We start from the raw sequence: 72089 nt of genomic DNA, 5'->3' as shown, positions 1-72089 counted from the left end.
CTTCATAGTGGTTTAAATAATTCTGTCATAAAGACAAGATATGTTATACAGGGATCACATATGAATGACACTAAACTGAAATGATTAAAACAACTTTGTAACTAAATAACTTTTTGTATAGACAGTTTTATGTAAAACACAATTACAGTTCACAGCTGATGTTTTTCTGTACAGTTGAACTGTTTCCTATCCCCCCCAAAAAAAGCTTTACTGGTTAAAAAAATACTCTATTAGTGTCATACATGTGTAAATATGTGATGACTTAAAAAACAGTATGTGGTGCGTATGACTTTTAAAATGCAGCATCAGAGAGGAAAAATACACAACAAGCAAAAGTGAAACATTGGCATTTTTACTTTTAGACAGGAAAGCATATATTTACATTCTGTTTACAATAAGTGATCACAGAACAGCATTAATATATTCATTCCTATGTTCTTAGGCCGAGTCTGATCTCAGTCCCTCCACCGCCTCTCTACATTATGTTGGTCTCAGAGGAGCCAGGCTGCAGTATCTGAAGAGTTACAATGAGTTTAACTGCTTTTCTAAACCAGGGGTAAACAAAGGCATAGATCACAGGGTTTAGACAAGAGTGACAATAGAAGAGAGCATTTGTAGATAAAGCATTCACCAAGCTGTCACCTGCAAAAGAGACAGCGTAATATGGGCAGAAACATAGTATGAACACAACTACAACAACACCAAGATTCCTAGCTGCTTTCAGCTCAGATTTCTTTGCCTTTGGAGTCACTGAATGCTGGAGTGTGACAGCTGTAATGTGAGAGCGCATGGCACGAGCCTGAGACACAGCCACGGCAAATATTCTCAGATACAGAGCTATGATGACAGTAATTGGAACAATAAAGTCCAAAACAAGATCAACAACTGCTGTGACATAGTCAATGACCAACACACATTCTCCGTAGCAGGAATTATACCTTCCTGGTTGAGTCAGTTCATCCTTCACAAAGAGAAAGCTGTAGAACAAAGAACAGAGCCAACACAGACAAACACAGAGTTTAACTCTGTTGACAGTGATTCTGGTGGTGTAATGCAGAGGGTCACAAATAGCAACGTAACGGTCAACTGATATGAGCACCATGTTACCTACTGATGAGTATGGAATGATAAATGAAAGATAATTATAAAGAAAACACACAAAGTCACCAAGGAACCAGCAGGATGTTTTTCTGAAGATTTCTCCCGGCATCAGCACGAGGCCCCCTACAAGGTCTGAGACAGCCAGAGAGAGGAGGAGGATGTTGGTGGTTGTGTGGAGCTGCCTGGAGGGAAAGAGAAAAGCACCATTAAACCAACAAGTCCTCATATCTAAATGACAAACATTTTATGTTAGTTTTTTCTGAAACAATGGAAACAATTAGTTTTTTTCCCGATCCGTCATAGAAACAGGCCTTATTCTGAGCAGTCAGTTTGATTATCACAGTATGAGAAGAACAGGTGTTACATTACAATTAACATCATCAATGGCTCCTTCGAGCACCCCAATAAGCCCTGACAGTGAGACATCAAGCCAGCATGCACAGTACCAGGACCCTGAAACTCACACAAAGGGTTCATATATCTAAAACTTCAACTGTTGAGACATTAATCTTTGCCTGAAGTGGGAGATTGAGATAATGACGAGCAGGTTGAGAGCTACAGTGAGCAGAGAGATGGAGTAGAGCAAAATGTGAATGAACATCACTTCAAACCAAGGAGATGTCAGCTTCCTGCAGGAGGTGTTGAAGAGTTGTGGAAAGCAGAGCTCTGCTCCGTCCTGTGTCTCCATCATCAGTGGAAGGAGAGAGGCCTCAGCTCTCTGCCTCAAACTCTGTCATACAACTGATTTATCTCTTTCTACTGTTGGCTTCATCCCTCCCTCTCAGTCTCTGTTGGTCACTAATGTCCTTCCTTCCTTGCTCTACACATCACGTTTCAAGCTTTCCGAACCCATAACCCCTAAAGTCTTCAAACCCTTCCTAGTAATTACCCCACGTGTTGTCTTTTAGACCCCATTTGGAAACCAAAGGTACCTCTCTACCTTCTCTTCTGCTTTTATTCTTTTGCCATGCAGTAATTAAAAAGACACAAACAATAAAAAATTTCCCCAATGAAAGGGAAACTTCCAGCACCCTGGAGATCCCAGATCGCAGTTTAATTGTTTAAAAGTTTAATTGGATTGAACTCTGGCAGAAGTGAAGGTCAAATTGCAACTGGAAACGCAACCTGATCTCACAGAATTATGTGAAATGAACACGGCCCCTTAACTCAAAATCTGTGGCAGTTTCACGGAAAAGTAAAATATTCTGTGATGGACCCACGGAAGAATTCCGTGAAATGAACACTGATCGCCGAAAAACGGGGGAACAACAGGACAGTTGGGTTCAGGAAAAGGTCGTGGGTGGGTTTACGGTTCTGTGACACGCGAGAAGAAAGGGACGGTTGGGGTTAGGAAAATAACAACGGGAAAAGGACACGCCACACGCCAGGACGTGAACCCCAGTCTCCAGGGTGAAAGGACATACCACACGCCGGAAAATAACAACGTGGAAAGGACACGACCCGACCTCCGGGGTGAAAGTAAGTAAGTAAGTAAGTACATTTTATTTATATAGCACATTTAAACATAGCGGAGCTATCCAAAGTGCTGAACAGGGTAAAAGCAAAAACAAATAAACAGTAAAACAGCCAACAAGACAAAAGACAGCATCAGAAAACAATTTAAAATGCCAGGGAATACAGATATGTTTTCAATTTAGATTTAAAAATTGAAATTGTAGGTGCAAGACTGATGTCGAGGGGCAATTTGTTCCATAGGCGTGGAACGTTCCATAGCGTAGAAAGTCCTGTGTTGTTTGACCCATCCACCACCCCAACCAACCTCCTTACGCGGAATTTCGGCTTTACATACTACTCGCTACCCTAGTCGCTCTTAATGCTACATCATCTTCTCATTGACTTTACATTGACATTGTTTTCCGTGGTGGACACACAGAATTTTCACACATTCCGTGAAATGGTCACGTTATTGAAATCCATTGATTTGTGTACATGTACACGTTTGTCGTTTTTTTTGTGTTGCTCGAGACGTTTTTTAAACTAATTATTATTTCAATGGGAAGCATGTTTCGTGTTCACAGGACAACAACTTTAGTGAGTAGTATGAAACGCCGAAAATCCGCGTAAGGAGGTTGGTTGGGGTGGTGGATGGGTCAAACACAGGACTTTCATTCCGGAGAGTGGGCATCGTGTCCCGCGTGTAGCATTTCATTTCCCCGTTGTTCTTTTAACTACAACCGTCCCTACCGCGGATCATGTCCCGCCGTGTGTTCTTATCTTAACCCCAACCGTCCCGTTGTTGTGGCGCGTCGGCGTCCCCCAGACACCAACCGTCCCATTGTTGTGGCGCGTCGGCGTCCCCCAGACACCAACCGTCCCATTGTTGTGGCATAGAAACCAGGGATCATGTCCCCTTTCCCTGTGCTTCTTTTCCTTAACCTAACGTCCGTATGGATAATAAATAAAATAAATGAGATAATCGTGTCCGTGTACACAAATCAATAGATTAAAAATAACATGACCATTTCACGAACTGATATAAATAATAATAAGCAGCAAATCTGTTCACCACCTGGAAATAATACGTGAATCCTTTAAATTTCCCTGCATTTTTGCATAATTTAGTAATAAAATATGGTCTGACAGGTCTATGTACTGTATGTAGTATAATTGATCTGTAGGTGCTCACAACGTATAATGAGAAATACCAATCACTTCAATTGTTTTTCTTTCCTAAACCAGTAAACAAGCAAGAATACTGGACCCTGTTTCAGAAAGCAGGCTTAAAAAACTGAGCCTGATGTGTGACACTCCGAGTTCCAGAACAGCTGATCAGAATTAGTTCAGTCAACTCCAAGTATGTTGAACCTGAAATTTTGTTTCATTTCTGAATTGGATGTGCATTTCTGAATTTTGTATGCATTTGTGACTCTTCTGTGCTTTTTACATTTTGTGTGTGTATTTGTGAATTTTGTGCGCATTTGTGTATCCTGTGTGTGTATTTATTAATCATGTGTGTGCATGTATGAATCCTGTGTGTACATATGTGAATGTAGTGTGTGCATTTATCTTTATTGAGACTGTTTTAGCTCCATATTGTTGTGGCGCAGAAACCGGGGATCGTGTCCCCTTTCCCTGTGCTGCTTTTCCTAAACCCAACCTCCGTATGGATGCTTCCCATTACGTCCTGACAACACAAAATAAATAAGATAATTGTGTCCGTGTACACGAATCAATAGATTCAAAATAACGTGACCATTTCACGAACTGCTGTGAGACCGTGTTGCACTACCCCAACCTGCCTCTTATACTCCGTGAACTTACTTCCTGCACCTTCTGGTGCGCTCCGGCAGCTCTACAACCCTAACTCTCTTTACCTGCTAAATCCTCTACTATATTCACCAGCTAGTCTCTAACTTCATCTATGTGCTGCTGAGTTTTTAGAGAGTCCTAAAAGAGGATGCTGATGAAACTGTGTGACTTAACAAAACATGAAAGTTTTGGGCCTTAAAACCAAAAATACCAGTGAGTTAAAAAAAACTAGAGTTGTTAGGAGTGCAGAATCGGGAGACAATTCTCTGTAGATTTGTGACTGGCAGCAACCCCTCTCACAACGTTGGTAATTGAATCCCTTTTTATAATGAGAGATCTAAAAAATTCCAATTGATTAAATTATTGTACTCATGTCATACACAATATCAACTGAAAACGCATCACTATTCAGTAATGATTGCATCATATGTTGATGGGTTCAAGCTGATGCTTGTTTGTCTTCACACCTCTGCTGGCAGTGACACCTCATTGGTCGAGATGTCATCATCTGACTAACCCATGCAGGTGTGAACAAACTTCCTGTCCAGAGGGGTTCAGCACACCGCCTTTAGGAGCCACTAATGGGCTGCAAAACATTGTTCACAGAGAGGCAAATTAAATCTCACGGGAACTGGTTGAGTGTGTGACAATGCCCACTATATACAGGCAAATTAAGGAAATGGTCCTCCACTAGGGGACGTGAACGACGTAGGACGCGTTTTCCGGTAGCTCCTCGGGAATGTGATTATAATATAGTTTTAATGTCATTCTAATACTGTCTGCAACTTCAAAGTGACTGAACGTTTTTTAGGAGACCTGCTTCTTGAGAGTCGGAACCGCATTAATGTCGTGCTGTCGGGCGAAAAATGAGTCTGCGAAGTCCGGTTGGAACAGGCCGCAATCCCAGCCCTCGGAGCCTGTGTCACCTGAGAGACCAGGTGCTAATGAAGAGATGCTACGTAGCATTAACCCTTGTATTGTCCTTTGGGTCACAGGGACCCGTTCAGTTTATTTGACTTTTTGTATTGAACTGGCGTTGCGCTTCGGGTCTCGGGGACCCATACGTTATTCCGTGGTATTTCCCTGCTACCGCGGCTCTGGCCTTCGGGTCTCTGTGACCCATACGGTATTCCGTGGTATTTTCTGCTACCGCGGCCCTGGCCTTAGGGTCTCTGTGACCCGTACGTTACTCGATGGTATTTCTCTACTACCGTGGCCCTGGCCTTCGGGTCTCTGTGACCCATATGGTATTCAATGGTATTTCTCTGCTACCGCGGCCCTGGCCTTCGGGTCTCTGTGACCCATATGGTATTCAATGGTATTTCTCTGCTACCGCGGCCCTGGCCTTCGGGTCTCTGTGACCCATATGGTATTCAATGGTATTTCTCCACTACCGCGGCCCTGGCCTTCGGGTCTCTGTGACCCGTATGTTATTCCGTGGTATTTCTCCACTACCGCGGCCCTGGCCTTCGGGTCTCTGTGACCCATACGTTATTCAATGGTATTTGGGGGACTCCGGCCTGGCTCGTAGTAGTAACACAGAAATGGTAAGGGAAAGGGGGAAAAGAAACAAACCTCATCCTCGTCCTACTAAACACTTTTATTACACACACACACACACACACACACATATACACTGTTCACATTTGTCTTCTTGTTTTTGTCATCTTTGCTTCTTCTTCTTCTTTGGGACCTTTGTACTTCAGCAGTAACCGGTTCAGCAGCCGGTTACGACGCCGGCATGGCCCATTGTGTGTCTCTAAATTTGGAGCTGCATCGTTTTCTCATACACGCGGAACAAGAGGCACGCGCAGCACGCAATCTCCCCCAGGTGGAAGAGATAGAAGAAAAAAACACAGAAGAAGAAGAAGAAGAAAAAGATGATGATGACCACAGCGATTCTGACGAGGATGACGAATGGTCATCCGGCGGGTGTGCGTCAGAAGACGACAGAGACAAACACGACGCCGCCGACGGAGAAAAAGACTGCCGCGGAGAAAAGGACTGCCGCGACGCCGCCGACCACGACGCAGGAGAAGAGGACTACGACGCCGCCGACAACCGAGCCAAACGAGGACAAGAAAGAGGACAAGAACGAGGAGCAGCAGCCCAAGAGGGTGTACGGCAAAGGGAAGAAGAAGAAGAAGAGGGCCAAGACGACGAGGAGCAGGACGAGGAGCAGGATGAGCAGGACGAGGAGGAGAGCGAAAGGTTCGTGTCGAGAAACGGTGAAATCGAATGGTCCTCGACGACGTATCATCCCCGTCGAGAGACAAAAATGCATGCCATTGACTTGGCGAGGGTCCCGGAGACCCCTAGGGCCAAGTAGTTGCCACCGCGATAGTTGACGTGGCAAAGTGTTCAAATAGTAGGCCAGGGTCCCGGGGACCCGAAGGACGAGGCGAGCGTGTGACATGGAATAACATAGAATAAGCGAGGGTCCCCGGGACCCGAAGGACAGAGGCCGCGAGGCTAGTAGCAAATGCATAGAATCACAATAAGCCAGGGTCCCCGGGACCCGAAGGACGAGGCCGCGAGGCTAATACAAAAAGTGAATAAACTAAACAAGTTCCCGTGACACGAAGGACAATACAAGGGTTAAGGTAATGATCGACCAACGAACTGAAATTGTGGCTAAATTTGAGTCAGTCATATTGGAGTTGGTTAAGAAGGAGGTGGCGACTGCTCTCAAACCGCTTCAAGAAAAAGTCTCCCTGCAAAGTGGAACCATTAGTGACCTGGAGCGCTCCGCTAATGAGCATTCGGACCAGCTAACTAACATTCAGGTGAATATAGCTAAGCTATCTGCTACGGTGGAGTCTCTGGGCAAGAAATGTGAAGAATTGGAGGCACGCTCTAGACGGCATAATATTCGACTTGTGGGTCTGCCCGAGGGATCCAAGGGTCCCCAACCTACAGAGTTTATTGCCAAACCTTTAATGTTTAACCCTTTAGGCGCCGGGTTTTATTTTTAAAAATACTAGATTTTGACACCTAAATTTCAGAAGGCTCTGGCTTGAAAATGGTTTGAGATAGAGACAAAGTGTAAATGAAACAAATATTGGGAATGACCTAACGTTTATATAGGGAGTAAATTTTCCCATCTAATTTGCATATTATGACATCATATGGCGGCGGCCATATTGGATTATGTAATTTCCATGAAATACCTGATATTTTGAAAGCGAGTTGAACTTATTTCATCAGATTTACCCCCCTCCATCCATTTGTTATCTTGTCCACATATCAAATGAACAGGGAAAAAGTAAACGTCATAAACTAGAACTATTACTACACCACAAAACTCATGTAAACAGTAGGCGTTTTATTTTTATTTTTTTTGCGAGGGCTTTCGGACGGGGGAGGGGCTCACAGCAGCACCCGCTGCTCGTTGAGCACAGTAATTGCAGAGTGATACGTGCTTTCACGAGTCTCCAAACGCCACAAAAGTTTCCAATAACACCAGAAAAAAATCGCTTGTCGCTTTTGACAAAAAAAGTCAAGTTTGGATGGGATTTCCTCGAACATTTTGCATTGAAGCATGACGTATTTCTGAGCTAAGGTCTAAGTACAGGATGTCTGCCAACTAGTGGAGGGGAGTATGAATGACATAACACTCTATTCAGAGAAAACAGCTGTTTTATTCAGTACGCGTCCTTCGCAATTTTGCGACTTTGGCGCTTAAAGGGTTAATGTTCGACAGGGCCCACCGCACATTGTGTGCTAAACTGAAGGAGGGAGAACCACCACGCCCAATGGTCATCAGTGTGACACAATTTCAAGCGAGGAATGCTATTCTCCGCCGCGCGGGACAGAGCTCCCCTCTATCACACAAAGGGAAGAGGGTGTACATCTTCCCGGACTTTACACCAACTGTGGCCAAACGGAGGGCGGCTTTTGTCCAGGTGAAGAGGGAGCTCTATGCCTGTGCTAACATTAAATTCGGCCTCCGGTACCCGGCTACTTTACACATCACCATGTCTAGCGGCCAGACCTACAGATTTGAAGACCCGGACCTGGCCCTGGACTTCAAATCAACAAGAGACTTAAGAAGAATCCGGCCCCGGAGAGTGACTAACTCTGGAATCCATATGCGCTCGTTGGTTTGGTTTGTATTTCTGCGGCAGTAGGCTGCATATCTAGCAGGTGTTATGCTGCTGTTGATTTGTCTATAGACTAAATACTGTATTGGCTGTGTACTGACTCTAAGTTTTATTGCTCCACTCAGAGCATACTGGTGCTATTTTTCTTTTTCTTTCGGTCAGTCTCTGCCGATGAGGACGTGCTTTTGAACCAGTTTTTTATTTTATTTTTTAAAAGAATCCATGGCACCTTTTTCTGTTTATTACTTGAAGTATTTATTTTTTATTTGGGACAGCCCATATTTACACTCCCTGAGGTCGTTTAGCAGTATGGTTAATCTGCTGGTAACGACAGGTTCATTTTCAACGTGAGGTGAGGTAGCTTGCATCATTAGCTAAGTTTCCATCCACTTGTCAATCGAATTATCTGAAGTTCGGTAAAAAAACTCATGCGAATAAAGCTGTTGAAAGTGTGTTTCCATCAAACAGCTTTAAAGTGAATAAAAACCTGTGCGTAATGACGTCACATGCTGTTTTGCGATTAAATTGGTATATCGAATTGATTTGAGACATTTTATGGTGTTTCCATTCATTTTTGCACTGAATCGCACAAGATTCAAGCGAACTTTTGTAAACAAAGTTTTGCTAGAAAAAGTAGTTGTTAATATTAGAAGCCAAGCTATAGCCTAAGCTCCGATGGGCCTTTGCCTGAGGATCTGATCCAGCTCATCAAAAAGGTGGAACTTGCCTTATATTTTCCCTCCGGCACCGCTGCGAGACAACTCTTTTTTGAGCCGTGTATCGCTGTTTGAGCGCCTTCCATTTACTCCGCAGGACGTCCCACGGCTTGTCCTAAGGGACATTCTAAAACGCTTAACGTGAAAAAGCTTAACGTGGTTTAATGTATCTAAACAACAATCAGTCATCACCAGATGTATCATGGTCATATCTTGTCATGAACACTTAAGGCTGTCAAAAAAACTAAATCGAAATCCAACGATTATAAGTTATCTCACGTTAATGTGTCAGATAACGTCCATAATATTTGGACATTGGGTTAGATTTGACCGTTTTAAATGGTTATGATGAGCAATATAGAAGAGGATTTTTTTGGTGATGATTGATCGTTGTTTAGGTACATTAAACCACGTTAAGCTTTTTCACATTATGACTTATAAAGCCAATGAGAACCATGGAGAGTCAACCCCCAGCCGCTCCGCTGCCCTGAAGCAGAAACGCTTTATGTCAGATAACGTCCATAATAATTGGACTTTGCGTTAGATTATTTGACAGTTTTCCGTGGTTATGATGGGTAATATGAGAGAGAAATTTGGTGATGATTGATCATTGTTTAGGTACATTCAACCACGTAAGCTTTTTCCATAGGCTCTGCATAAACGCTTAATGTCAGATAATGTCCATAATAATTGGACTTTGGGTTCGAGTTTTTTACAGTTTTCAGTGGTTATGAGGAGCAATATGAGAGAGAAATTTGGTAATCACTGATCATTGTTTAGGTACATTAAACCACGTAAGCTTTTTCCTCGCCATATTAATAATATTAATACGGCCACTGATGAAGAAAATATTAACGTGAGATAACTTCTATAATCGTTGGATTTCGATTTAGTTTTTTTGACAGGCTTAAGTGTTCATGACAAGATATAACCATGATAAATCTGGTGATGATCATCGTTGTTTAGATACATTAAACCACGTTAAAGGGGTGATAGAATGCAAAACCGATTTTACCCTGTCATAGTTGAATAACGACAGTTCGGTGGGTAAATAGGACATACATATAAGCTCAAAATCCCATTGACACCTCTTTACTATGAAAATCTCATATTTTGAAACTGCCGCTGAAAACGGGCGAATCTCAACAAAGCTAGTTGCTTGCGTAAGCATCTCAAAATCCGGAACCTTTGTCACAGCCATGGGTGTATTAAGAGAACGGTCACGCCCCAACATTTGCATAGGCTACACAACTGACCTGAGATCAGTTAATCTTCTGAATCTAGGTCGTGCAGATCTCAGAAAATGTATACATTGTTCATATGCTATTTTACCATTAAATTCACTTCTGAGACTTTTTATGCGAGAAATCAACTACTTAGAGGTCAAATATGGGCCGTTTTAACGAAATTTTTGTCTAATTGCAAATTTTGTCCGACTGTGTGTCGGACTTCAGAGGCTGGTGCTGCCTGTGTTGCGCCCGCCCGCCTGGCCTGCCTTCCTCCACAGACCCCGGCCTGCTGTGAGCTCGATTGAGCTCGGGCACGGCTGCTGCAGCCCACAGCACCTCATACCCGCAAGTCAACAGTTCGACGCTATTGGATACTACCAACGCCGCTGCTCTGACAGAGCTCCAGGGCCTGCAACTCCCCTCTTCCTGCTAGCTAAAGCTAAATGCCCGGTGTATGTGAGTCAGCGGTCAGCGAGCTTGTTACGCCAGCATTCTCTTACCACAGATTCTAGTTAATCTTATAATGTGTGTAATTATAATGTGTTGAGTTATTTAAACAAACGATTGGGAAAATAAAGCGCCGCTATCCATGAGTCTCATTGATAGAGCCTTGCGGCTGGATGGAGCTCTATCAATGAGAGCTAGCTAGCCTCCTCTTAGAATTCCTCTGGAATTCACAAATATTCATTAACTTGAAATCGGACACCGTTGTTAGCTTTATAAAACATATAGTTAGATGTTGTATAAGTGGCGTGACGAAATTCAAACTGTAAATATACTTGAATTACGACCAAAAATGAAGCTAACTAGCCGCAATCTGTACACATAGGATTGCAGGGACAGTCGCAGCTAACGAAACCCGTACAGCTCACAAATATTCATTAACTTCTCTTTCTGCTCTCAACGAAGGCGGTCGCTTTTCTCCCTCTCCCTCCCAGGCCTACCCTGCTTGCTATCTTGTCTCGTGCTGTCTGCTGTTTCTTGTACTTTTAGAGTTTCTCTCTCTGCACTGCTCCTAAACTACGAATTATGGATTTGATTAACTGGTCTCTCGGCGCAATTGACACCATCTTCTCGACGAGAAGCTCGGGTTCGGGGGAACCTGACTGCCCTGCCGGAATGTTCGCAGCTGGCTACACGATGGACGCGTGGGAGAGGTGGCGGGTCGTGTGTCTGGCGGTTCTTTCCGTGGAGGACATTGAAGATATCTACCTATTCGGAACCATGATAACAGGTCTTTTGCTGATTGGCTCAGGCATTGCCCTGGTTTATCGAGAAATTAAAGTGAAGACGGGAACAGAGCAAATTACCAGGCTGCCCGTCATGGTTGAAGCTGTGGGCAGAGCTGTTGGAACTCAAATTGTAACTCCATGAGCCACAAATTGGATACTGTGATTATCATGGGCCCAAAATTGGATACCATCTTGGAGAGACAGTCAGCTCTGGACAAGCTGGACAACATCTTGGGGAAACTCACAGTTTTGGCAAGGAAATTTGATCGTTACAGAGACCAGAGGGGACATTTCAGAGAAGTCGGGAGTCAAAACAAATTCCAATCTTATCTTTTCGGCTCCTGAACCAGCGCTGGCCTTGGCCAAGGCCGGTGTTGAATACTCACTCCCCCTGGAGCACTACAGCGAGGCACACTCTTCATTTCCCCACCCGACTCCCACTGACACCTGTTGATTGTTGACTCGTACTGGGTCCTGTTTCAGGGCTGACTCCATGGCAACCGGCTGTGTATCGCAATGACAATCGTGTGGACTGAGTAAACCAGATTACGGGGGCCAGACGTAGCTTGACTTAACAGGGCACACATACACGAACTTTGACATACATACAGATTTGCAACCACACCCCAGCCCCTATCCAGCGCCTTCTTCCTTCTCCCCCAGTCAGGCGGGCAGGTCTGGGGCCGCCAGCTTGCTGTTTTGGCTGCAGGACCAGATGTCTGTTTGCCTGTCCTGGACTACCTCTACTCCATCACCCCCATCCCGATGCACCCAACATCCCACCCCCACTGCGTGTCATGTTATATTGTTATGTTGTGTTATGTGCAGCAGTGCAAATGTAGTGTTATGTGGTGTGCAGCAGTGCAAATGTATTGCTTGTGTGCTTATGTGCTGAGGTGTTTTTTCCTGTTCCCACACTGTTCTTATCTTTATGAGGATAGTCTGAGAGCGGCTTTTTTATTTCCCTCTCCTCTCCCAATGTCATGCTGTATCTGTTGCGAGAGTTAGGAGAGAGTTGAGATGGCGCCGCATATGGCGACTCGGTGTGTTTGTGCATGTTGCTTTAATGTTTTAATGTGATTTGCACTTACGATACCAAGACACATCCCTCGTGTGTGTAAACATACTTGGCAATAAAGCTTTTCTGATTCTGATTCTGATTCTCTCTGAACTTGAAATCGGACACCGTTGTTAGCTTTATAAAACATATAGTTATATGTTGTATAGCTAAGTGGCGTGACATGTGTGTAACATGTGGTAAGAGATTGCTGGTGTAACAAGCTCACTGACCGCGCTCTCACACACGGGCCATTTAGCTAGCAGAAAGAGAGGAGATGCAGGCCCTGGAGCTTTGTCAGGGCAGCGGCGTTTGGTAGTAGTCCACCAGCCCAAACGGTGACTTTGCGCGGGTATGAGGTGCTGTGGGCTGCCAGCCGTGCCGGAGCTCAATCGAGCTCACAGCAAGCCGGGGTCTGTGGAGGAAGGCAGGCCGGGCGGCGAGGCAGCAACACAGGCAGCTGAACTCCGACAAACAGTTTTAACAAATTTGCAATTAGCCATCCATTTTCGTAAAACGGCCCATATTTGAGCTTTATATAGTTGATTTCTCGCATAAAAAAGTCTCAGAAGTGAATTTGGTAAGGAAACATTGCAGTGTCTGGAATATGAGATTCTGTTGCGTTTCTAATGTCTGTGTATTGGGGATTCGCTCAACCAATCAGCACACGACCTCTAATGCGGGTGTATGGTGAGTCGCTCAACCAATCAGCGCGCGTCTCTATGTGTGTGTACGGGGCTAAGGCTCAACCAAGCAGCGCGCAGCTCATCTAAATATTCATGACCATACCATATTTGGAAGAAAAGCTCTTGTTACAAATAGGGCCAAAACACAGGGATGCATAAGGGCCAATAAAATATCAACCAGGCCATTTTCAGCCCAACTAATGTTACATTCCCCATTAGGAGACCATAAGGAACAGTGTGAAATACCCTATATAATCATTCTATCACCCCTTTAAGCTTTTTCAAGTTTAGCGTTTAATGTCCCTGTTGTAACTGTTGGTCATTTCCTTCGCGAGCTCCTGATAAATGATGGCGTTTCTTAGATTTTTGCTATCTAAAATAGCTGTTATATTTTTCTGGTAAATTAAATTAAAAAAGTATCTCGTCTCCTCGTTTGTCCACTTACATCTGTTTTTGTTTTGCAAACAGAGCGGAAATACTGGGCGGAAATGAACTGAAACTTCTTCTTCGTTTTATTGCGGGTTGCAGCCATAAAATGACCTAAAACTTAATCGCAATTCATTATTTATTCGACAAATAACGTTTCCATCAGCGTTTATCGCATAAGCCGTATATCGATCAAGAGAAAATCCGATGAGACCGAACGTATTTCATTTGAGTCGATATTCATGAAATTCAGTCGGAAAAATGTATTTCATGGGTCAGATTGTTATATGCTTCTCCTCAGGCCTTGGTCAGGACAAATGGCACAAATTCTGAATATTTTCAGTTACATCGCTCTACAGGGCAGGGTTGCCCTTTAAGCCCGCTCTTATTTGCTATTGTGATGGAGCCTTTGTCAATTGCTCTGCGGTCTCACCCTGATATTTGTGGTATAACCAGAAATGGTGTAGAGCTGAAGGTGGCGCTGTATGCGGATGATCTTTTGCTGTTTTTGTCTAATCTGTCACGTTCTATTCCTGTAGCCCTCTTAGTCCTAAACGCATTTAGTAGATTCTCTGGATATAAACTTAATCTGGGCAAAAAGTGAAATGTTTACTGTTACTGGAGAGGTAAATGAAAATCCACTTTGACTCCAAAAGATGCCATTTAAGGTTGTGAACTCTATCTCGGAGTGTATGTTGCCAAAACGTTGGTTAATCTCTATACGGATAATTTTCACTCTCAGCTCACAACAATTAAACAAGATTTTGAGCGATGGTCGCTATTAAACCTTTCTGTTGCTGCCAGAATCAATACAATTAAAATGAACATTTTCCCGCGGTTTTTGTATTTATTCCAATGCATTCCAATCTTCCTTCCTCTTTCATGCTTTCGTAAAGTAGATAGTCTTATTCTTAATTTTATTTGGAACAAGAAAACTCCTAGGTTGCATTGTCAAGTTTTACAGAGGCCCAAGGCTCTGGGTGGAATGGTATTGCCAAATGTCCTTTACTATTACTGGGCAGCAAAAATTTGAAATCTGAACTATTGGGTTAATTATGGAGATATTGCGGTGCCTCCATCATGGTTGATCCTGGAAGCAAATTCTGTTCATCCGGTATCAGTGAAGGTCTTACTGTACTCCCCCCTGTCGTTTTCTATTTCTGGTTATACTAACAATGTGATGGTGGCCTCCAGTATTAAAATATGGACTCAATTTAGACGTCATTTTGGCCTGCAAACACTTTCTGTTGGTGCTCCACTTGCAGCTAATCCCTTATTTTCCTCCATCGTTATTGGACAGCATTTTCTCTTTATGGACTAGCCTGGGCATAATAGAGACCTGTATGTTGGTTCTATTTTTGCTTCTTTTCAGCAATTGAAAAATATTTTTTTGCTTCCTAAAGGACATTTTTTTAGATACCTTCAGGTTCAAAGTTTTATCCGTAACTCATTCTAACTTTCCCACTTACTCTTTCCCCAGCTAACAAGGACTTGATAGCATTCACAACTCTGCTGGCGAGGAGGTTGATACTGCTGAAATGGAAATCCCCAATCCCACCTACCTTTACAAACTGGGTTAGGGAGGTGCTTTATTTTCTTAAATTAGAAAAAATAAGACTGACTTTGATTGGCAAGGCTGTCTCATTTGAGAAGTCCTGGAATCCCTTCCTGCCTTATGTCAATAGAGCAAGCTGTTTGATCTCTGTGCACTAAGTACTGCAATGAGTCAGCCCGGTCTCATGGCAGTTCGTGTAAATGTGACGTTATTTTAATCTATTGATACGTGTTCACAGAGACGTTTATTCGGTTTTTACGTGGTGGACAACACGAAAATGTGAAGTAATGTATTTCAATGGGAAGCATATTTTGTGGCCACAGCACGAAAATGGTAGGGAGTAATATAAAAAGCCGAAAATCCGCATAGGGAGGTTGGTCGGGGTGGTGGATGGGTCAAACAACCCAGGACTTTCACCGGGGTGAGCGGGGATCGCGTCCCGCGTGTGGCACTTTGTTTCCGGGCTTATGGAGCTTCGTGGCGTTTTGTCCCGCGTGTTACTGTGGCGCGTCTCCCGCCGTTTAAGGCGCCCTTTCCCCGTAATGTTTTTCCTAAACCCAACCTCCGCCATCCCGTTATTGTGGTGCGTCCCCAGCGGGCCGCCTGGCGGGCGCCTCCCGGCTTATGGAGCTTCCTTTTCAGCCGCCTCCCAGCGCCCTTCCCCGAGAAAATAACGTGATATTTACACGTAAAAAATGAGAAAAACGTCTCCGTGAACACGTATCAATAGATTAAGAATAACGTTGACATTTACACGAACTGCCGTGAGACCGGGTTGAATGAGTTGAGCCTGTGAGTGGGTTTTCTTTATTTTTATGTATTATTATTACGGATTTATTTTTTATACTTTATTTATTTTTAGTATTATTTATTTTATCTATTCTTTTTTAATTCATTTACCTGCTTATTTATTTATCCTTGTGCTCTCTTCCTCTATTTGTCAGGTTTCACATGAACAGGTACCCAAATGCAGACCAGGCGAGGGGAGTTTGAATGAACAAGGTGAGGTTTTATTTGGATATTGTACGAGGCAAAAAACAGGCAAGTGCAGCTGATGGAGCAGTGCGTGTAAGTGAACCGGCTGGAGGGTTTGGGAAGCTCCAGTACAGTGGTGAAGTAGACAACTAGGCGGAGGTGCAGAGTATATTCCAGGAGACCAGAAACTGCAGACAGAAGAACAGGAGGCAGGTTAGCAAAAAGGCAGAAAGTGCTAAGTAGCTGCGCAAACCTTCCACACTGACTGACGTACAAGTAAGGCTAACGATCCGGCGGGGACTGGAGGTTTGGCCTGGCTTATGAAGGACGTAAATGGCTGATGAGGAACAGGAGTGCTGAGTAGACTGATGTGCCACAGGTGTGTAGGCATGAGCTGAGTGACCACGCCCACCATCGGTCTTCAGAGCATGTGGCTCTGCTCATTAAGACACCATACTGTAGCATTCACATGAACTTTGCCTTATCAACTTGCTGAAGACTACTTTGTTTTAATACATTTTTTCTTTTTAGTACCATATGGTAGGAAACAGGGCCTGAAGTTAACTTTTTTGGCCACCAGCCACACAGGCTTTTTACCAGCCAATTTTATTGCCTAATTAAGGTGAAACACAGGAAAAGCATGAGTATCGTTCTTGAACACATTTAAATGCTGTCAAGTTATTAATGATTATGCAGAATCAAGTTCTATAAATCATTTCTTTCAGGAGAACCTGGGCTATCAGGATATACATTTTGCAGGGATGCCACATAAATTTGTAAATTGTTATATAACCATAGAGAGAAAAGAAAAGACTAAACAGAAATGTATTGAAATCACACAAAGAACAATAATGACTTGCTTTTGGCTTTTAAAAAGTGTTCTTCTAGGTGTTGGCAATCAGGGCAAACAAGAAATAAGCCCGTTTTTATTTTATGTTTTTACTGCCCTTTTGCCTCTATCAGTCCTCTATTTTGCATATCTCCTTCAGGGAATTGCAAGCCTGGTAACCCCACCTAAGTCACTGGGAATTGTTTAAGTATTTTTAAGATGTTTTTAAACTACTTTTACTACCCATTTTGGAAAAAAACAGCACTATCCACCGTGCTAAACAACCGTTCTAGGGGGGAACCCTGTCCAATACTTTAACAGTAACAAGCATCTGTCAGTGCTTACCTTTACAGCGCTTACATGTGTCTCTCTGAAAAGGAAAGATGATGTCTCTTTCTCTGCAGAACTCACAGATAAAACCTCTGGCCAGACACAACTGTGTGAAAGAAAGTTACATGCTGCCAGTCTGACATGCCGCCACTCCGACATGCTTCTATTCAGACATGCCGCTATTCCGAAATGCTGCTATTCCCTAACCCTAACCCCTAACCCCAACGCTAATGGAAACAAAAATTGTCGGAGTGGTGGGACGTTTGAAAACAATGGAAGTGCTGCCACTCCGACAATTAGACGTCAATGTCGGAGTGGGGGTATGTCGGAATGGATGGCGGAACCCTTGAAAGAAGTTGGAAGGATGGTTCAGATCAGAGAGGTTTGATTCCATAGAGAGGGCACAGAAAACAGACTATAAAACAACAAGCAAATATGTGATATTACACACCTGAGAATCTCTATTTGCTGCAGAAGGCTGTGAAATAAATAATGCGTTTATGTATATAGTGAATCCGATCTCATCCTCATAAAAACACAAAGTCACACAATAACACAAACTAACTAACCCATGGGAGCAGATATATACTCTATACATTATGAAGATTCACGTTTATAGTGGCGGCGCCCATTAGTGGCCTTAGTAGTTATGACTTGTTGTGTTTAAAACCGGGACCGTTACATTCTCCATCTTAGATATGAGGACGTATCTCCTGCCACCAATAGGGACACTAATTTATGAAACGCTCCCGTGGGTCGTAGTAGAGGGTAGGAACAATCAATTGATATGGTCGTATTGTTTGGAAGACTTGTTGGCAAAACACTATTGGACTCTTTAAAATATATAATTTGGAGAGAAAAGTGACAGAGACAGACACCTGCAGAGGCAGGCTGCTCCCTGTTTTAGAAAAGATTCTCTCTTTTTTTAAGAGGTCTGGTTGTCAGTGGAGAAGGAAGTAATATTTTATTTAAGTATGGGTAGAAATACCACAGTGTAGAAAATCTCTGCTATAAGTACACAATGTTTTAGTAAAAAACGAAGAACTGGAGAAAATAAGATGGTGCTCTTTGGTAGGAGGACATTAACAAATCCAGTGAGCATCAAGAAAATATCCAATGCACTCGTCTTTAGACAAAAAAGGTAAAATGCCTTTATTACATTCTAACTAGAATAAGATTAAAAACATTGTATGTTAGACTTCCGGTTATGGCGGCACTAGAGTGAAACGTTTCTCCTGAATAATTTCATCTAAATAATCCTATCTAAAGGCTTATAATTCAACGAAAGTACTTTTTGCAATTTTGTTGCGCTTTGAATATCCTGTTAAATATGCCGAATCTAAAGAAAACGGACAACAAGAAGGAAGATGCTCAAGATAACGTTACGAGACTGCAGTTAGCGGACCCTCCGCCATGGTTTCATGCAGAAATGGAAAAGGGATTTCTCAGAATTCAGGAGTTAATCGATGGACGCCTGAGTAAATTCGCAGAAACCGTGGAGAAAATGAGCAATGAACTACAATCAACAAATCTGAAAATGGTGGAGGTGGTAACAAAGCAGATGGATATGGAAGAAGTATTAACAGGCCTTCACACGGATGTCGCGTATGTCAAGTTGGCTGTTGACAGTGAAATCAAACAGTTGAAAGACAAAATTGATGAACTCGAAAATCAATCTCGCCTTCAGAATCTACGTCTGGTAGGTTTCCCTGAGGGAGTGGAAGGGAGAAACCCAGTAGACTTTATGAAGGAATGGCTGCCTAAGATTCTGGGGAAGGAGGACGAGAGCTACGAAATTGAAAGAGCTCATCGCACTTTGCAACGACGACCAGCGGGAAATGGCAAGCCACGAGCTATTGTGATTCATCTACTTCGGTATGGTGACACACTTAAAGGGAAACTTCACCGATTAGCATTAAGCTTTGTATCAGTAGAAACCTGGTAGTATTTTTGAATGACCGTGCTTCCCTCCCTCATGTCCCCCTGAGAGGGGAGATCTCTGTATTGTGGGTCTGGAAAAAAGCCTCAGATGACGCAAAATTACGATTTTTGCGCCAGGGGCAAAAGACTACAGCCTGTATTAGGAGCCACTTCCGCATAGCCCAAAGGGGGTTGGACTGTCGGCTTTTTCCGGAGATTGCCGAGGAAAAAACGAGTGTCAGCCATCTTGAATCCTCGCTTAGCTTCTCAGCAGGAGCAGAAACTGTTCATCCCGACAGAAATTTTAGAACAATTATGTGCATTCAAACTACCACACACGTGTACCACCGGGATACATTGGAACACATCAGAGAATATGCAGGACACTTTATTACAGACGCAATACTCCACACACTACGCGAGCTTTGACTGCACGGAGACCAGCGGTGGTGCTCGATTCCTGTGGCCGGTAAAGTGACCTCATCAGCGGGGAGCGTTGAACGAGTGTGCCGGTGAAACGCTAACGCTAGCCAGCCATCTGTTCACCAATCCTGCTTGCAAGTGTCCGCTCATTAAACAAACTGGACTACATCCAACTTCAACGAAACTCCCAACGGGAGTTCAGAGACTGCTGTGTTTTTGTTGTTGTGGAAATATTGCTGTGGACAATCCAGCCTGCTGCTCGGTCACCGGGTAAGACTACTAGTGGAGGTGGGCTGTGTTACCCCGGACTGCCTGTTGCAGAAATGGGGTGATTTGTATCCAACTAACTGCTAACTGCTGGTGGAGTTTGTGACTGTAAAATGCCGACAATTCTAGCTACATCCCACGCAAATGTACGGCTGTGTTTATACTTGATGTTTATACCACAGCCCACCAAGAGCTAATGCTAGTAGCTATGTGTTAGCCTTCTTTTATTACATGGCTTGCTTGAATTCTAATGTAGAATGCGGTCTGTTATTTCTTGATAACAGACCGTTGCTAAGGATAACACACCATTGCCATGCATAGCAGAGCGTTGCCATGGACACAGTTCTGTTCACTCTGGAGCTATCAATCAATCCGCTGAAAGAAGTCCGGATAATGTATCAGCTGTGGCCAAAAAAAAGCATGTTTTAAATGTGTAACACCACTTGAGCCACGGTGAAACGTTTTTTCGTGTATATGGTTGAAATGACAATAAAACACACTTGTTGAGTTGATCGTTAAACTGTCTGTCTGTAAAGGGTAGGCGTGGCTTGGGAGTGGCCTCATACAGCAGCAAAGCAAGTGCATTCTGGGATTTGGTGTCTTTCATCCATATGAGCCAAAAACACATTTTCTGGCTTATCTCGGCCTAGAAGGCACCAATTTCAATTTTCTTTTCACATTTCTACTACATTAGTGACCCAATTTAAAGATATATTCAGCTTTCCAGTGGTGAAATTTCCCTTTTAAGATTCTCAATGCGGCAAGAGAAAAGGGCAAGCTCACGTATGGCAACTCTACCGTCATGATATTTCGTGACATGTCATTGACATTGTTCAGAAAGCAGCAAGACTTCAGCGCACTCAAAAGACATCTATGCAATAACGATGTCACTTATTCTATGCTTCATCCCGCGATGTTGAGGATTCATCTGCCGGAGGGACAAAGATCCTTCAACTCCAAAGCATCAGCAGAGACTTATCTTCGACAACACCATCCACATTTGATTGCCGGGTAAGACACTAGCTAATGGCGTCTCAAAGTATTACAGGGATCCACACTAAACTCCCAGCCCACTCTCACTCAAAAGCGTACAAATAACACGGGTTTACATGTAAGAAATAAAAATAATCAGTCAAGCTGGCTGTGCTGTATGAGGATAAAAATTATAGTTGAATAGTATTGTGTGTTTAGTGTGTTTAGTGGAAAAGCACTGTGACAGCTTAGTCATGCAAAATGAGAAAAGGATACTGTGCAGAAAGCAACACTGTATGACGGTGGTCAGAAAGCAACAAGAGTGCAGCAACGAAGTTAATATCAGTTTGATCATGAAAGTAAGTTACTTCTCAATCTGTGACGGACAACAGTGGCGCGTTGTTCTTTCTGACCATCAGCATAGCTAAAGTCTGTCTAACAAATGATGAAGAGTGCGTGTGCCAAAAGACTGGGACCAGTCTGTGCACCAACCAGGGGACGCCAAGTCTAAACCACGGTACTCCTCCAACTTTTAATAAACAAATCAAAATGCTCTTAGAGACTGATATATGAATTCATGTATAAGCCAGAAAATTCAGTCTGATGAGAGAAGCCTGTGTGCCTGCTCAACTCGGACCCGTGTACACGTTTATGCTCTTATGATTTTACTTAAATAAATACTTGTTAAACTTTTAAGTCTTCTCCTGTTTACTTAGTGGATTTTAACACGTACAAAGTGGTGACCCCGACATGATCCGCTAAGTGGCGCCAGAGGACTTTCCCCTGAATCGAGCAGACAGGACGGACTCCAGTTTTTCCTTCACTCAAAACAGCGCGCTGTCAAAATAAGGTAAGCAGAGACCTGTTAATATCTAACTTCTGCACATTGAGCATAACCAAATTTTTGAGTGAAGAAGAACAAGAGTGCTGTTGGTAAATTGAATGAAATCTTAAGAGTATAAAAGAAAACTAAACAGTAAAACGAAATTACAAAAAAAGAACTGATAAAAGAGTGAAAAGAAAGCCTGTAAAAAGCTCTTGGTCCACTGTGATCGGGGAGTTGGGCAACAAAAATTAAATCTAAATTAGACCTGTAAAAAGCTCTTGGTTCATTGAGACCGGAGAGTTGGGCAAAGCTAAAATCAAAGAGGTAAACCTTCGAAGGTTCAATGGTCTGACGAGACCTATAAATTGGCTAATTAAGAGACTCGTAAAAAGCTTTTGATCTACAACTGGTCGGAAAGTTCAGTACATTGGATGAAATAAAACCGTAAAAAGCTCTTGGTTAGAAAAATCGGAGTTGGTTTAATTTGAATTAATTAGAGGAATCGCAGTCGGTTGGTTGGTAGATACTGTAAAAAGCCAATGATTGTGAATTCAATGCAATGGCAGAAAACGTTTTACATTTCGATACGGAGGCAGATTTTGAAGTATATTGTGAAGAGAATAAAATTACCAGAGCGCTGTTTGATTTTGAGGTATACTGTGAAGAGGATAAAATTAATAAGGCACAGCTTGAAGTAAAAACAATTACTAGTGAGGGTTCATTGTGTGAAGTGTCAGAAGAACAGACAGGGGAGAATACTTTAGGAAAAGAGTGAAACAGTAACAGGTAATGGTGACGAAGTGAGTTTAGAGCTAGACTCAGATTTTGAGAGCAACATACAGCAGGACAAGAGACAGACTGACGTTACAGAGTCAAATTGACACTTTGAAAAGCAGAGAAAATTGTTCGTTGAAAATAATATATACATATATAAATATACACGGTTTCTTATATATAGTGTGTTTCGGGTGCTGTTGGGGACTGTCCTGCATAGCATAAAGAAGTGAAAGATTGTGCATACAGTGCTGAAATGGAAGAACTGAAAGCTTTTCTGTTGGTGAAACTGGGGAAGAAAGCACCGGGGGGGGCAGCAGAAACAATGGGTTGAGACAGGAAAAAAGCTACTCTGTAAGTGGGAAAAGGAAGGACTGTTGGCAGACATAGGGAGAGATGAGAGTGTATTGAGAACTTTGAATATCAGAGCAGAGAGTCAAGCACGAGTGGCAGACACAGAATGGAAAGAAAAAGGCAATAGGGAGGGGGGCCCGGCGGGGCCCGCAAAAAAAAAAAAAAGGGAAAAAAAAGCCAAGGGGGCTGACTGAACTGCTGAGTAAACCGAAAAGGAAAAATGATAAGTTGGCAACATCTGGTGGCACAACTGAAGCAGTACCAGAAAAGACTAATAATAACCCAACCACAGCCACTGCCAGCGTGTACCCTTCCCTGCCACAACCAACAGCACCTCCATCCTATGAGGCTGTAAAAGTGGTTCAAGCTCCTGTGGTGCCAGTAAAGAGAGGTGTACTGGAAGTGAATGGAGGAGTTCTGGATCTGGACATTCCACAACATAACATCCTGGCGAATCTGGTGAAATGCACAGCCGACCTGACTGACACAGTTAACAAACTAGAAAATCAAATGCAAAACACCAGAGCAGAAATGAGCCATCTCAAGGGGGAATCCGTGGTCGGGACACAGTTTCACAATTTATATATGGGTCAATGACGTATAAGGATTTTCCACAGGCCAATTTTAAAATACAATAAATATGACTTTTTATTGCATTTGTTCAAACATTAACAATGTTGTGTATTAATTAATTTATATAAAACAATTATTTAAACTGATTTTAGTGTTTTTTCATGTTCATGAATTGGCCATGACCTTAAAAAATGTCATGTGGTGCGACCGTGGATTATTTAAAAAATGAACATATATCCTTAACCTGTTTACATGTATTTTACAAGTTCTCAGTAATATGAAGTCTGTAGAAACAAATTATTTGGATTTCTTCTGAAATTATATAGTTGTTAATATTTGTTTTTGTTCTATAACATCACAGTCACCTACCTACATGTAGTTAACATACACATTTTTCCTGTGAATTACACAAAATTGAAAAAGATGTCTAAACAATAAAATTCCCTTCAGCATACTTAATCAGAGATTAATATTTTAGCCTCAGAAATGTAATATTGCATTTTTATTTTAATACAGTTATTGCCATATCTGGTCGCACCACATGATGTGTGGTCGCACCAAATCAAACAGATTTGTCAGTGAAGGCAAACATTTCATTTTCATTTCCATACTATTTTAATAAAAAAAAAAAAACACAAACCACTTAAGAGAATAGACCATTCTGTTGGTATCTTGTAAACATTTCATGAAAGATTCAAAGAACAACAAGGATTGCTGGAAAGAACTACCCTGAACATCCAGAGTTTCATGGTAGGAAATAACAACAAACACAACACATTTTTAAAACATCAAACTGCTTATTTTATTAATCCTGTTTATTATGATGGGACCATTGGGATTGGGGTATAGGCGTTTCTTTAACCCCAGGAATTTTTTGAACTTTTCCCAGTCATTGCTGCTCAACTTAGAGCAGCGAGAGGTTGCTGGCTCAGGTTCTGAGATCACTGACTGGACATCCTTCTTTAAGTAGAAAATGGCATCTGGAGTTTGTGGCCACATGAATAAGTTCTTATTTCCTGTCTGCCGCATGGCATTGACCTTGACATCCTCTCCTACAACCTCGAGGACCTGGCCAATGTATGGAAGCTCATCATATGTTACAATCACAAATTTGCCACATAAGTCCTGAAGACTATCTTGTTCCATTGGGGGCTCAGAATTTCTTGACTCATCTTCAGTGTGGCATGTGGTGTCCCTCAGGTCAACTTTTACTGGATGGTAGCACAAGCAGGTCTTCATTTCTGCATGCTTGCAGAAGCACGACACCTCCCTATGGCTTATCTTTGCAGCTTGTGAAGACCAAACCTGGTGGATCTTTAAGGTGCCCTTCACAGTCATGATCTTGCCTGGAATCAGCTCATCATACTTTTGTATTGCCTCTTCGCTTATCCAGTGATGATGAATGCTTGATCCTGACTTTTTGGCCAGCATCTCGTACAAATCCTGTGGAGTCTGCAGCTCACCTCCTCGTAGAACGTATTGATCGGCTTCCCTCTTTACGGCACCACCAATACCGTCTGGGGCACCCTTTCCATGGGATCGTTCAGAATAGTTCCATGAAACATACTTAAATCCAGACAGGAAAGGCACAGTACTAAGCATGTACAAGTTTGCTTTGTTCCTGTACTGTGTAACCGGTCCATCACTGATAATATGCAAAGCCGTAATCTTTGGGTAGGTTGCCCTTAGCTCCTCCAGTATGGGCTCCAAGTGTGCCCACACTGCCCGCTCATCATGACGGAGGCTGTCTGACAGTGTTGCATATGATTTTGTGCCATGGACAGTGTAGAGGATAGCAGTGTGGATTGTGGCTTGCTTTCGACTGCCTCCGAAATGATAAGCCTGTATCTCTGTGCTCATCTTGCATGCATAGTTCTCAGAGAAATCAATGTGAAGAACCGCTTCAGAGTCAGTGAGATTTTGTTTTATGTATCGAAACTGCTCTGTTTGGTGGATCCAATTGAACTGATGTATTGCTAAAGCTTCTAGCTTTTTTTGAAACAGCTCTTTTAATTCCTGTATTGGGCCTGTATGTGTGCGCTTTACAACATTTGCAAAGGTTTTTTCTCCATTTGTTGAAGTTACCCGCTCCCATTGTTCCCAAGAGACTGTAATATCGTCTGTTTCAGGAAATTCAACTTCGTCAAAGCAGCACTTAGGACAAACGCGATCCATACATTCCTTATTTTTAGGGTCACATACAATGATTCCCACTAACTCTGAGATGCTGGTTGTCTTCAGCAGCCCTCTCTTGGCAAGTTTGTTCACCAACAGACGGATGTTTTCATGTTCTGAACATGCACAGGTATCTCGGTCCCTGGACTTGGGCTCTGTGATATAAAATGGCCGCCTTCGAACAAATTGTCTGTAAGACATGGACAGATGCTGTTCGACCTCGGTCTGATACTGCGTGTGGAGCTCAGTGAGGGGCTTTGTTAGAACTCTTCTTTGTACTTTCTGTTTATTTTTGGTGATGGTGTCTTTTTTCCCAGCTAAAAGAAAACTGTTTTCATCTCTGGACAAAAACTTGATGACGGCCTGCTTTCTTTCTGCTGACACTTTTTTGCTTCCCCTTTGCTTGAATTTTTCACTTAGGCCTTGAGTTTGTCTTGCCATCAATCTCCTCTCTCTCTTTCTACATTTATCCTTTAGTTTTCTCATTTCTGCCAGCTGTTTCCTCAGATACAAGACCTGCTTTTCTAGTGTTCCCTTCTCCTTCTGCAGTCTTTTGCTACGTTTCTCAGCTGAAGTATTCTTCCTCTCAACTTTCTCTGGGGTGGACGCGACTGGTGGATTAAAATCCTCATTAAAAGGTTCTGGGTCTAAGATCGGTTGACCTGCATTTTCGGATGGCTCTGGAGCTATAGCTACATCAAGCAGAATTGGCTGGATGTTGTCCATAGATGGCGGTGTGAGGTCTAATACAGCATTCGCCATCTTTTTCCTATCCCTATAGGAACCGGATGCAGCCCTCCATTTCTCTCTCTGCTTCTTTTTCTCTCTACTAGGCAGCTCACTTGCCTTGACATAGTGAATCTTTCCCTGCTGTTTTCTTCTCTGGTAGCTGAAACAAATATATTGTCATGTCATAAATCTACGCTGAGTGTTTTCTTTTGGACAAATGACAGTAGATGAATATTTTAATGAAAAATGCATGTCCTACACACAAGAGGAATATGTAGTTCATGTTGCTTTTCAATTAATTGTCTTAATTTTCTGCATTTTACAACAAACCTTTCTTTTCTCCTGGCAAGGTACTCTGCTCTTGCTGCAGGGTCAGAATTGACGCGTTCACTGTGGCGAGCAGTCTTTACTTTACTTGGCAGTGGCATCTGATGAAATGGATTCAAATATTATTATTGTTGTTATTATTATTATTATTAAGACAATTTAATTTTTCAGTATTTTTGTCATTATATTGTACAAATACTAATCATAAACCGTTTTCTCTGAAATACATTAAATAATCATGAAAAGCCTTAATCTTGTTTATAGAATATTAAAATGAATTACTAAACCATAAAAAAGAATAGAAGAGCACAAAACCTGTCAATATAAGATGTATATTAGTCTTGGAAGGCATGATTCAATGGTCGCACCACATGATTTGTGGTCGCACCACATGATTTTTTTTAATTAAGTACAAATTTACAGGCACAGCATTGGCCACCTAAATAAAACTAGCTAGTTTCTCGCGAAAGGGCACTATCTATCAAAATATCAATTTGTAAATATAAATTAACATTTATTGTCTTTTTGAAGTCATACCACATGACATCCAAAAGTGGAAACTACATACCAGCCGTTCAAAAAGTTTTTTTCTTCAAAATATGAGAGAGGGTTACAAACCTGCTTGTTGCTTTCAAGGGTCCTTGGCAAACTGACGTATGATGCAACTTCCTGTTTTTCAGTGGAATTCAAAATAAAAGCTCCAAAATGGTAATTTCTTGATGGTCGCACCGCATGATATTTCATAAAATGTACATACTCGGACAAAGTTTGTTTGTATATTATGACAGAAATACCAATACTAGAGCACTGTTATATTATATAAGACTACAAAACACTTTGGAAAATATGCCAAAAATGGCAGAAAATACATTTTAATACATTATCAGCAAATTTCCGGAAGTTTCCAAAATAGCAGTCATGCCTGACCGGTCGCACCACATGATATTTTGACACTTTCAGTAACAAAAAAATTTGAAATGCCATATGATTTTTGAAAAATTAATGTGGTTACATAAAGGGGGGCGACACTAAATATAAATTATGTTTTTTTCTATAAATCTAGACAATTTTTAACTGGAGAAAATGCAGTCGGACAGTAAATTTAGGCGTCATGTCATTCACCCATATATATTTAAAAAATGGGAGGTTGTTCCAAAACATGGTTACATACCCAAACCCTCATTTAACAAATATGTATACACTGGTTTATAAAATTATGAAGATTTTTTTTTAGAAAATCAAAACCTGTTTTGTCCCTCATCTCAAGAATCACTGACACTATTGAACAAGGACAAACATCCTGTGCTCAACATCTGGCTGCACTATCGAAAGCTGTCCAAAAAACTACCCACCTGGTCATGCATCACCCATTGCAGATCCACACGGACCACGGAGTGACCGCATTCCTGCTGAGCAATGCATTCACGTTCAGTACTGAACGAAAACTGAAAATACAGAAGGAGCTGAGACAACCCCACATCACTTTTGTAACCTCAGCCATCAATTTGGCAGACAAAATGGGACACGGACAACCCCACAGCTGTGAAGAAGTGGCAGCACAAGAACTGAAACTCAGGCCAGACCTGAAAAACGAACCTCTGCCAAATGCACAACATTGGCTGTACACAGATGGATGCTGCTACAAAGGAGAAAATGGAACTGTAGCTGCTTATGCGGTGATGGAACAACACGCAGATGATACACACACCGAAGTGGACTCAGGAATAATACCACAACCTGCATCAGCACAAATGGCTGAAATATTGGCACTCACAAAAGCACTGCAGTGGTCAAGAGGGAAAAGGGTCAATATCTACACAGACTCAGCATACGCACATGGAGCGGTGCATATAGATGGACCACAATGGCAGAAGAGGAATTTCCTGACCACCAGCAAGACTCCTGTCAAGCACAAGGATCAACTGGTAACCCAAAAGCGCCAGCAGCAGTGGCAATAATGAAGTGCAAAGGACATGACAAAGCAGTCACAAGGGTGGCAAAAGGAAATGAAGCAGCAGACCAAAGAGCCAAAGAAGTTGGAGGGTACACTCCCAGACAAATGACACTGCAACCAGAGGGAGGACCAACAGAACTAACCACAGAAAACATAAAAGACATCCAAGAAGAGGCCGGACCATATGAACATTCAGAATGGCAGAGAAAAAGAGCATGCAAGGGTAAAGACAGCATTTGGAGGTCACACACTGGACACATAGTCGCTCCGGCAAAGCTATGTCGACTATTGTTCCCAAGCATGCACGGCCCCACCCATGAGGGAACCAGAAGAACCCTGACAAACATGAAAGAACTATGGTGGCACCCATGGATGTCAGACATCATCACCAACTGTTTGGAAGAATGTGACACATGCAACAAACACAATAACAAGAAACCATTCAAGGCACCAGCAGGAAAATTCCCTGTGCCTACAGCCCCCTTTCAAGACATCAACATAGATTTCACAGATATGGGGCCAGAGAACAGAGTAGGGGGAAAAAGGTATCTCCTTGTAATGGTAGACAGATTCACAAAATGGGTTGAAGCGATACCAAGTAAAGATGAAACAGCACAGACAGTTGTAAACTGGCTGAAAAATGAACTAGTACCCAGATATGACCGCATACTAAAATCGACACGCAATGGATCTCATTTTGCTAACAAACATCTAAAGAAAGTAGAAGAGGCATTAGGGATCATACACAGATATGGGTCAGTTTATCATCCACAATCACAGGGATTAGTGGAGAGGGCCAACCAGACACTGAAAAGACAAATCGCTAAAGCGTGTGAAGGTACAAAACTAACATGGGTAGAAGCACTGCCGTTAGCTCTTATGTCCATGCGCAGTTCCCCAGGATCCGACACACACTTATCTCCTCATGAGTTACTGACTGGAAGAAAAATGCCAGGCCCACCCAGGGATGGAGGTCATATGCCATCCCTGGATGTGTGTAAACAAGAATATGATGACTACATGAAGGCATTGACCAGTCTTACTTCAGTTTTATCTGAACAGGTCGCCAGAGCACAGGCCCCGGGAGAAGAGGAGCCCCGGAGCAGTGTCAAGGTAGGTGACTGGGTGCGAGTGAAAGTCCACAAGAGAAAGTGGACCGAGCCCAGGTGGCTTGGACTGTACGAAGTGAGGGAGGTTACCTCACACTCTGTCCAAGTAAAAGGCAAGGCAGGAGCTGCTTGGCACCACCTGACACATTGTGCCCCAGCACCTACACCTTCCCGTGATTTGAGGGAAGTTAGAGCTGATTTGATCAACAATGCCACTCCCGTTCAAACTTAGGCAATCAGGCCAAGGGAGTGAACCCAGACTAAAATACTACTATGGATGCACATGGAAGGTCTGGATAGGTATGCTAATATCTACAGCCATACTCGTTATGTTGTTATTTTGGTTCATAGATACCAAATATGACAAATAGGAAGAAGGGAGGTTCAGGTGACTAGAACAAAGGGACAGATCACATTGTCATTTATTAGGGGAAACACAGGCACAGCCCTATTAGACCTATGCGACATAGTGCCATGCACCACAAAAGACAGGAGAGAGGAAGTCATATACATATGCGTCACAACCAACTCAGACAACTGGTGTGGCAGTTGGAAGTGTGCCATAGCTAACACAGGCTCAGATTGGGGAAATGTGGGATGTGAACCATATGATACAATGCACCTTACGATAACACGTAGGGACCTGAAATCCAGACTGAGTGTCGGTAGAAAGCAGGAAGGACGATGCCAGGAACGGAAATGTAATACTATATATGTGACGTTGAAGGATCCAAAACCAGAGGATGCAGGGACTTATGTTATGGGATTGTATGCTGAAGGGAAAGACCCATTAGGACAGTTCACCATTCAAGTCACAGACCCATGGAGTAATAGTACACTGTCCACATCCATTACTGTCCAGGTTGACGCAATGAACACAGGTATGGGTGTCCTGAAAGACTCTAAAGGGCCATTAGTAAAATATTTGAACCTAGAGGACTTTACCATTGAGGAAAGGTTGGAGATGGAAACTGGTTTCACACCCTCAGGTAACACGTGGCTCAAAATGATGAAATATACTGCTAGAACGCATAAAATGTCCGACTGTGTTATCTGTGCTAAAGCAAGACCTCATTTGGGGACAGTACCATTCCCACTCTCACCGGTGGACGACCCTATTGGTTATAATTGTATGTTAAAGGGGTGATAGAATGCAAAACTGATTTTACCTTGTCATAGTTGAATAATGACAGTTTAGTGGGTAACTAGGACATACATAGAACCTCTAAATCCCATTGACACCTCTTTTCTCTGCAAATTTGAAACTGCCTCTGAAAACGGGCAAATGTCAACGAGCCTCATAGTTGACGTCAACTATTGCGGCTCCTCCTCATTTGGCTCTAGTCTTTCTCTTTGTCATGCCCCAACATTTGCATAGGCTACACAACTGACCTGAGATCAGTTAGTCTTCTGAATCTAGGTCGTGCAGATCTCAGAAATTGTATACATTGTTCATATGCTATTTTACCATTAAATTCACTTCTGAGACTTTTTTATGCGAGAAATCAACTATGTAGAGGTCAAATATGGGCCGTTTTACGAAAATTGATGTCTAATTGCAAATTTTGTCCGCCTGTGTGTCGGAGTTCACCGCCGGTGCTGCCTGTGTAGCTGCCTCGCCGCCTGGCCTGCCTTCCTTCACAGACCCCGGCCTGCTGTGAGGTAGATGGATCACAGTCACGGCTGGCAACCCACGCAATCCATACCCGCGCAAAGTCACCGTTTTGGGCTAATGGACTACGAAACGCCGCTGCTCTGACAGAATTCCAGGGCCTCCAACTCCCCTCTTCCTGCTAGCTAAATGCCGGTGTATGTGAGTGAAAGCGCGGTCAGCGAGCTTGTTACGCCAGCATTCTCTTACCACAGGTTCCAGTTACTCTTTTAATGTGTGTAATTATAATGCGTTGAGTTATTTAAACAAACGATTGGGTAAATAAACGCCGCTTGTCCGTGAGTCTCATTGATACAGCCTGCGGCTGGATGGAGCTCTATCAATGAGAGCTAGCTAGCCTCCTCTTAGAATTCCTCTGGAATTCACAAAAATTCATTAACTTGAAATCTGACACAGTTCTTAGCTTTATATAACATTTAGTTAGATGTTGTATACGTGGCGTGACGAAATTCAAACTGTAATTAAAGCTGCGAGCAGCGATGGACGGGCCCTCGCGTCTCTGCGCGCATCGGGGTTACCGGCGGACTCTGCTCCTTGCGACCGTGCATTTGCGCGGCACTCAGACGTCGCAAACCGTCACCAATGAAAAGGGAACTCCCCGCCGAGTTCAACGACAGCTCACACAAGACTCTACGTCATACGGTTCATTAGCTGTGAAAAGGGGCATGGCCAAAGTATAGGGGGCGGTCCAAACCTTTACCAATAAACAAGGAAGTCTCTGCTGAGTTCATTGATACCTCACATAAGACTCTACCTTAAACGGGTCACCATTTATGAAAGGGGGCGTGGCTTAAGCATAGGGTGGCAGGCTAAACCATGACCAATGAAGAAGGAAGTCTCTGCTGAGTTCAATGATACCTCACACAAGGGTATACCTTAAAACCGCTCAGACAGGGCGCATGCGTACGCAGTGACCGGCAGCATAGTAGTGTAAGGATTGTCTGTTTGTTTGTACTCGTTTAAGTTATCAAAGTGTTCTGATCGCTGTTTTTTTTTAACGTATATCCGCAATTTCCACGCACGATTAACTCTTCAGTAATCGATCTCTATGACCGGTTAAAATGAAATGGACTGTGGGATGCATTCTGCTGGTAGTGTTGTGGGAAATTTTCCACCTGGCAGAGGCCTGCTGCGGCTCCTCTCAGTCTCGGATTTTATTCAGTCGGGACTATCTGTTAAAGTTCGATCAACCAGCGAACTCTAAGCCACCTCCAGATCTAATCTTCCCAAATATTGCCGACATCAGATGGCAGTATGGAAAGAAGGGGAGCTCTACCAACGCACCTCGCCAGACAACAAGGAAGCGGGGGAGGAGAGGTGGATTACACGAGCGAGCAAGGCGGCCCCTGTCGCGTATTCCTCTGCCCTCTATCATCCTTGCTAACATGCAGTCCCTCCGAAACAAGTCGGATGAACTGAAGGCCCATGTCCAGTACCAACATGAATTCAAAGAAGCTTGTATCCTGGCTCTGACAGAAACCTGGCTGGGAGAAGCTGACTCGGATGCTGGCATTGCATTAGAGGGGTTCAGTGCTCCTTTTCGTATGGACCGGGTTGCAGCGAGCACTGGAAAGTCGTGAGGGGGCGGGGTTTGCCTGTACATAAATGAGCGCTGGTGTAAAACAACACTAGTGAGAGAAAAGCTGTGTACAAAAGACATTGAACTGCTGTCAGTCTCCTTGTGCCCCATTTGCCCAGAGAATTCCTGCAGATTTTTGTAACACCCAAAGGCCAATGAAAGCACTTCCCTAGAATTAATCCATAGCACTGTCACAGAAACTACAGGCACTATCCCCCGATGCCCCAAACCTAATTTTAGGTGACTTCAATCACTGTCACTTGGACAAAATTTTAAAATGTTTTTATAATTATGTGTCTTGTCCAACTCGAAATGGGAAGATTCTTGATCAGTGTTATGGCTCTATCAAAGGTGCCAATAAATCTATCCCTCTCCCTCCCATGGGTTCTGCTGATCACAACTGTGTGCATCTTATACCAGCGTACCGCACTTGCCTACAGAGGGGGAAAGTAGATACCAGGCAAGTGAAGGTCTGGTCTGAGGAGGCTATGCTGGCCCTGCAAGGCTGCCTGGACTGCACCTTATGGGAGGAGTTTGTCCAATCTTCACGGGACATAGATGAACTGACTGAAGTGGTCAGCTCATGGGTTGCATATTGTGAGGACACGGTAATTCCTAAAAAAGTTGTCAAAATATACCCAAATAACAAGCCATGGGTGAGAAAACAACTTAAAGACTTGTTGAAAAAGAAAAAGCTAGCATTCAGACAAAATAATTTTCAGGAATTATACAGCATTCAAAAGGAGATTAAACTTGAAATTAAAAGGGCTAAATGGGACTATAAACTCAAAGTGGAACACAAACTTAGTAATAACCTCTTAGGCTCAGCATGGGACAGTATTAAAACAATGGTGGGTCTAAATGACAAAACAAAGAAAAGGGTGGCACTGGAAGGCTTTACCTCAGATATATCCCTGGCCCAAGAACTAAATCATTTTTATTCAAGATTTGACAAATATGATTTTAGCAATGAAATTGTTGGCCTAAAACAGTCCTTACTTCCCCTGTCCCAATCACCTGTCTGCTTCTCTACACAAAGTGTTGTGAACATCTTTAAACACTGCAAAGCCAAAACAAGTCTGGGCCCAGACAACATTGGTAGCTGTGTTCTCTCCTGTTGTGCAGAACAGCTAGGCCCCATTTTTAATTATATTTTTAATCAATCGATGTGACAACAGAAGGTTCCTGATTTATGGAAACAGTCTATTATAGTTCCTGTTGCAAAAATCAGCCGCCCAAAGACTTTAAATGACTACAGACCCATAGCCCTTACTTCACTTGTGATGAAGTCCTTTGAAAAGCTGATAAAAAGAGAACTAACATTTAGGACAAACAGTCTCCTTGACCCACTAGAGTTTGCATATAGACTCAACAGAGGAGTCCAGGATGCAACTGTGACAGTACTCAACCTCATCTTTAAACATTTTGAGGGAAATAAAAACCACGCTAGACTACTGTTTGTGGATTTTTCTTCAGCCTTTAACACCATTCAGCCGCACCTGTTGGTTGAAACTTAGAATGTGTGGTCTACATGTGATACTGAGCCCGCCCCTATAATATGACCACACCCACTTACTCAGGCCACGCCCCCTTTCATAACATTTGAACCGTTTAAGGTAGAGTCTTGTGTGAGGTGTCATTGAACTCAGCAGAGAGTTCCTTCTTTATTGGTGATGGTTTGGCCCGCCCCCTATGCATAAGCCACGCCCCCTTTTATTACTAATGGCCCGATTGATGTAAAGCATAGAGGGCGGGTCAATCCATGACCAATTAAAAACGAAGTCTCTGCTGAGTTCAATGACACCTCACACGAGACTCTACCTTAAACCATTTTGATCTCAAAGTTCGAAATTAGTGCGATTTTGGCCATTTCCACATGTCGTACTTTAACGAACTCTTCCTAGAGATTTCATCCGATCAACTTCAAACTTGGTTAGTGTTGATTTTAAGATGTTAAAGATGAAAAGTTGTTAAAAGAAAAACTTTTCGTCTTATGGCGTGCCGAGGGCGCTGTTATTTTGAGCGCGTTTCGCCGGAAACAGGAAGTGGGTGTAACTTCGAGGTACGTTGTCCGATTACTTCAAAACTTTTCAGGATTCATAAGAGTCCAACCCTGAGGGACAAATAACGGCCGATATTTACTTAAAGTCATAGCGCCCTAGCGCGGCAACAGGAAGTAGGCCTAAAAGTCAAGGTGCTATACTTTAACGAACTCCTTCCTAGAGATTTCATCCAAGGACTTCAAACTTGGTCTGTACCATCCCAACACCTTAACGATGAAAAGTTATTAAAAGAAAAACTTTTGTCAGATCGGTGGGGGTGTGGCGGGGCCATTTTGAGTGTTTAGCGATGAAGAAAGAGTTGTAACTTGAGTGTACTTGTCGTATCTGCCCGAAATTTCTCACGATTGACAAGGGTCCAGGCCTGAGGACACCTACAGGTCAAAATTGACTTTTGGTCATAGCGCCCCCCGCTGGCAACAGGAAATGCGCCTTATATGACAAACATCATCCGATTTGCATGAAACTCAGAATGTGTGGTCTACGTGTGATACTGAGCCGCCCCCCTATAATATGGCCACGCCCACTTACTCAGGCCACGCCCCCTTTCATAACATTTGAACCGTTTAAGGTAGAGTCTTGTGTGAGGTGTCATTGAACTCAGCAGACACTTCCTTCTTCATTGGTGATGGTTTGGCCCGCCCCCTATGTTTAAGCCACGCCCCCTTTCATACATGCTGACCCATTTAAGGTAGAGTCTTGTGTGTGGTATCATTCATCTCAGCAGAGGCTTCATTTTTAATTGGTGATGGTTGGACCCGCCCCCTATGCTTTAGCCACGCCCCCTTTCACAGCTAATGAACAGTATGACGTAGAGTCTTGTGTGAGCTATCGTTGAACTCGGCGGGGAGTTCCCTTTTCATTGTTGACGATTTGCGGCGTCTGAGTGCCGCGCGAATGCACGGTCGCAAGGAGCGGCGTCCGCCGCTAACCCCGACGCGCGCAGAGGCACGAGGGCCCGTCCATCGCTGCTCGCAGCTTTAATTGTTTATGTTTTTTAATTTGCCTGCAAGGTAGGCAATCTCTGTATTGTGTGTACGATTGTGTGTGATTTTATTATACTACCTGCTGCACAACAAATTGCCCCACTGGGGGACAAATAAAGTAACTTGACTTGAAAAGTTCAAATTGTATGAAAAGGGGCGGGGCTTAAGCATAGAGGGCGGGTCAATCCATGACCAATTAAAAACGAAGTCTCTGCTGAGTTCAATGACACCTCACACGAGACTCTACCTTAAACGGTTCAAATGTTATGAAAGGGGGCGTGGCCTGAGTAAGTGGGCGTGGTCATATTATAGGGGGCGGATCAGTATCACATGTAGACCACACATTCTAAGTTTCATGTAAATCGGATGATGTTTGTCATATAAGGCGCATTTCCTGTGGCTGGGGGGGGCGCTATGACCAAAAGTCAATTTTGGCCTGTAGTTGTCCTCAGGCCTGGACCCTTGTCCATCGTGAGAAATTTTGGGCAGATACGACAACGTACACTCAAGTTAAGACAACTTCTTTGTTCATCGCTAAACACTCAAAATGGCCGCCACGCCCACACCGTCTGACAAAAAGCTTTTCTTTTAATAACTTTTCATCGTTAAGGTGTTGGGATGGTACAGACCAAGTTTGAAGTCCATCGGATGAAATCTCTAGGAGGAGTTCGTTAAAGTATAGCACCTTGACTTTTAGGCCTACTTCCTGTTGCCACTAGGGGGCGCTATGACTTTATTTGTCCTCAGGGTTGGATTCTCATGAATCCTGAAAAGTTTCGAGGTAATCGGACAACGTACACTCGAGTTACACCCACTTCCTGTTTCGGCGGCGAAATGCACAAAATGGCCGCCCCGCCACGGCCACGCCCTATGACGAAAAGTTTTTCTTTTAACAACTTTTCATCTTTAACTTCTTAAGATGGCACAGACCGAGTTTGAAGTTGATCGGATGAAATCTCTAGGAGGAGTTCGTTAAAGTACGACATGTGGAAATGGCCAAAATCGCACTAATTTCGAACTCAAAATGGCGGACTTCCTGTTGGGTTTAGGGTATGGCTCCAATGACGTTTTTTGTACATCTTGACATGGTACATATGTCTACCAAGTTTCGTGAGTCTACGTTAAACGCACTGCAGGGGCTCAATTTCTTTAACTTTCTAGGGGGCGCTAGCGAGGCATTTTTGTTTGCCTATTCCCGAAACCCTTAAAATACATACATTTTCACCAGACTTGATGCAACCGCCAAATTTGGTGAGTTTTTGAATATATTAAGCCCCTCAAAAAGCCAATTCATTTGACGGGAAAATAATAGAAGAAAGAAAGAAAGAAAGAAAGAAAGAAAGAAAGAATAACTAGAACTGCAAGCAGTTATGACGGGGCCCAAGCCTCCGATGCCATTCGCCTCCGATGCCATTCGCCTCCTATGCCATTCGTCTCTGATGCCAGTCATCCGCCATGCCCCGGGGAGCCGCGCCAGTTGCCCCCAATGACCCGCGAAGCTGCGCCAATGCGGGACCGGAAGCATTACGTAGGGGGGGCAAACGTTGGTGAATGTCGAGAGGTTTGATGCACGAGGTCTGCGGTACTCTGCCGTTGCAAATGTAGTGGTTAACAGTTCATCTCCATGCATATACAGACTACTTTTAACAATTCTCAACTATAAACAAACTTCTCAACCCCCCTGACCACAGTGGACAGCAGAGAGAAATGAGAGAGTGACTTCGAGGGTGGAGGTACCGGCAGGTGTGGTGGTTGAAAGAGCAGGGGAGGTGGTCAGGTTGTTGTAAATGGTGTCATAGGCACCGATTGATGTTTTCCTCCTTGGGTGCTCACAGGCGCACGTGGTCAAAAAAAAAAAAAGTAGTCAAAAGTTGTTTGCATTTCAAAACCTTCGGAAATGGACAGCGGCCGACACTTCTCACACGCGCCTATTAACTCGATAATAAAGCCGTAAAGTAGGCTTTCAACTCAGGACAGCGCCACTTCTCACACATACAGATAGGATTGGAGATGAGAAGTTTAACTGACACGTAACCGCGATCACCTTCGTGGGAAATTAAGAATAAATGCCACCAACATACCCAATCACGCTATGACAGACTCTCCACTTAGCACCAACTGCAATGTTTAATTGCACGGTATTAGGGTACAATTAGGTATTGTGTTGATTTTGGATTGAAAAAGTGGGAGAAAAGAGTTACATTTTGTCCACTGTGAAGGTTGTAGAAACTTTGTCAGGTGGGTTAAGAAGTTTGTTTATTGTATATAACACCAGAGGCCTGTACTACGAAGCAAGATCAACTTGTCCTGGATCTCTTTCTGTAATCCGGCTTCACCTAACCTAACAACTGCGGTCCATCATAACCTGTACTACGACGCTGGTTATCAACTAGTTCAGTCAGCTCAGGGTTTCCCAATCCAGCGGCACGCGCGTTCACATAAAAGAGGTGGTATTTGCGCACCACAACCAATCGCAAACATCTACCAGAGCCGCATGTTATATAAGAAGAGCAAATTATAATTCTCCATAAATATGAAGAACACAGACACGGTTTTACAGAGAAAACGCAATACAGTCGCTGCTTCCTAAAACAGGAAGGAAAGCTGGAAAAAAAAATAAATGAATAGCCGATGCTGTAGATGTTTAAATCACAACGCTTATTGATATCACTTCCCCATCAGTCAGGACCAAGATCTGACCATAATTACACTTGTGCTTTCCATAAACTGTCGTTGCTTTAGGCTATTATTTCAGTTGCAACCCTGGCAGTGGGAAGCGATCGTGAGAGCAAATAAAAAATATATAAAAACATAATTCAAACCGATGTGCGCACTGGCGACACATGGCTCAAGAAGCCGATATGTAATTCCCTCCCATTAAAATATATAGGCTATATTTCATAAAAATACCCATGTTAACGGGATTGTTGGTCTCTCAATGTTTAACTTTTATGAGCGCACCCCTCTCTCTCTCTCTCTCTCTCTCTCTCTCTGTACCGAGCTCCGCCTGATCTTCTTTAAGAACGGTGACGCCGTTATCAATCGACCTATTGATTGGTCAGTAGGCGGTGCTTTAACACCGGCTGATCTCTGATCTCCAACTTAACCTGCTCCCGACCAGGTTAGGTGTTCAGCATGAGTTACCACGGTGATTGAACCCGATAACAACTGATCCACCTTCGTAGTACAGACAATCCTGGGTTGAGCCTTAAGTTAGCTCGTTAACGCCAAATCCTGCTTCGTAGTACAGGCCTCAGGGGAGCACGCAAAAGCGAAAACCAAAACGTAATGGTAGGAGGTAAACATCAGTAAATATTGAGAAGTGTGAGCTGCAAGGTCTTTGATACATTCCCATTGCAAATATTCCATTAACATTGATTAACAGGGCAAAACACCTTTATGTTGATTATAGCGCCCACTAATGGCCGATCTTTGCCAAATTTGGTACAGCGCCTCAGAATGCCATGCCGAACGAGCACCACAATTTTGTGTTGATTGCTTTTACTGTGGCAGAGATATTGCAATTGCAAATTTCCCATTGAAATGCAATGAGAAAATTGGCGGGAAAACAAATAAACGTTGCTTATAGCGCCCCCTAAAGGTCGATCTTAGCCAAATTTGGTAGAGAGTATCGTAGTGGAATGTTGAACAAGTTATTTGGTGATAACTTTAAATTTAACCGAGATATGATATGATACGTGTGGGGTAGCTAGCTAGGACAATTTGTTTGGTTGTCAATTTGGCATAATTTAACATAGCAAAAGTATTTCCATAACTTTTTGTCAGGTCGACCTGGAGAGGCTAAATACCAGGTTTCGTGCAGATCGGTCGCACAGCCTAGGACGAGTTCGAAAAAGTTGGTTTTGCACGTTGCGCGACACTGCGAAAACATGTTTGCGCGAAAATTGGCGTGACCTACATCAAGCAATTCAGCATCATTCAAGGAACACGTGGATGTAAGAATTTCTAATGTGTGATGTGTATTGTGGGAGTTAATGACAAAAAAACATTACAGCGCCACCTAGTGGTCCACATGTGTAATTTTTGGTAGGTGTGGTCCATGGTCCATTATCAATCTACCCTGTAAATTTAAAGTTGTTCACATTAGTGTAAGTGGTGAATCTAGAGTTGGGTCACATTGGGTCCCATAGGCCACGCCCACTTTGACCCCACGGTACTCCATTAAAGGGTTGGCCTCAGGATTGGCCCTTGATGGTACCCATCAAATTTTGTATCAATCGGATGAGCCGTTCATGAGATATAAACGTTTTGTACTTGTAGCGCCCCCTAGTGACCAATTTTCGTAAAACGCATGGGGTACCTCCAGAGGGTCATGGCAAAGAATAATCTAAAGTTTGGCGTTGATAGCATTTAATTTGGCTGAGATATGGCAAAGTTGGTGTTTTCATAGTTAGCTACACAAATTTGTTTGTGCGTTATATGCGCAATTTTTATCGTATAAAAATTCTTTCCATAACTTTTAGTCAGGTCAGTCTGGAGATGTTACGGTCCAAGTTTCATGCAGATCAGTTGCACGGTCTAGGAGAAGTTCGAAAAAGTAGGCTTTTGATAAATCACGATTTTTCACGCATAAAACTATAGGCGGAAATGGGCGTGGCCTATATCACGTGATTCAGTTGGATCCAGGGAACGCGTGGATGTATGGCTTTTGAATGTCGGGTGTACGGTGTGGGCCAAACGCGTTTTTGTCTGCTATAGCGCCACCTAGTGGTGGAAATGGGTCAATGTTTGCGCCTGAGGTCCTTGCAGGGTTTTGGACCAGTCCTGAAAAGGGCAACCCCCCACCATGTACAGTTTATGCTGCAGTCGGAGTTTTACGCGGAGAAGAAGAAGAATAATAATAATAAAAAAAATCCTTAGAAAAACAATAGGGTTCCACGCTCCGCTGGAGTGTGAACCGCGTTGCCTTGCAACACGCGGTTCCCTTGCCCCCTCGGGCTTGGACCCCTAATTAAAGCTGCGAGCAGCGATGGACGGGCCCTCGCGCCTCGGTGCGCGTCGGGGTTACCGGCGGACTCCGCTCCTTGCGACCGTGCATTCGCGCGGCACTCAGACGCAGCAAATCGTCACCAATGAAAAGGGAACTCCCCGCCGAGTTCAACGATACCTCACACAAGACTCTACGTCATACGGTTCATTAGCTGTGAAAAGGGGCGTGGCTAATGCATAGGGGGCGGATCAAACCATCACCAATGAAGAAGGAAGTCTCTGCTGAGTTCAATGATACCTCACAAAAACTAAATCCTTAGACCTTAGTATGGGTTACGTATTTATTAAAAGGGCGTGGCTTCAACATAGGGGGCGGGCCAAACCATCACCAATGAATAAGGAAGTCTCTGCTGAGTTCATTGATACCCCACACAAGGGTCTATCTTAAATGGTTCAAATTTTAAGAAAGGGGGCGGGGCTTTAAAACAGGGGCGGGTCAAACCATCACCAATTAAAAGGAAGTCTCTGCTGAGTTCAATGACACCTCACCGCGAGTCTCTACCTTAAACGGTTCAAATGTTATGAAAGGGGCGTGGCCTGGCAAGTAAGTGGGCGTGGTCATATTATAGGGGCGGCTCAGTATCACATGTAGACCACACATTCTAAGTTTCATGTAAATCGGATGATGTTTGTCATATAAGGCAGATTTCCTGTGGCCAGGGGGCACTATGACCAAAAGTCAATTTTGGCCTGTAGGTGTCCTCAGGCCCGGACCCTTGTCCATCGTGACAAATTTCGCGAGACGAATAACGACAGTACACTCAAGTTACAACAACTTCTTTCTTCATCGCTAAACACTCAAAATGGCGCCGCGCCACGCCCGCCACACCGTCTGACGAAAAGTTTTTCTTTTAATAACTTTTCATCGTTAAGGTGTTGGGATGGTACAGACCAAGTTTGAAGTCCATCGGATGAAATCTCTAGGAGGAGTTCGTTAAAGTATAGCACCTTGACTTTTAGGCCTATTTCCTGTTGCCACTAGGGGGCGCTATGACTTTAAGTAAATATCGGCCTTTATTTTGTCCTCAGGGTTGGACTCTTATGAATCCTGAAAAGTTTCGAGGTAATCGGACAACGCATACCTCGACTTACACCCACTTCCTGTTTCGGGCGGCGAAACGCCAAACGAATGCCCCCGGCCACGCCCTATGACGAAAAGTTTTTCTTTTTTAACAACTTTTCATCTTTAATATCTTAAGATGGCACAGACCGAGTTTGAAGTTGATCGGATGAAATCTCTAGGAGGAGTTCGTTAAAGTACGATACATGTGGAAATGGCCAAAATCGCACTAATTTCGAACTTTGAGATCAAAATGGCGGACTTCCTGTTGGGTTTAGGGTATGGCTGTAATGACGTTTTTGTACATCTTGACATGTTACATATGTGTACCAAGTTTCGTGAGTCTTACGTTAAACGCACGGCAGGCGCTCAATTTTCTTAACTTTCTAGGGGCGCTAGCAATCATTTTGTGCCTCTATCCCGAAACCCTTAAAATACGTAAATTTTCACCAGACTTGATGCGACCGCCAAATTTGGTGAGTTTTTGAATATATTAAGCCCCTCAAAAAGCCAATTCATTTGACGGGAAAATAATAGAAGAAAGAAAGAAAGAAAGAATAATAATAATTCCTTCAGTTTCAATAGGGCCTTCGCCGCTGTCGACGCTTGGGCCCTAATAATTCCTTCAGTTTCAATAGGGCCTTCACCGCTGTCGGCGCTCGGGCCCTAAATATACTTGAATTAAGGCGAAAAGGAAGCTAACTATCCGTGATTTGTAGCTAGGATTGAAGGGACAGTCACAGTTAACGAAACACCTAGCTAGCTAGTCTTCACAAATATTAACTTGAAATCGGACACCGTTGTTAGCTTTATAAGACCTTTAGTTAGATTTTGTGTGGCGTGACATGTGTGTAACATATGGTAAGAGATTGCTGGTGTAACAAGCTCGCTGGCGGCGCTCTCACTCTCACATAACGGGCCATTTAGCTAGCAGGAAGAGGGGAGTTGAAGGCCCTGGAGCTCTGTCAGGGCAGCGGTGTTGGTAGTCCCTGCTGTGGGCTGCCAGCCGTGACAGAGCTCCAAGCACTCATAGCAGGCCGGGGTCTGTGAAGGAAGGCAGGCCGGGCGGCGAGGCAGCACTGGCGGGCGGCGAGGCAGCACCAGCGGCTGAACTCCGACACACAGTCTTACCAAATTTGCAATTAGCCATAAATTTTCGTAAAACGGCCCATATTTGAGCTTTATATAGTTTATTTCTCGCTTAAAAAAGTCTCAGAAGTGAATTTAATAACGAAATAGCCCGACAAACAATGTATAACTTTGCAGTGTCTGAAATATGAGGCCTGCTGCCGAGTCTCCCATGTGTTTCTATGTAGTTTGCTCAAACCAATCAGCGTGTAGCTCATTCTGAATATTCATTAGCATATATTTGGAAGAAAAGCTCTTGTTCCAAATAGAGCCATATTCACAGGGTAGTTAAGGGTCTAATAAAATAGCATTCGGGCAATTTTCAGCCCAACCAATGTTACATACCCCATTAGGAGACCTTAAAGCGCCCATATTATGCTTATTTTCAGGTTCATAACTGTATTTTAAGGTTGTACCAGAATAGGTTTACATGGTTTAATTTTCAAAAAACACCATATTGTTGTTGTACTGCACAGCTCTCTCTCACTGCTGTAGATCCTCTTTTCACCTGGTTTCTGTTTTAGCTACAGAGTGAGACCTCTTTTCATCTTCTTCTTCTGTTCTATCTTTGATTGCACTTCGCATTACGCTCAGTAGCTCAGATGTAGATCATGTCAGCTAGCTAACTCTAGAGACAGTAAAAGAAAGGCTGTTTCTCCAACTTTGGTCAGTTACAAGGCAGGATTAGCTGGGAGACTTCTAAATGAGGGCACACATGTAAGTGTTCTTGTAGTTCTTTTTAATTTGGTGAAACTTGTGTGTGTTGTAGCAGTGCTTTGCTATGGAGAACGACGTAGCATGCTAGCGTTAAGTTGCAGTTAGTGCGGCATGCTACGAGCTAACGGTTGTGGTTAGCCAGCTCATTTCGGACTGTGACGTCCGAGCCGATTTTGAACAGCTCACTAGGAGACTGAAGGCAGGACACATTCAGAAACCGTATCTCACTCAAAACAGCATGGATGGAAGTTTGTATGTGTGTGGAAGCACCAGAGACACAAAAGAACACCCCAAATCCCAGAAAAAGTGATTTTTTCATAATATGGGCAGTTTAAGGAACACTGTAAAATACCCTATATAATCATTCTATCACCCCTTTAAGTCTTTACAGTGATGTGACCATGGAAAGTGATGTCTGCAGGACCCTGTTTCTCCTGTATCCCAGAGTGCGTGCAATACAACCGCCTCCAGGAGTGGTCGCCTACCCTGGTAACTATACTTGCATCACACAATCCAACAGCTCTACCATGAATGTGGGACACCTACCTAAGAAGTTTTGTACGTACATCTACAACACATCTTCGTTCGTTCCCAATGTCACACAGTCGATGTTTAACAATCGGAGTAAGGGACTCGCTGATGTCTGGTGGATGTGTGGGACACAGCCCCGCCTTAGACCATCCTTACCTGCTAAATGGGGGGGCACCTGCGCCTTAGTGTCCCTATTATTGCAGATTACCATGCTTCCTATTAGCGCAGGGAAGCTAGAGGAGACAGTACAGTCTACCTATCACAAACATTCCTTGAAGAGGGCTAAAAGAGACACTGACTTGAGTTTTGGTACCTGGGGAGACCCAAGCACCCCGTTCGGGTCTATAGATAGTAGGGTGTATATAGATGCAATGAGAATACCAAGGGGTGTACGAGAGGAGTTCAAAGCTCAGAATCAGATAGCAAAGGGTTTTGAGTCTATACTGCCCTGGATAACTACAAACAAGAATGTGGACTGGATAAACTATATATACTACAACCAGCAGAGGTTTTTGAACCGGACTAGCCGCCTCCTCACTCATGGCACCGTATGACACTAGACATGTTGTTGGCAGAAAAAGGGGGTGTGTGCCACATGTTTGGAGATGCTTGTTGTACATTTATTCCCAATAATACTGCCCCAGATGGTAGCATCACTAGAGCCTTGGAGGGGTTGACCTCTCTAGCCACTGCTCCTCCAGCGTACTCCATGCCCCTGTTTGGGATGGAGGACGGTGATGAGACTGATTCAGACAATGAAGGAAGTGAATCACCAATGTAATGCTATGCTATATTAACCTTGCTTCTTCTTCCCCTAGTGCGGCCAATTGTTTACCAGTTTGAGGGCCATATAATCCTAAACTTAGTAGTATTCACACCTGAGGTGTGAAAAGGGGGATCTGTAAGAAATAAAAATAATCAGTCAAGCTGGCTGTGCTGTATGAGGATACAAATTATAGTTGAATAGTATTGTGTGTTTAGTGTGTTTAGTGGAAGAGCACTGTGACAGCTTAGTCATGCAAAATGAGAAAAGGATACTGTGCAGAAAGCAGCACTGTATGACGGTGGTCAGAAAGCAACAAGAGTGCAGCAACGAAGTTAATATCAGTTTGATATCAGTTTGACCATGAAAGTAAGTTACTTCTCAATCTGTGACGGACAACAGTGGCGCATTGTTCTTTCTGACCATCAGCATAGCTAAAGTCTGTCTAACAACTGATGAAGAGTGCGCGTGCCAAAAGACTGGGACCAGTCTGTGCACCAACCAGGGGACGCCAAGTCTAAACCACGGTACTCCTCCAACTTTTAATAAACAAATCAAAATGCTCTTAGAGACTGATATATGAATTCATGTATAAGCCAGAAAATTCAGTCTGATGAGAGAAGCCTGTGTGCCTGCTCAACTCGGACCCGTGTACACGTTTATGCTCTTATGATTTTACTTAAATAAATACTTGTTAAACTTTTAAGTCTTCTCCTGTCTACTTAGTGGATTTTAACACGTACAAAGTGGTGACCCCGACGCGATCTGCTAAGTGGCGCCAGAGAGACACCTGTGAAAATACGTGCAATGTGTACGCTAAAGTAAAATTGTGTGTACAGTAGATACGTGGAGCGCTCCAATTACAGTAATGGAAACCGCTGCGTTTGTAGTATAAAGGGACGTGGGACCGCATAAGGAAGTTGTTTGGGGTGGTGGATGGGCGAAACACAGGACTTTCACCCAGGAGACCGGGGTTCGCGTCCCGTGTTTGGCAATTTTCAGCATGGTTTTTTTTTTTGTTAGGCCGTTTATTAGCGTGTTTATGTGGCGCGTTTTTGCGACTTTGTTGTGTTTTTTTGTTAAGCCTTCACCAATGTTTCTTCCCTAAACCCAACCGTTTATTAGCGTGTTTTTGTGACTTTCTTGTGTTACTAAAGCCTTTCCCTGCATTATTTTTCTAAACCCAACCATATTTATCTTTTTGTGCGACGCTGTTCTTGCGATAACACACAACGTGGCGACGCGAGCTGCGTGCATATAAAACGCACCTGTCTCCCTTACTTCAATTAGAGTGCTCCGCGTATGTAATGCACGAAGAATTTTACTTTGGCGTACACATTGCACGGTTGTAAACCCGTGTTATTTGTACGCTTTCGAGTGAGACCGGGTTGAAACATTTGACATTTGATTTTGAACATCTTAAAAAGCAGTGGCCTGGACAGTTTTTTTTTCTTCCTTTACATAACAATCCAGAGGGGTGGCTATACTCATTGACAAAAATATACCCTTTCAAATGGAATCTGTTGATAAAGACAAATCCGGTAGATATATTATTTTAAGAGGAATAATTGCTATGCAGAGAATAACAAAGGTGAATGTATATCGTCCTGAAATGGAGGGTGCTGATTTTATTCACAATCTATTTTTCAAATTTGCATGTCCTATGGCAGAACTAATGATTGGAGGGGACTTTAATGTAGTCATGGACCCAGTATTAGATAGATTGTCTACCAAAGTGTTAGCATTAAGTCAAGTTGCCCTAGCTTTAAAATACGAATTATCAAGTTTTAATTTAATTGACGTATGGAGATTTAAGAATAAAACAAAAAAAGCATATTCTTTCTACTCGCATAGGCATAATAATTACTCCAGAATTGACTATTTTTTCATTCCAAAAGCGAATAATTTGATTAAATTATGTGAATATCTACCTAGAATATTGTCAGATCATGCCCCTTTACTTATTTCAGTGTATTCTTCGGAATTCCCGAATTGTAAGCTTTGGCGATTTAGCAACCATTTACTGAACAGTTTTGAAGCGGTGAGCTTCATAAATAACAATATAGACAACTTTATGATTAAAAACAAGAATTCTGCTTCTTCGGGCATAGTTTGGGAGGCTATGAAGGCATTTTTACAGGGCCAAATTATCAATTATTCTTCCAGTATGAAAAAATATAATAAAAAGTTACAATTACTAGAAAAAGAAATTTTCACAATGGAAAGAGATCATTTAAAGACTAAAGATGCCCAGTTGTTTCTACAATTGCAATCAAAAAAATTTGAATACAATATTATGACTTCCAGAGAAGCCGAAAATGCGCTTCTTAGAACACGGCAGAAATATTATGAACATGGGGATAAGATCGGAAAAGTGTTAGCGTGGCAGATAAGAAAAGAAGAAATTAGTAAAACTATTACTACAATATGTTCACCAGGCCCAAAAATTATTAAGCACCCTAAATTGATTAATCAAGAATTCTTAGATTTCTATAAATTACTGTACAAGTCTCAAGGAGTAGATTTAAGCAAATTGGATATCCCAGTCTTATGTGACAATGACCGAGAAGAACTCGAGAAAGAAATTTCGAAAGAAGAGATTCATCTTGCAGTTAACAAACTGGCTGGAGGTAAAACACCGGGTTTAGACGGTTTCTCTATGGATTTCTATAAAACCTTCTTTCTGAAATTGGCCGATCCGATGCTTTCAATGTATACAGAGGCAATTCATAATAAAGAATTACCAGAGAGTTTAAATCAGGCTTTAATTACAGTTTTACTGAAACCTGGCAAATATCCGAATCTGCCTTCCTCATACTGACCAATCTCACTGCTCAATTCGGATTATAAAATTCTCACTAAAATGATCACTCTACGTTTAGAACAGGTTTTGCCTAATTTAATTCATATGGATCAAACTGGATTTATAAAAAATAGATCCTCCTTTGATAACATACGAAGGTTTATGAATATTATTTATTCGGCGAAACAAATTGACTCTGCGTTGATTGCTCTCTCTTTAGACGCAGAGAAAGCTTTCGACCGAGTAGAATGGCCTTATTTAATAGCTATCTTGCAAAAAATGAATTTCGGTCCTAAATTTATTGATATGATTCGTATGTTGTATAGATCTCCTTCTGCAGCCGTCCGTACTAACTCCGATTTATCAAGGGGGACTTCCGGTTGGCACGTAGACAAGATGGCAGGCTGACCGAACACTCTTCCCAAAACACGGAGTATTTCCCCAGATACAAGTGCTTTAACGCCGAAATATAATTGTTATGCTATGGAAGTGGACAAAACCAGCAAAGCTAAAAGTAAGATGACGACAAGATCTGGAAAATATGATGCAGTGGCCGCGGAGACTGGGGGGCTTGAAAAACACAACAACGCGAGTCGAAGAGGCCGAACAGCGTGTGGCTGAGCTGGAGGAGCGTAACCTCGACCTGGAGGACTCGCTCCGACAAATGCTGCAAAAACAGGAATCCATCCAAACAAAAATGACAGACTTGGAGGCTCGGTCGCGGCGAAATAATATCCGCATTTATGGAATTCCTGAAGGTGAGGAAGAAAATAACACGATTGACTTTGTGGTCAAATTGCTGAAGTCAGAGCTGGCCATCTCCGGTGAGCTCGATCTGAAAATACAACGTTGCCACAGAGTTCTGGCTCCACGACCACCACGGCAAGCTCCGCCACGCTCCATAATAATCAACTTTCAGGAATACAAAACTAAAGAACTGATACTGTTGTCTGCTTGGAAGAAGAAAGAGGTCTTTTACAAAGACACACGAGTGTATTTTGACCATGATTACCCGACGGAGATAGTTAAGAAAAGACGAGAGTATGCAGGAATAAGGAAAATGCTTAAGGAGAAGGGTGTGCGGTTCCAGACCCCCCCCCGCCTGCCAAGCTCAAGGTGTTTTTGGACGATGGTCCCAGGATTTACAATGATGCAAGAGAAGCCGCAGACGACCTGCTGAAAAGGGGGTTCCCCATCGACCACAACGAGCCGGCCCAGCTCCAGGACTCCACACCACAACATGGGAGAGGGTCGGGGACAAGCGTCATCGAGCATCCCGCCCGGAGCAGATACGAGAGAAACTGCGCGCTTTCCGCCATAAGCTCCAGGAGACCTGACCCCAACGCCAGGGTCTGAATGTATCCGACCTTCCTCAGCCCTGACAGGTGAACTGATAATTAGCTAATGACATGTAACAAGGGTTATCTCCCCCCCTCTTCCTTCTTTACTTTGATTTAAAGACTGACTTTTAGCTTGAGAAAAATGGGTTTGCACACAGAGGGGAGAGCGGACTGGTGTCAAGACTGCCATGGTAGAGTTCAATGCCATTTGAAGTAACTTTTCCGACTTCAAAGAGGGGCCCTTTTGTTAAATCAGGCTTTCCCTTCAGTTTTGGAGAGCATGTAAGTTCTCTAATAGTGGAAGTCAACTTGTTGTATTCCCGTTGTGTTTTGTATTGTTCATTTTTCAATGGTTGCTTGTACCCAAGTTCAAGGGTAAGTTATTACAGGTTGCAGCAGGTCATTATTGACACAAAGCAAATGGAATATCAGGAATACAAGATAATAACACTAAACGTGAATGGCCTACATAACCCAGTGAAAAGGAGCAAAGTTATAGCTAAAATTAAAAGGGAAAATATTAAAGTGGCTTTTTGGCAAGAGACGCATCTCTCTAACTCAGAACATGAAAAACTAAAAAAGATGGGGTTTACTAATACATTTTATTCCTCTCACAAATCTGGGCGTAAGAGGGGAGTGGCAATTCTGCTTTCAAACAAGCTGCAGTTCCAGTTGACAACTCAAACTAAGGATAAGGAAGGCCGCTATATCTTAGTCAAAGGCAAAATAGACCACAAAGAAGTCACTCTACTAAACGTATATATGCCTCCAGGGCATGACAGATCATTTATTAAAAAAATATTTGACCTGTTAACCCACGAGTCATCAGGAACTGTAATCTGTGGGGGTGACTTCAATGTCCAATGTACAACCCAAACTCGACTCGACAAATCTACACAAGAGAAGAAACCAAAACTCAGTATTCATGCAGAAAATCCTACAGGAATTTGTGGTATGATAGATATATGGAGGGACCTACACCCCACAGATAAGCAATTTACCTACTACTCCCCTTGTCATGCAGAATATTCCAGATTGACGACTACTTTTTGTCTCAGCTGCAGATAGACATAGAGTAAGTGAATGCAAGATAGGGGTTGGAGATGTCTCAGACCACTCAGGAGTATACCTCTCCCTGCATCTAGATAATAAAAGGAAGAATACTCTATGGAGGCTCAACACTAGCTTACTGAATGATGGAGCTTGTAAGGAATATATTAAAAAAGAGTTAAAAGACTACCTACTAAATAATGACAATGGAACAGTATCACCAAATGTCCTGTGGGATGCTTGGAAGGCGGCGCTTAGGGGTAAACTCATAGCCTTTGCGGTCCATAAGAAAAGGAGAAATGTAAACGCTTAGCGGAGCTACAGTCAAAACTGAAGAACCTAGAAACTCAACACTTCGACCCAAAGAGACCCACAAATATGGGCCCACCTAAAATGTACTAAGCAAGAAATAAATCAGATTTATAGCGAAGAAAATGAAAAAAGAATGAGGTTTACCAAACAAAAATATTATGAAACCGGCCCAAAGGCTATGAAGCTTCTTTCCTGGAGACTACGTAAGCAACAAGCAGAAAGATCTGTGTACAAAATAAGAAACCCCAAAAACAACAAAATCTGCCATGAACTAGAAGAAATTCAGCAAGCCTTTGAAACCTACTATAAAGGACTTATACACTCAACCTGACAAAGCTGATGACTCAGTAATTAATGAGTTCTTAAAATCTCTGGATCTCCCCTTAATAGGAGAATGCCAGAATAATGTGCTCACTGCTGAGATATCAACCGCTGAACTGGGTAGCGCTGTTTCTCGACTTAAGACCAACAAAGCGCCAGGGTCAGACGGGTTTGTTAGTGAATGGTACAAAACATTCAAGCCTGAGTTGACTCCACTTCTTCTCAGATGCTTTAATCACACCCTTAAGGAAGGCCAGACGCCCCAATCATGGAGCGAGGCAGTAATATCAATTATTCCTAAGGAAGGCAAGGACAAGGGAGAATGTAGTTCATATAGGCCAATATCCATTTTGAATACGGACTACAAGTTATTTGCCTCAATTATGGCCAAAAGGATAGAAAATATTGTCTCTGAAATGATAGACCCAGACCAGACAGGGTTTGTCCGGGAAAGACAAACGCAGGATAATGTTAGACGAACACTCCATGTGGTAGACTATGTGATCAAGGGAAACAGTGCAACACTGATCAGTTTAGACGCAGAAAAAGCATTTGATTCAGTTGGGTGGGGTTACCTCTACCTAGTACTGCAACGTTTTGGCTTTAATGAAAAATCTGTTCAGTGTATTAGGTCACTCTATTCAAACCCCACTGCTAGGATAAGAATCAACGGCCACCTAACTCAACCCATCAAGCTAGAGAGAGGTTGTCGTCAGGGCTGTCCATTGAGCCCCGCCCTCTTTGCACTCTTCATAGAACCCTTAGCTCAGGCAATAAGGGAGGACTCAGAGATTAAAGGGATCCCAATTGGAGATAATGAATGCAAGATAAGTCTGTTTGCAGACGATATATTGCTCACTTTGACTGACTTACAGAGAAGTGCACCTAAATTGATGTCCCTTCTGAGATTGTTTGGCTCCTATTCGGGGTATAAATTGAATACACATAAGACCCAGATACTCTCATATAATTTCACACCGAATACTGACTTGAAGGGCAGTTTTGATTTTAAATGGGACGCCCCTGCTATTAAGTACCTGGGAGTCTGGATCCCAAAAGACATCTCCAAAATATATAAGACAAACTATGACCCAGTTATTAAGTCAATCAGGACAGATCTAGATAGATGGACTGTACTGCCCCTAGACATGTCTAATAGAATTGAAACAATAAAAATGAATGTCCTTCCCCGGCTTCTGTACTTATTCCAGTCACTCCCTGTAGAGATCCCCCCTAAGGATTTTAGGGAATGGAATAGAATGATATCAAGATTTGTCTGGAACAGTAAGAGGCCCCGAATTAAATATAATATCTTGCAATTACCCAAAGAAGAGGGTGGTCTTTCCCTTCCATGTGTGGAGGACTGTTATATTGCTGCCCAGCTAAGACCCCTAGTTTGCTGGTGTAATCCAAGCTACACTGCTAAATGGAAAGATTTGGAACTAATGCAACCTGAAACACCAGCACAATCTTTATTAGGTAACTGCCTACATCATGACACCCACCTGGACAAAAACTGCTGGACCAGGGTTTCCCTCAAGGTGTGGTCGAACATATGTAAAAAACTCCATCTCGAGAAGCATGCCAAAATATTGAAATGGGTGGGATATGACTCAGAATTTATACCGTCGGGTCTTGATAAGCGATTCAGGCAGTGGGCACATAATGGTATTACAGCCTACTGCACTATAGCTGATAAGGACGGCCTACAGTCTTTTACCCACATCTCTAAATCACACAGACTGGGAAGAGAGGATAGGTTCAGATATTTCCAGATCAGAGACTACTTTAACAAAGAAATCAGACAAACCGACAATAGGAATACCAATCTGATCAGTATATTTACCGATGCATACAAGGCTAAGGATAGTAAACACTTAATATCACAAATTTATAGAAGATTACAGAATTCCAAGAACCAATCTACTCTTCAGGTCAAGCAGAAATGGGAGAGGGAATCTGGCCTGGAAATATCTGAGGATGACTGGAGAACTGTATGGGCGGGTCAAGCTAAGACTACCTACTCCAGGGCCTGGCGTGAATTCTGTTGGAAGAACATAATACGATTTTTTGTGACCCCTAAATTGAAATCTAAACAGCAGGGCTCCCAGGGACAGGATACGTGCTGGAGACAATGTGGACAGGCAAAGGCAGGTCATTTTCATATATTTTGGTCCTGCCCCCTTATTCAACCATATTGGCAGGAACTTGCTGGTGAACTTCGGTCAATCTTTGGTTTAAAAGTTGATTCTTCTTTTACTACACTGTACCTGGGTAAAATCCCAGCTGGACTCATGGACCACGACAACTACCTTTATAAAGTGCTCTTGGCTGCAAGCAAGAAGGCCATTACACGGAAATGGCTGCAGACGAATCTGCCATCAATAACTGACTGGATTACCATTGTTAATGAAATACAATGCATGGAAAAACTGACCTACACCCTGAGATTGCGGGCTGATCAGTATACAAAGTACTGGGAGAGGTGGACTTCGTATTGTCTGAAGTGTGGGTCATTGTCTGTGTGAGTGATTGCTCCGTTTTGCACTGATGTGTGGCCTGCACTGACCTGTCGGTTCACTCTTGTTCGTTATCTTTGATCGTTTTTGTTTATTTTGTTTTGTGTATATATATATATTTCTTTACTTGTCTTTTTGTCTGTTGTTGTTAAAAAAAAACTGAAAAATTAAATTAAAAAAAAGTTTAAAAAAAAAATACATAATTTGTCAAGGGGAACTAGACAGGGATGTCCTTTGTCTCCACTACTTTTTGCACTGGCAGTGGAGCCCCTGGCCATTGCAATACAGGCACACAAATCAATCTCTGGGATAGAGATAGGAGGTTACGTACACAAAATATCATTGTACGCAGATGATGTAATATTATATCTTACTAACCCTGAATCATCACTTCCTACCTTATCTCAATTATTAGAAAACTTTAGAAAAATATCTGGATATAAAATTAATTTAAATAAAAATGTTATGATGCCATTGAATTTGGCTGTGGAGAAAATGCCCTTAAATAATATCCCTTTTTCATGGAACCCAGATAAGATAGTCTATTTAGGACTAGATAGTCCTTCAAAGTTGGCAGAATAAATTGCATAAAAATGAACGTTCTACTGGTCTCTATCCCACTAAAGTTTTTTAATACTCTTAAAGGGGTGATAGAATGCAAAACCGATTTTACCCTGTCATAGTTGAATAACGACAGTTCGGTGGGTAAATAGGACATACATAGAAGCTCAAAATCCCATTGACACCCCTTTACTATGAAAATCTCATATTTTGAAACTGCCGCTGAAAACGGGCGAATCCCAACAAAGCTGGAAGTTGACGTCAACCTCCCAAAAACCGGAACCTTTTTTCAGCCCATGGGTGTATTAAGTCACGCCCCAACATTTACATAGGCTACACAACTGACCTGAGATCAGGTAGTTTTCTGAATCTAGCTAGGTCACGCAGATCTCTGCTATTCAATTACAAAATTCACTTCTGAAACTTTTTAATGCGAGAAATCAACCATATAAATCACAAATATGGGCCGCTTTACGAAAAAGGATGGCTAATTGCAAATTTTCTCCGACTGTGTGTCGGAGTTTAGTGCCGCGTGTTGGTGCTGCCTGGGTTGCTACGCGATACGCCCCTGACCGCAGTGTCAGCGAGCTTGTTACGCCCGCAATCTTTTACCGCAGCCCGCAGGTTCCAGTAAATCTTATAATGGGTATGTGTGTTGAGTTATTTAAACAAACAATCGTGGAAATAAACGCCTCTTGTCCGCGAGTCTCATTGATAGAGCTGCGGCGAGATGAGTCCATCAATGAGAGCTAGCTAGCCTCCTCCTAACTCTGACATTCACAAAAATACATTCAATTGAAATCCGAAATCGGACAAGTGTTAGCTAGGCTTTGTAAGACCTTGAGGAACCTGTAATATTCATGCCGTGATGAAATTCAAACTGTAAATATACTTTAGTTATGCGAAAGTGAGAAAGCTGCGATATTTCCCCATTGTAATGAATGGGACATATAGCAAGCAGCTGCTCGTCCTACAAAGAGCCGCCCGTTCTAAAAATGCCTTAAAATCAAATCGGACACAACGGTTAGCTTTATAAGTCATTTGGGGAATGATGTTGTATAAGTGGCGCGCTGGAAATTCCAAACTGTAAATATAATTTAGTTATGGCAAAAGTGGCTAGCTAGCTGCGGTATTTCCCCATTGTAATGAATGGGACATATAGCAAGCAGCTGCTCGTCCTACAAAGACGCCTCGCGTTCATAAAAATGCCTTAAAATCAAATCGGACACAACGGTTAGCTTTATAAGACATTGGGGAATGATGTTATATAAGTGGCGTGACGAAATTCAAACCGTAAATATATTATAGTTATGCCGGCAGCTGGCCGCGGAGCCCCGTAGTGCAGTAATCCACAAAGGGTGACTTTGCGCTGGGTATGGAGCTCAGCAGGCTGCCGCTTTCTCGTCAGACTGTGTGGAGCTCCTAAAGTCCGACACGTCTTACCAAATTTGCAATTAGCCATAAATTTTTGTAAAACGGCCCATATTTCAGCTTTATATAGTTGATTTCTCGCTTAAAAAAGTCTCAGAAGTGAATTTGGTAATGAAACATTGCAGTGTCTGGAATATAAGATTCTGTCGCTTCTCTAATGTATGTGTATTGGGGATTCGCTCAACCAATCAGCGCGTCTCTAATGTCTGCGTATGGCAAGTCGCTCAACCAATCAGTGCGCAGCTCATCTAAATATTCATGACCATACCATATTTGGAAGAAAAGCTCTTGTTACAAATAGGGCCAAAACACAGGGATGCATAAGGGCCAGTAAAATATCAACCAGGCCATTTTCAGCCCAACTAATGTTACATACCCCATTAGGAGACCATAAGGAACAGTGTGAAATACCCTATATAATCATTCTATCACCCCTTTAATGTAATGTATAACATTTGTAATGTAATTGTGTCATCAGCATCCCCATATTATCAAAACTTGATCTCCGGGAAGAGGACAACATCAGCGAAGTTCAGAAGTGCTTTAAAAAAAAAAAAAAGAAACGATCCTCTTTAGTTGCGTTTTGTGTACCAAAGTAAAGGAAAAGCCGGAGCGAGCGGGCGGAGGAGGAGAGGGAGGCAGAGGCTGCCGTCAGCAGCGATGACATTGCTGCTGCTCCGGAGGTGGCTGGCGGTGAGGAGGAGGTGGCTGGCGGTGAGGAGGAGGTGGCTCGTGGTGAGGAGGAGGTGGCTCGTGGTGAGGAGGAGGTGGCTGGCGGTGAGGAGGAGGTGGCTGGCGGTGAAGTGGAAGAGGCTGGCGGTGAGGTGTAGGTGGCTGGCGGTGAGGAGGAGGTGGCTGGCGGTGAGGTGGAGGTGGAGGTGGCTCGTGGTGAGGTGGAGGTGGCTGGCGGTGAGGAGGTGGCTCGTGGTGAGGTGGCTCGTGGTGAGGTGGAGGTGGCTGGCGGTGAGGAGGAGGTGGCTCGTGGTGAGGTGGAGGTGGCTGGCGGTGAGGTGGAAGAGGCTGGCGGTGAGGAGGACGAGGAGCCTACCACATCCACTGCCGGAGGCGATCTTAAACCTGCTGCGAAATTGGTGCGGCAACTTTTCATCGGCCAGGGAAGGAGCTCCGGGGCTTGTAAGCTCATATTCCCCAAGTCTATCGGTAAGATGTGTGTAATAATTTAATTCAATGTTAATGTTACTCACAATGTTCCCGGTGTATTCACAGGCAAGTAGCTGGAGGAATACAAGCGTCACCACGAGGGTGCCTGTCCTACCACTAAACAGAGGGAAAATACTCTGTCAAAGGTGAACAGGGTGAAATCATTAGTGTACTACCTGAGCCAGGCGAAGACAGAGCTGTATGCCTGGTGGTTTTTAAATGACGTGAAGGGCGTCAGAGAGTAAGTGTGCTTATTTTTTGTTTCACACACAAAATAAACATCAGCGTGAAACAAGCCTGATATGAACAAAAACTAAATCCTCACAGGTGGTCTGAACACCTCGTTAGGACTGGGAAGACAATATTAATCTTTTTTGCAAACTTTTTTTTTGCGACTTCTTGCAGTTCCTGAAGTATTTCAAAGAGACACCTCCTCCCTTTACAGACTCATCCAGTCCCAAATTGTCGGTGTATTCAGGGCTGTGAAACAGGCCCTGAATTTCATCGGCAGGCAGTTGTCACCCACCAAATGGAGGTGAAACGAAAAAGATGGAAAAGGTGATTCCCAGGGACACCCTTAAAAGTGTCAGGAAATATCCCGTAAGAAGATCCCTGAGATACTGAGTAAGTGTTATCCTCAACACAGCCATGTGGTGGTCTTTCTCCAAGGGGCTGAAACTTTATTCTCTTTTCTTGTCCTGTCGCGCAGTCCGATACACATTTTATGGCTACATGTCCGTCCTCATTACCAGCATCTTTGGCCACCAGCCGGGGGTGCTGGCGAACACGAGGGTGGCGGAGGTCATGGCGGCCTAAGCAAAGGCAGATGAAGGTTTTGTGATTTGTGTAAGTATGTCCGGACAGAATTACAGTTGTAGTCGCTGCATTTTATTTGAAAATCATCTGACAAGAGTATGGTTTTCTGTGTTTTGCAGGTCAACAAACACAAAACCAATTAAAGCTGCGAGCAGCGATGGACGGGCCCTCGCGCCTCTGCGCGCACCGGGGTTACCGGCGGACTTCCAACTTTCAGACGTCTTCAAGCTCAGTTGGAGGCTGCTCAGTAACGCTCAGCCAGCACCGGAAAAAGTGCTTCTAATATCCTTCACTGGTCTCCATCCAGAGACACGGGGTCTGTTGGTCCATTATATATACACTGTCTATGAGCTCGGCCCATATCGTAGTGTTCGGTAATAAGACTGAAATAATATTTACATAAAGAAACGAATACCTTGATAACATCGAAATAAATGTTGATAGATGTAGCGTTATGGTTTTAAAAATATCAATAAACAAAGCAATCCAGCTTCCCTGGCCGAAATAGACCGAAATAACATTAAAAGAAATACATATAAACCATGATAAGATGTGGTTAATACATGTTGATTATAACAGCTGTTTTGGGGCTTAAAATACCAATAGCAAAGCTGTATCCAGCTTCTCTCCTGCAGCCTGACTGGCAGAAAGAATCGTGCTGTGATCACCAAAGATGCTTCCCATTGAAATACAGTTTAAAAAACGTGACCCCATCACGGAAATCTTCAAAATATCGTGATGGTATCACGATCTAATAGATTTCTTTTCATGATGCCATCACAAACTATGTGAAGGAGATGTGTTGCACTGCCTGATGCAAATGGTAGGGATGGCTGACGCGAAACTGACGTTTCGAAGCTTTGTTGAGATCCCGAAGCGCAGATGTTTCGAAACACTGATCCGAAGCGTGATTCAAAACACCCATGTCACGTGACTATAGCTAAATGAAGCATCGGAGTGTTTCACGAGGGTTTCGACAGGTGGCATGGTCCACCGAATCAGAGTTTGATTGACAGGGTCTGGAACAGACCACACAATCTCTTGGGGTTTTGTGAGAGGAGTTTGATTTTGAGATAGCGGATTTTTGGTGATATAGTGACAGTTATAGTGCGATTTGTTTAGTTATATTTAGGCTTACATTTAAATTTACACATTGCCTGATAGGCTAGAGACAGACAGAGTATACATACAGTGACACATTAGTAAATGGATACATATATAGCTAGCTAGATTAAGATATATATATATATATATATATATATATATATATATATATATATATATATAGATAGATAGATAGATAGATAGATAGATAGATAGATAGATAGATGGATAGATAGACAGATGTCAACATCAGGCCCATCATAATCAACATCAACACCAGTAGAAGCACAGGACAGTTTATGGGAACGTTTTGATGATCGTATCCGTGAAACCAAGATGATACACGATGCTACAGCTGATGCCACAGTGGAAGTGAAGAAATACCTCAACTATGCGTTTTTGCCCAGAACTCATGATCCTCTAACTTACTCGAAAGAGAGAGCAGTAATCTTTCCTCATTTGTATGTCCTTGCTAAAAAATATCTTTGCATGTCAGCAACAAGTGTCCCTTGTGAGAGGATTTTTTCGAAGGCTGGAGAAATTATCTGTAAAAAAAGAAGTAGACTAAGTCCTTCCACAGCAGAGAAATTAATATTTTGGAATAAAAATCTATAAAAAAGTGAGACATTGTGGCTTGATTTCTTTTATTAATATTCATTTATTTCCATGACCAAAAAAACATTATGCACAGTGAGGAGCCTACAAGCTTCACATATTTTTTTTAATGGCTCGTTGTCATGGTTGTTTCAGAGCAACACCTGCAAGTGACCACTAGGTGTCATCGTTGAGACGGGTGTCGGATTGTTTTGAAGCCTCGACACAATATGGCACATTTGCTTCAACTGTTTCATTGTTTCACGAAGCCTCGATCTGCCCACCACTAGCAAATGGTGGTCACACCAGATACGGACTGGTTTTCAGACTGTTACGTTCCGGAATAGGATAGACCCAAAAGCAGAGGCAGCAGGCAGATTAGAGCTTGAATATTTAATGAATTAAAATAAATACAAACAAAAAAGGTGTCCAGCAGGCAGAGAGAAAATCCAAAATACGTTCAAGTAAAAACACAGAGACTAAATCAGGAACTAACAAACAGATACTCCAAAACAGAAAGACAATACAATGGCCTGACAACAGACAAGGGAAAGACAGAGACTAAATACAGAGGGTAATGAGGTAACGAGAGACAGCTGACACAAGGAGAGGGAATCAGGTGAAACACATTAGGGCTGGGCAGAACAAGCAAAAAAGGTGGGAAAACACAGGACAGGAAGTAAAACCAGACAAGACAAGACAGAAAACTAGACTACCAAAATAAAACAGGAAACAGAAACAAACACAACCCTAACACAGACCCCCCTGGACCCCCAATACAGTCAAACTGGACATTTTAGAGTGGCCTTTTGTGGCCAGCCTAAGTACACCTGCTGTCTAATCAGCATCTTGATATGCCACACCTGTGAGGTGGATGGATTATCTCAGCAAATGAGAAGTGCTCACTAACAGATTTAGACACATTTGTGAACAACATTTGAGAGAAATAAGCCTTTTGCGTACATAGACAAAGTCTTAGATCTTACAGTTCAGCTCATGATAAATGGGGGCAACATGGAAAGGTAATGATGAGCAGGCAGGCAGAGATTCTATGGCACAGGAAAAGCTGGTTAGAAGCTAATCAGACCAAATCCATGAGGACATCAACAGGAATGCAAAATTCAAGAGACTAAGCTGAGCCAAGGATGAGGCCAGCAGAGAGTGGTTGCTATGGTGCAGAGTTGATTAGTGGATGGTTGCAGGTGTGCAGCTGGGAGCAGGTGAATCAGCTTGGAACTAATCAGGAGCCGGGAGAGTGAGGGAGGCATCTATTACAGCTAAACTACACTACAATGGGCTTCTGAAAACATTTTAGGCAAGAAATAAACAATGCAGTGACAGAATATTGAATCCTATTTGATCAGAACCTCCTAGTTTGAAAGTCTGATCTGAGTCTTGTTAGCCTGGTGCGTTGTGCTGAGTGCAGTATGCCAGTTATGTTACATGACGCTGCTCTGTCAGTCATTGTCTTTAGCTAGGTTCAGGGTCGTCTTAGTGTCCCCGGTATGAGGTTTATCACAGCACACCTCTGAATGTTGAACTAGGGTTGCGGTCCAATAGTCAATTTAGCTTAGGAAGGTTCATAACGGAGTGAAATGACCAGGAAGTAGTTAAGTGGCGGCCATGATAAGAGCCGTTTGAATTGTCTAAGTGATAAGGAAAGGTGCTTCAATGCTTCCTTTGTTACCTCCTTTAGCATAGGATACACTGGACCATCCTTTACGAAAGGAAATAATGCCGTCCCACAAGTCCTTGCGGCAGCTAAATTTAAAGCAACGCATCACCATTTGGCTGTTCATAATCAACATAAGGTGCGCAGTAGCGCCGTTATCCTGTACGCACTGTGGGTACATTTTATTTTCTGAGACATTGCAACACATCTAATAGGCCTAATAATGATAATTTACTTTATGGCACTGTTTGAGTGGTTTAATAAACTTTACTCTCCTCTCCAAAACGTAAAAATACAGTGAGCATGTGTTAACAGAAGTGTGATGAATGGATCTCTGAATCTAAAGTTACACAGCACACCGGACACTGCTTTATTAAGAGCCCAGAGCAGCGTCTGAAACAAGTTCACCTGTTGGCCCCCCCTGGCTTATTTCAACGTATGTTTTGTTAAAAGTCATTACAGATATAACTACATTATTACGACCATGAGTGAAAGTAGGAATATTATGTGACAATTGTGCAGATCGGCTCCGACGGCATTCAAATCTACTACCTTAAATCTCCCACCCACCCAAATAAGTTATTGTCACCCTTTCTACAGTCTCTGTAGCTATTGCTGTTAAATTATGCATTGTAGTGATAGATCAGTGTTTTTGTTAAAGATCTACTGTAGTGATGAGAGAGGCTGTTTTTTAGTAACATTGTAAATGTTTCCAATAATGCAGTAATGTCACTGTAGCTCATATCGTGGGATATTTAAACAGCTAAACTAAAATCTGTAGTTATGAACTTGACAGAGAAAAGTCAATGGAGTTCATCTGCTGACTGCTGTCCTTGTGTGTAAATGTGCACAGTATAGTGGACAGCTCGCTGTGTTTACAGTTTAGAGAATATTGTCCTCATTAATAATGTATTTCTGTCACCCACCTGCAACCATCTAACCCTTAGAACATAGAATATGTAGCCTACAGTAGACTTGTAAAGGATTATTTTTGGTTCGCTCTACTATCTATATATATTTATATATTTTTATCCAGGAGGACTTGCCCATCCAGTCTCTCTGGAGCACATCCTCATTTTTGCCACAGGCCTGCAGTGAATCCCAGCAATGTTTTTTTTTTATGCAGCCAGAGCTGGATTGTTTGCACCCAGAAGATGGACCGGCAAGATTTCTGAAGGCCTACACATGTTCCCTAGTCATCAGCCTGCCTTTGGGCCAGACCTACAGTGACTTTTAAAATAACAGGGAGCTCGGAGTAGGTTCTGCTTAACAGTTTGGAAAGGGCTGAATTTGGTCAGAAGAAACCATGTGGAAGTTATTGGGCAATGGCGCACATTCGATTTACAACATTTATAATTCACTAGGAACATTTGGATGCCATGGTCCTTGTCTGTTTCTTTGGTCAGAAGTCTCAGAAGGAGAGTTAACCTTAGATGTGAGATAATGACAGACTTTAATCTGTTCAAAGTCCATTCAGTCTTCTAGTGTACGGTAGACATAAGCTGAGCCTCTACCTCTGGAGCTGAGCCAAGGATGAGGCCAGCAGAGAGTGGTTGCTATGGTGCAGAGTTGATTAGTGGATGGTTGTCAGGTGTGCAGCTGGGAGCAGGTGAATTAGCTTGGAACCAATCAGGAGCCAGAAGAGTGAGGGAGGCTCTGTATGGTCCATCTTGCTTTTTGGAACGGAGGGCTCTTCAATAAAATGGCATCTGTGAGAATAAACCTTATAACATTCCCTCTGAATAATGAAGTTCCACAGGTCAATATGGTCTGATAATACATGACACTGGAATGTCTAGTGCGGGCCTCCGGGGCCTCCAGTGCTGATGGCTCATCCTCACCCAGAGCTGGAGCCACTAATGTAGCTTGGCATGTGAGGAGGAAGAGGATGCTGCACAGCCTGGTCAGAGTAGAGGCTGATGATGATGATGATGATCCATCCACCTCTGCTGGTCCCCGTTCCAGCAAAACAAACAACAACAACAACAGGTGCGGTCCTTCCCAAAACAAGGACCGGCGGTTTGAGGCCACCCAGGCAGATGCCCAATAGGTTTTAGTTATTGGAGAAATCAGTTGAAAAAAAAATAATTGAAATTTATTTATTGCATTCATGTTATGGAACCTCTTTACATTGTAACTTTGATTTGTTTTACTACTTTGTTTTTGTTTCAATAAACCTGATCAAATCCTTTTGAATCAGAGCCATTCCTAGGTTTAAAAGTCAAGTGTTTCTTAAAACGGTCACAGTGTGAATAAAAAGGTAACACAGGTCAACAAAGGATGATGGCTAACATTTGATTTAAAAAGACAACTCAACCATTTCTGATTAATAGTTTTAGAAATTAACATGTCCTCTATTCCAGTTAGTAGAGACTCTTACAGTGTATTATTTCATCATCAATTTAACAGGGAAATGGAGAGGATGAAGAGGGAATGGCCATGAAGAGAGGGACAGAAATGGCATGGAGGAGGAGCAACAAGACATGTTGGAGGAACAAAATGGGTTGGAGGCAGAGGGCCAAGACAGGTTGGAAGAGGAAGTAAGACATGGTATCCATACTGGGACAGAAAACTCAAAGTCTGCTGTTACAGCCACAACAGACTAACTCAACTTAACTGGGACCATCAACATGTTGAAGACCACCATACCCGAGGATTAGTTAAAGTAAAGTCATTTTATTCACATTAATTAACTACCAAAACTATGGGAGCCTGGAGGTCTGGCCAAAAAGAACAAAAGAAGGGAAGAAGCCTGGGCCGTCGGACCCAGTACTCCCCCCACAAAACTATCAAAATGGTGTCTAAACTACCAAAGAAAACTAGACTGGCAGACCTCCATCCTCAAAAGAAATAAAGGTAACAGAAAGACAGGAACAGCCACCCTGGTGCAAGGGCCGCTTCAGCCTGACTGAGAGAGAGCCCTGTCTCCCAGCCTTCCTTATGTACAGGAGGCGGGGCCACCCACTAATGGCCCAATCAGGACCACCTGAGATAGGCTGAGAGGGAGAAGAAGAACAGGGGGGGGGGGAGAGAAGCATAACACTGCACACTAGAAAATGCTCCCATGTATATTTAGAAGAAGAAGAAGGTGTTGGATGAGTCCAAGCAGACAGGACCAGAGCAGACAGGGACCAGAGCACACAGGGACCAGAGCAGACAGGGACCAGAGCAGACAGGGACCAGAGCAGACAGGGCAGACAGGGACCAGAGCAGACAGGGACCAGAGCAGACAGCGGAGCAGCATTGCACACAAAATGCCGAACCGTTTCCTGCTAAAGATTTCCCACCATGGTCAGAAAACAGAGGGGAGACACTTTGTTTCTCTCACTGTGACTTGAGTCGCTACTCGCTCGCCATCACTACTCACTCTGAAGATAATCACCGTCACTCTCTCACTTCTCCCTCGCTCTATTATATCACGCACTCTCCACACACACACGCCGGCTTGACGCACACACCAGCACACAAGTATAAACATACGGCCACTTATGTAGGCTACGGCAATAGCTCTGCGTGGAGCCTCCGCAGAACCATAAAACAAGACTAGTACAGCTAGTGTAGCTTCACAGTAGAACAGCAAAAAAACGGTCGGGACGGGACAAGTGGGAGGCGGAGTGCACCGTGTGCAAAGCTGGTACATATGTTTCAGTGTCTTTATTATTTATCTCATTACATTGAAAAGGTATTAAGAGATAGTTTGTTGAAGCTGGATCTTCTAACACAGAAGAGGTCATATTTAGAACATTATTTCATATTATTTATCTATTTTAAAAGAGAGCTATTATTTTGTTACAGGTTGTTACAGATTATATTTTATTACAGAAGTTATTTTTGCACAATTGAAGCATAATAAAGTATGTTCATTAACCTCTGAGAAGCCTGTCTGAATTTGTGTCTCGAGGCCAGGCCGAGTGTCAAAATATGGTCACCCTAGTGTAGTTGAACTTCCAGTAGTGTGGGCTGCTGAGAAAGTTCCTCCTTCTTATCTGCTATTGTTGTGGTAAACAGTCTGAATATGGATCCAGTCACTGTTTCACCAACAGTCTCAGTATTTCTGCTTTTGACACGGAGCTACACATGACCACAGATGCCTTGTCTCCAGAAAAATGTCCTTAAAAAGTTTCTTTAAGCCTGGCTCACACTACAGGAGTTTTAAAATCCTAACCAATTTTGAAATCTGGTTGCAGCACACACTTGAGGAGAATCTTTGCAGGTTTTCTTCCCTCAAATCTTAAACATGCTCACACTACAAGATTTGAAAAGTAGTGGGGCATAACACACTACAAGATATTCTTAAGATTATCTTGCCAGATTTAGCACCTCAAGTGATGCGATCTCATGGGGAAGCGCATGTAAACTAAATGGATACTGTGTCACGGCAACTTGCTGTAGTAATACTTATCCTTTGTACCAATCAAAAACAAAAGAAAATAAAACGAGCGTGGACGATAATATTATTCAAACAAACTATAAGTCTATACTATAAGTCACACTTTTTTTCCTACTTTGGCTGGTCCTGTGACTTATAGTCAGGTGCGACTTATAGCTAGTTAGCTAGTGCGCTAGCAACTTTGTACACTCACCCTGTAGGTCCAAATCTGAAGCGATCTCCCCCCAGCTCTTCTCTTTATCATTCCGATTATGATACTCTTTTGATGATACATTAAAGTTTCTTCCAACTCAGTTGTCCACTGGACCCGTACTACAGCTGCTTTCGCGGACATTTTCAAAAGTTTCCGTCACTTCTGTCTCCTTGCAGACCTGTCTGTCATTGGCTATTGTGGAAGTACTGATGTAATCATGGTCGTTTCACGCCCGATTATAATCCTAGATATCAAACATGTTTGATATTATCGGGGCGGCCCCGATGTGTCTGCGAGCAGATCGGGAGGTGCAAGATTCGATCTGTGAACGCCTCACATTACCAGATAATCTGCGCCGAACATTGGAACCGATCCAGGTCCTCCACAAGATTTTCTCTCAGATTCTCGGGAGGGGTAAATCGGGCAGAAATCGGCCTAAAACTCCTGTAGTGTGAGCCAGGCTTTAGCAGAAAGAACGGATTCATAAACTAACAAGCGACAACTGCTGCTGTTGCTAGGTTACCACCCTGTTATTCCATTTTCAGTTAGCAACGGTGGAATGTAACTAGTTACAGTTAACCAAGTGCTGTACTTGGGTGCCATTTTGAGCTTTAGTTGTGTAACCTGTGACTTTTTCTTGCTGAATAACCTGACGTTCCCATGGAGCCATTAACGGGGACGTGTACGTGTGGCGGGATCACTACCTGCTGAGAGTGATGGCGAAGGTTCACACCGGGCCGGTCTTCACTATGTACACCACGCTGAGAGACGGACTCATCGGCCCTGGCGGCAAGGAGAGGCTGTGAGCACCGCGACAAACTGTAATCTGATTACTAATGTACTGAAAATCACACCTCGTGGAAAGTCTGTCAAACAGCAGCTTCCAAACGGTTTCCATTGATGATGTTTTCTGGGCTTTTCTGATGCCCGAGATAAATCAATGAATTTTCAGGAGACTGAGACGCAATAAGATCTTTATTTCATCAAAAAGGATATTTTGTTAATGTCAATATTATAAACCGATAAAACCACTCCTTTGCTATAGTTTCTAGGAAATTTCATGGAAATGTTATGTCTCTAAAGTAGGTCAAATACAGACTGACATTACTCTAACAGCATACAGACATCCTGTTATTCTCAATATCTCTATGGGCGTACTCGCACTTGGCCCACTTTATCCATGCCAATCCATGTTTAGTTATGCAAATTATGGATCAAACGGGCCTATTACACACAGCATATCTTTAAAATTTCACTATCCTGTGTGCCTTTTTATATCTAACCTTTCGCTTAATAAAGAAAGAAAGCTTACTGTCAGGGACCAAGCAGTCAAGCAGGAGGAGTCGCAAGGAAATTTCAAAATAAGGGTTTTTTATTTTACCCACAAATCATTACAACAAATATATATAAAGTTTGGGCCCTTAAAAAGAGGTCAAACAAACAAAACTAACTTAAGCTCGAAACATAGCAAACGCAAAAGTACAACTGACCTTCCATACATGAAACAAAAGGGAACTTATATACTGGCTGGTCAGACCAGGTTTAACACCCAGGGGGAGACTAACAATTACTAATATATAAACTACAAAATAACAAAAGAAAACTTCTAAACACTTACTCCAAAAGAAATATAATCATAATTAACATTAACTTAATAAATGTACTAAATACAATACAAATCAAAACTCAAATATCTTAAGGAAAAATAAAACTAACTCCCCTGACATAACAAACATTGGTAGAGTCCAATTTGGGCCACCACCCCTATAAAGCAGCTGTTATTCCAAACGCCACCCCTTTGTCCCAGCAGCCTGCAGGGTGTGGACTCCGTAACACTGGTAAGCGCTTTTAAGATGGCTGTGTGGCCACGGCTGCGGCCATCACACTTACCAAATTGATTTTACTAGGTTAATATTCTGAAAAAGTTCAATATAATCTAAAATAAATCTAGTTAAACTGCTGCTGTGTAGACACACTTCAAAACATCTGACCTATACCTTTAAAATGTTTGTTTAAAAGGTTGAGGAACAAAGTATATTGAGAACAAATAGGTCTCTCTGTGTGTGTGTGTGTGTGTGTGTGTGTGTGTGTGTGTGTGTGTGTGTGTGTGTGTGTGTGTGCGCGTGTGTGTGTGCGTGCACTCTTAGAAAATATGTGTTCAAACTTAAACTGTGTTACATTCTTACACATCAATGGGTGAGTTTTGGTTCAACCCTTGTGTTAAATTTGACACAGTCACTGTGTTAATAATTTAACGCAGTGACTGTGTCAGGAAGGTGAACACAAAGATGTGTAAACATGTGTAATATTAACACATAATGCGCTGTCCTTGGCTACACACATTGTGTAAAAAGAAACATACCTAAAACCCCACACAAAAAGTGTTATTTGACACAAAATTAGTCAAGGAAAAAGGAATACACAATTTATGACTTCAACACATTTAATATCAATACATTTATGATTACGTATTGGCAAAAAGATTCACAGAATTGAACCCACACATGATTGACAGAAATATATAGCTGCAAATAGAACTATACAATTTCATAGAATAGAATTTCAGCAGTAAAAGAAATGTCTGACAGAACAGATATTTTTTTCCAATTTCATTGGGCAACATGACACATAACTACACCTTGTACATCATTTCACTTCAAAACTATTTATCTTGGATTGATGTAGATCTGATCATCCCAAAAATGGGTATGAATATCAAGGGGTCGGGAATCTGACACACACATTTTTACAAGTTTGTACTCCACAGCGTATGAGTAAAAGTGATCATCACAATATTTAACATTAACTGTCCTTAAAACAGCCAACACAGTGTTTCTGTCCACCTTTGGGAATAAATGAACAACTTCTCCAAAGACTGGGTCCTTGTCCTTTTCTGAACTAGCTGACAACATCATAATGCTCCCTGGGGCCTGTTTCACAAAAGCAGAATATATAAATCCAGGATAACTGGTAAAGCGAGGCTTGACCTAGTCTAATCTGTGCATCCTGGCTTGGTGCGTTTCACGAAGGTTGAGCCAGGTTGAAGTCATTCAGATAGATGCGCGTCCATGGCTTACCTCAAAAGACCGCGAGGTCGATCACAGATTTACTGATGCCAAAATGGAGAATACGCATTGTACATACTTTATACAGAGTGAGCAGCAGCTTCTTGTGGAAGTATGATGATGTGAAACACATTATTTGTATAAAAAGAAAAGAATCACGGCCGCTGTAATGAAACAGCGAGAGAAAGCGCAGCAGACGATCACGGACCGACTGAATGCGTAATTGTAGCCTAAATATATACATTAACTGACCAATGCTCTGAATTGAAGCCGTCATAATCATTCCATTCAAGGATTAGGTTACTAATCATTTGCACAAATTAACAGTTGTACTCTTTGCCTTAAAAGTAAGCAGAAGATAATGTTCCTCACTTCAATTTACCATGAAGATCAATTAGAAACGCTAGAATGATAAGTAAATATCTCTTTCACTCTGTTCCTCTCTCTCTCTCATGGGCTAAAATATACATTTCTTTAGTCATATTAACTTTTCTTTTTTATAGAGGATGAGTTTCCTACATATTATATGTCTTACTCCCTCATATGTATGGACATAGAAAATAAAGAACTGAAGAAATTGGACTATAAAATCTAGAAACTATATAATTAAGTGATACATTCCATGCACACTGTAAACATGAATGTTAGACAACATTGAAATAGAAAGAGAACCGGTTAACACATTTCTGGGAGTTGTTCTTGATCATAAATTATGCTGGAAACCACATGTCAATCATATTAAAACTAAAATATCAAAGTCCATAGCTATTCTGAATAAAACCAAATATATTCTTAATACAAATTCTTTACTCATACTTCCATATGTAACTTATGGGGTGGAAGTTTGGGGGAAAACATATAAAACAATTACAAATCCAATTTTCTTACTGCAAAAGAGGGCAGTCAGAATCATAAATAGGGCAAATTATTGTTGTCACCTAACCTAACAACCACGGTCCCGCATAACCGGTGTCACGATGGGGTTTCCTAATCCTGTGGCGCACACGTTGACATAAAAGAGGCGGTGTTTGCACAGCATGACCAATCGCAAACATCTACCAGAGCCGCATATTTTATATAAGAAGAGAAATTATACTTGTACATAAATATGAAGAACACAGACACGGTTTTACAGGGAAAACGCAATGCAGTCGCTGCTTCCTAAAATAGGAAGGAAAGCTGGCAAAAAAAATAGCGGACACTGTAGATGCGTAAATCACAACTCTTATCAATATCACTTCCTCATCAGTCAGGACCAAGATCTGACCATAATTAATTCAATTCAATTCAATTTTATTTATAGTATCAAATCATAACAAGAGTTATCTCGAGACACTTTACAGATAGAGTAGGTCTAGACCACACTCTATAATTTACAAAGCCCCAACAATTATTCCCCCAAGAGCAAGCAGAGCGACAGTGGCGAGGAAAAACTCCCTATTAGGAAGAAACCTGGGACAGACCCAGGCTCTTGGTAGGCGGTGTCTGACGGTGCCGGTTGGGGATGTGATGAACAGTGGCAATAATAGTCACTTTAAAGATAAGGGATAGTGACTTCAAATGATAGTCGTAGTAGTTCATGTCATATCAGTGCGCTTGCAGGGCATTACACGATGTAGCGCAGCACAGCTGAGCATGGATGGACATAGCAGGAAGCAGCAGGGTTCAGCAGGACGCAGCATGACACTGCAGGGCACCGCAGAGCTTGGCAGGGAGTGCAGCAGGACCACGGCAATGGCTGCAACCAGGATCTTGGTGCCAACGTGATCCAAGGAAATATGCTGGGTGAGAAAATCAAAACACAAGGACTCCGGGGAGTAAACTCCTCAGAGCCCGTTTAGTAGCAGGCATCCCGTGGGATGGGATGCACAGAAATGAAAAGTGAGAGCAGAGAGCAGTCAAAGGAAAGAGGAGAGGAGAGAGTCAAAGGAAGCAAGGAACGAAGGAAGTCCCCCAGAAAACTATAACAGCATAACTAAGAGAGACAGGCAGTTTGAGGAGAGGAGCCTTTTCGGGCTTGGAACTCTCCCCTGCCGGATCTGGCTGTACTGGCCTGCCTCCCTCTACTTTTGTTATATTATTAATCTGACGACTTTGAAGAGAAGCAGGTGGGCTGGATTAGGCGGACGCTGCAACTCCTCCTCCCTAACTATAAGCTTTATCAAAGAGGATGTTTTCAGTTTATTCTTAAAAGTGGTGACGGTGTCTGCCCCCTGAAACCAGACTGGGAGCTGGTTCCACAGGAGCGGAGCCTGGTAGCTGAAGGCTCTGGCTCCCATTCTACTTTTAGAGACTCTAGGAACCACAAGTAGATCTGCATTCTGGGAGCGTAATGCTCTAGTCGGACCATAAGGTATTAGGAGCTCTTCTAGATATGATGGTGCTTGACCATTTAGAGCTTTGTAGGTCAGGAGGAGGATTTTAAATTCAATCCTGGATTTTACAGGAAGCCAATGCAGAGAAGCTAATACAGGAGAAATATGATCTCTTTTCTTAATTCTTGTCAGAACACGTGCTGCAGCATTCTGGATCAGCTGGAGAGTCTTTTTTTTTTATTTGAGCAATCTGATAGTAGGGAATTACAATAGTCCAGCCTGGAAGTAACGAATGCATGGACTAGTTTTTCAGCATCGTTTTGAGACAGGATATTCCTAATTTTGGCAATGTTACGAAGATGAAAAAAGGCTGTTCTTGAGGTTTGTTTTAAATGGGCGTTAAAGGATATATCCTGATCAAAAATAACTCCTAAATTTCTGACAGTAGTGCTGGAGGCCAGGGCAATACTATCCAGAGTAGTTATATCTGTAGATAATGAGGTTCGGAGGTGTTTAGGGCCCAGCACAATAACTTCAGTTTTGTTAGAGTTTAACCCTTTAAGCGCCAAAGTTGCAAAATTGCGATATGACGCGGTACTGAATCCAACAGCTGTTTTCTCAGAATAAAGTGTTATATGTCATTCATACGCCCCTCCACTAGTTGGCAGAAATCCCGTACTTACAATTAGCTCAGAAATAAGTCATGCTTCAATGCAAATTTTCGAGGAAATCCCATCCAAACTTGACTTTTTGTCTAAAGCGACTAGCGACTTTTTCTGGTGTTATTGGAGACTTTTGTGGTGTTTGGAGACACGTGAAAGCACGTGTCACTCTGCAGTAACTGTGCTCAACAAGCAGCAGGTGCTGCCGTGAGCCACTCCCCCGTCCAAAAGCTCTCACAGGCGGTCAGTCTCTCACTAATTTCCCGCAGCAGTCCCAGCCTGCACTCAGAGCAGAGAGGAGACACACACCACTCCGCGTCCAGGCTGCAAATGAATTGCGCATGCGCAAGGCCACCGCCGTT

General features: G+C 42.8%; 1 protein-coding gene and 1 long non-coding RNA gene across 2 annotated transcripts; one reads left to right on the top strand and one right to left on the bottom strand.

Annotated features, from left to right (window-relative positions):
• Window positions 1-475: 475 nt before the first annotated feature.
• Window positions 476-1789, bottom strand: LOC120573607 (trace amine-associated receptor 13c-like). The gene is made up of 2 exons (XM_039823429.1): window positions 1617-1789; window positions 476-1283 (listed from the first exon to the last, which is right to left on the bottom strand). The coding sequence occupies exons 1-2, from the start codon at window positions 1787-1789 to the stop codon at window positions 476-478; spliced, it is 981 nt and encodes a 326-aa protein (XP_039679363.1).
• A 20070-nt stretch (window positions 1790-21859) lies between these two features.
• Window positions 21860-44678, top strand: LOC120572316. The gene is made up of 3 exons (XR_005641418.1): window positions 21860-21941; window positions 29866-29916; window positions 44507-44678. It is a non-coding gene; the product is annotated as an uncharacterized LOC120572316 (long non-coding RNA).
• The last annotated feature ends 27411 nt before the right edge of the window (window positions 44679-72089 follow it).

The sequence above is a fragment of the Perca fluviatilis genome, chromosome 14 (genome assembly GCF_010015445.1).
Source record: "Perca fluviatilis chromosome 14, GENO_Pfluv_1.0, whole genome shotgun sequence".
In the NCBI taxonomy this organism is placed as follows: domain Eukaryota; kingdom Metazoa; phylum Chordata; class Actinopteri; order Perciformes; family Percidae; genus Perca; species Perca fluviatilis.
Note: the sequence above shows the minus strand (reverse complement) of the source record. Positions and strands in the feature narration are given on the sequence as shown.

Bases quoted from the DNA above. Each gene is read 5' to 3' on its own strand.
- LOC120573607 (XM_039823429.1), bottom strand. From the start codon at position 1,789: ATGGAGACACAGGACGGAGCAGAGCTCTGCTTTCCACAACTCTTCAAC. The intron at 1,284-1,616 runs GCAAAGATTAAT...CTTTCCCTCCAG, and splicing joins ATCTCAATCTCCCACTTCAG to GCAGCTCCACACAACCACCA.